Below are 72,089 nucleotides of genomic sequence, written 5' to 3' on the forward strand. Positions count from 1 at the left end.
TTATTAATAGTGAAAAACAGATTTTTAGTACTAGGAAGAGCTAAGGCAGTATGTACAGTAGTGCTGTCAATAAAACTATCATTTTTAATGAGACTATCATTTTGAGACACATCAAGAAGATTAGGCACAACAGTATCAGGATGCACATCAGGAATTATAGACACAGTAGAAGCAGTATAAACATCAGAAGGCACATCAATGTTATCTAGATGCACACCAGAATTTGTAGATACAGTAGGAACAATATGAACATCAGCAATGACATCAATGTTATCTAAAAGCACATCAAAATTTGTNGGGTGCCCTAGTCTTCTATGTCAGATCATATGATCCTGAGCACTTTTATTAATAGTGAAACACAGATTTTTAGTACTAGGAAGAGCTAAGGCAGTATGTATAGTAGTGTTATCAATAAAACTATCATTTTTAATGAGACTATCATTTTGAGAGAAGATTAGGCACAACAATATCAGAATGCACATCAGGAATTATAGACACAATAGAAGCAGTATAAACATCAGCAGGCACATCAATGTTATCTAAATGCACATCAGAATTTGTAGGTACAGTAGGGATAGTATGAACATTAACAATCACATCAATATTATCTAGATGCACACCAGAATTTATAGATACAATAGGGACAGTATGAACATCAGCAATCACATCTTTTACAACCATAGCAACATTTTCAACATTTTCTTTATTTATTAGTCCATTGCATATTACAGAACTACAAGGATTTGACACAGAGGAGAAAGCATTAGAGTCAAGTTTACACAGCTCTTGAGTAGGTTTTGGACTGAAAGGAATACAAGTATTTTTTACTACATTATTGCAATGTGAAACACAATTATTCTGACTAAAATTGTGACTATTCTGACTCAAATTTTGGCTGTAAGACTATGAGGATTGTGCAGTAGGACAAACAGATTTGGTGTAAGGAATATTCAGCTGATATAGGTCTTCTTTAAGATCCCCCTGTAGTAGCATTTCCCTGGTTGTTTGATCCTTAACAATGCAACAGTTAGCATTAAACTCTATAATCACATTATTGTCTTTTGTAAACTTGGAAATACTAAGTAAGTTTTTGGTAATTTTAGGGACACATAATATGTTTGTGAGATGCAAACATTTAGAATGAAAATGGCTGGGTAATAAAGTGTTACCAATATAGGAGATGTCAAGATGTTCACCATTGCCCACTTGAAGTTGATTTCGACCACAATAATCCTTGCTGACTTGTAGATGACTCAATTCTGGAGCTACATGATCAGTAGCTCCAGAATCCATGCACCATATGGGATCATTAGGGGTGAAACGTGTGGCTGTTTGGGAGTTTTGTAGGTGTGGACCATAATGTGCAGCAGGAGCATAGTTTGAGGCTGCTAGAAAAGCCTGATTGGTACTTGTTGGTTGTTGACTTTGCAAAACAAAGACATTAAGAGAACCAGCAGTATTGTCAAAGCCAGGGGATATAGGAATTTTCCCTGAACTTGGAGAAATATTCATGTGGCCAGCAACTCCAAAGAAAGAACCAAATTGAGACGGTTGCTTGGAATCAGAACCAGAAGCAAGCTGATGTTGATTAGAGTTTTGAAACTGCTGAGAATGTGGACCAGTTGATCTAGGAAAACCAACAAATTGTGAGGAACCATACTACAAATCTCCATTATAGGCAGCATTAAACCTGTGATAACATTATATTGCTGAATGCCCTGTCTTGTTGCACACTTGACAGATAAGCTTGTTTCTATTAAAACCATGACCTCTGCCTCTTCCATATGGCACATAATCAGGAGGTCTAGATAGAAACATCTGATTAGCAGGCTGTTGAAAAACTTGATTGTGTGAACCAACTAAATAGGTGTCAGATGGTGTTAGATAGGTCTAATGATAATGTGGATTGCTAAGGGAATTAAGAGACGGAACATTGTTGTTGAACAAGGGTTAGGTTAGGGACCTGTCTACTATTTGGTTTGGTGATGAGTTTGAATTGTTTCCTGCACTTCTAGACACATTTGCGACAGCTAAATGAGCAGCATTTGTGACAGCCAAATAAGCAAAATTGTTATATAGGTCAATAGAGTTGAACTTTTCCAATCGAATTTCATACTTCTGAAGCAGAAACTATGCCTCTTAAAGTGTAACTGAATCAATCTTTGACTCCAATCTAGAGGTAAGAGTTACAACTATAGGATCATATTTTGGTCCTAAACCGTCAAGAACATACTACAGTAAATCCTCATCTGAGATGATTAAGCCACTAGCTGACAAACTCTCACTTATCTCCTTCATTTTCTTAATGTAATCTCCAATGCTTAGATTACATTTCTGTGTGGTTTGCAACAAATTTTTAAGATGTAAAGCACAAGCTTTTGAATCATTAACAAATTCATTCTCCAAAATTCTCTAGATCTCAGTTGAATATCTATATTTTGACACATTACCAAACATACTCTCTGATATAGAAGCTAGTAACCAACTAACTAGAAACATATCCGTACGTTTCCACATAACATAGTCTGGATTGATTTTATCAGATCTAACCCTAACATCTTCCTTGAGCTTATTTAGATCATTATCAACGGATGATTCTGCAAGAATTAAAGGTGGAAGGCAAGCAATTTTACCTAGAAGGTGATCTTCAAGCTCATGAGAGCCAACAACAAATAGAACCTGCGAACTCCAGAACCGGTAGTTGTCGCGCATGAGTTTAGGACTGATTACTTGCAGACTAGAAGCAAGTGCAGAGTTGGAGCGATTGAGCGTTTCTCGAAGCATTTCCTCAATGCGATTAGGCAAGATTAAGGAAGAGGAACCAGGAGTTTTGGCCATTTGACGCTAGTCTTGGCTCTGATACCATGATAGAATTTAAGGTGGGCCTAACTCCTCACCCAATAAGGCCTGATTGAATGAGAGGATTACCCCCTCTTATGACCCAATAGGCTTGAACGTGCCTAGTCGGTGTGGGACTCCAACACTCCCCCTCACGGTCAAGCCCATATGTTGGGTCATGCCTATTGATGGAGGTAGTTGTTGGCTCTAACTCCTCATCCGCTGGTCAAGCGCTCAGCTTAACTGAACCTGGGCTCTGATACCATGAAAAACTCAGAGAATAATCGAGAGAAAAACTAATTAAAACTGAATCTATGCATTTCATTTAGTGATTTGTGTTACATTCAAAAGCCCCTTTTTATACTACAAGAGAGAGTTTACAAAGAGAAGAGAGAACTGATGAAGACTGAAGACTGAAGGGAGTAACACGATTCAGCTGAAGAGAAAGACTGCAGATTACTGAAATGACATCGTTTCAGTAATATTATAAAGAAACCCCACATCTTTTGACAGTTACCAGTTTAGTCCTTTTTATTCTAACATTCCCCCTTGAGCTGGATTGAGTGTGCTTTTTATTCTAACACATATAAGCTCAATTTTTTTTCTGCTCCACAGACTCGTGACATTCATCAAAACCTATAATATCGCGCATATTTACCTTATATATAGGGCCAAATCCACCCTCACCTAGCTTGTTTGCATTAGAAAAGTTGTTTGTAGCCTCTTTGATGCTGGCAAAGCTGAAAACTTGCAGATTTGGTGCATTGTTTTCAAGGTTTTGGGGAATAATTATGCTTCTTCTACTTCAAAGCATCGATCCTGGAATGGAAAAGAGGAACAAAAATCAATATAATTATACTTTCATATTATGAAAACTGAAATCTGTTGAATACCTTTTATCTCGATTACTTTTCTTTGAAAGTAACAAATCATGCAGGCTGTTAGGACAAAAACCGAAGCAATTGGAAGCAAAACCGTCAGCAGTAATCGCCTCCTATTTTCCTGATTCTCCTTTTCTGCAGAAGCTGTAAATGTAATTCACTAAATCAATTAAAATCTGTCTTCAAAATTCAAGAATTGATATGAACAATCACTCACCTGCCAGAGAAAGTGCCCAATCATCATCATTAGACAGCTGAAATGCATTGTAACCAAGGAGTTTTAGTTTGTACAAAAATCTAAAAAACTAAATTTGAAGGATAGGGTTATTATGTTCTCCTAATAGGTGTATGATTCTTCTTTTTCTCTTAATAAAAGTTTATTGTAACGACGAAATCTGTTAAAATATATATATAATCAAGTAGTATTTCTAAAAAATTTCAACCTCCCCCAACAACCCCCACCAAAAAAAAATTCTGGGTTACCCATGGTACTAGGATATCTCGTGATTGTAACAAAATTAATAGTCAGAGAGTAGAATCTGAACTTTTAAAACACAACATCAAAATGACAGGTAGTTTGGTTCTTAAACAATAAAAATGCTCCCAATTAACCGATTATGTAAGCGGTTAAATTCAAAAAGGGGTATATTTTAATATTTAGAATGCAGGACCTAAAATAGTTGACCAAAACCTCACGGTGCATAAAGTCTTCTCTCCAGTTAAAAAAACCAACAGTGAATCACTAATAGCTTATAATTTACTGCAGCTCTGAAAGCACCCAATTAAATCGTAGGGAACTTCCCACACGTAGTAACCCGCAGGCCCCTCTCCTTGGCATAAGAAACCTTAGCTTTAACAGCCTCCAATCATCAAAACCAACCAAGCTGTTCCGAGTGGCAGTAATTCAAAATAAGTTGCATCAATACAAACTTGAACACTAGATGCATTTTGCCTTATACGGTCCTTGATACCACTATATCGCATAAACCCATCTGTTGTAATGGTGGCCCAATTGTGGTGCCCCATTCCATTATCATCAGGATTCACTTGCGTCCATGCATATCCATAGTAAGGCAAGCTCAAAACAACTTATTGCGGACAATCCTCCCTCAATCCAGGTGTTTTACCGTAATCCGCGCTAAGAATACCGGTCGGGTTATACAGAGCCGCATGAGCGCCGTAAAGTTCGACGTTTGTGCGTGTAGTATTCAGTACCTTGAACATGAATCCAATCCAAGCATTGTTGCATGGACGTGTAGGGTAACTTCCAGGACGTATACCCTTCGGTGATAATCGACCCTGCGGTCAAGATCAGTTGGGGGTGGCTAGAGTTTGGTCTGATTTATAGCGGTTCGCCAATTCTGAAAGAGAGTACCCGTTAGCATGTCGGAGCTTGATAATCCAGGAATCCAAGCAAGGTCTAGGCCTCCAAAGCCGTAAAGTCTAGCTATTTCATCGAGGAATCAATGAAGCATTTTCTGTAAGAAGATTAGCAGCCATGATGAAAAGTGTGTGAAAGTGTTTGGCTTACCCCCAATGGATAGAAGAGTAGTGATGATGGGGTATTTTTTTCACAGTTTCCGTGAAGGTGGAGAAACTATTTGTATCCGAAGTGGAATTGATACCTCGTAGGAGGTGGAATTCAGATCAGCAAAAGCGCAAAGAAGGTGAGTAAAGAGAGCGGAATTTATCTCCGAAGTCGGCAAACCGCTATCTTTATACCAGTAACCGGCTCTAATCCAGGTTTGTGCTGTTGCTTGTTGCAAATATTATTGCTGAAGAGAGCAAAACATGGAAGATAACACCTGTAGTATTTTTTGAAGCCATTAAAGCTTTGTAAGAAAGTATTATGTGTTATATGGTTGAATTTATAGTAAAAGAAGTCATTTTCTTGTGTTGATTTTGAATTCTAATAATTCTGAAGGTCGAATAGCCAGACACATAAGAAGACTGGCCATCAAGTTCTAGATTTATGAGTATTATTAACAAAATGCCAACTTATTTGCCGTGCTAAGAAGGTTAAACGATTGAGAATTCATAGCATCTTGACTACGTCATAAAAGTTATTATATATGAAGCCAGCTGTAATTTTGGAGATTCACTCGAAAGACTCTTCCTAGACGTCATGATTTTTGTAAAACAAACATAGCCAGAGCCAATACTTCTTTGCAATAATCGTATTTTCTTTGTGGATTTTATTTAATTTTATTTATATGAATCTAGGAGTAATGTGTAAGAATTAAAACTTTTGGAGACGTTTAGTACGAAATAAGGTGGTGGGTATTAAATACAAATATTATACTACAAAAATTCCATACAAAGTGAGGTGGCAAAATATGAATGGAAGAGTGAAACAAAAAGTCAAACTCATTAAATTCACTCTTCCATTCATTTTTGTCACATCACTTGTATGGAAATCTTTGTAAAATTTGTAAGTGTAGTATTACTCTTATAAATAGTTGTAGGAGCACTTGTGTGAAATTGAAAGTGTGAAAATCTTTCAACGACATTATGAAATTGATTAAAGTTGAGGGGTCTTATTAATATTGTGTCATGCAAGGGCAAATGCATAATTTTCCAGGGGGGAGATCTTATAAAACAAAACTTTAATTAAAGGATTTTGGGTGTAAGATGTAAGAATCAAAGACTAAGGGATGCATGAATTGGCCATTGCAAGATGGATTAAAGGTAATTTTTTTTTTTGGGAGAATCAGCCCCCGGTTTTGGCACCTTGTTTTGCCAATGATGGTTATGAATTTCTATTAAATTGAGATGAGGAGAAGAAGAATGGGGGAGTGGAGAAAGAGATAGCCGAGAGAATGAAAGTAAAAAAAAAAAAAAAAAGGTGAGAGAGGATAAGCTTGTTTTTTTTTCTCTTTCTCATTTTGCGTTCATTCTCCTATGTAAATTGAAAGAGATAAAAACAATTTTACGTTGAAGTAGAAGAGGGCCGAGAGGTGATTTCTAGGGGAAGAATTTTCAGAAGGGTAAAGTACTAAGTGTTAGGCATGCATTTTCAATCCTTCATCGTATTTATTCAATCTTTCATTTCCCTCATTGTTTAGATCCCAATTCTTATTTCAATTTGAATCAAATAGGTGAAGAAGATAGGAGGACCAAGCACTTGAGTTGAAAGCAAAGGAGAAAGTGTGAGTGGAATATATATTAAAATGATTTTCAAACGTATTTCATTCCTTATTTTCCTGCATTTGTGCATGTATACAAATTAATGATTAAATTAAAATTGTGAATGGTATATTGCATGTGCATTTCGGTTGCTGGAAAGTTGTATTAATGGTATAATTTTGTATAATGCCTTGCTGGTATATTTATATTAGTTGGCGGTGAGCTTGGCAAGTGTTGGGTTGAGTTATTGCCAACTATTGGTTTTTGGTGCGATACTTGTTTATTTAGAATATTTGTCTCGTTGAGATAAATTGAAATGTGTTGGTAGTTGGTTAGTTTGGATGATTTTGCAGTAGATTGGGGTTTTGAAAATTTGATTTTTTTTATGTTGCTTGTTGCATGTGTATGTAATGTAATTGTTATCTGTTTGTAATTTAAGGGTGTAAGTAATGTTAACCCTATAATATATATTATAGTTACTGACAAAAATGTCATTTTGTTGTTAAAACGAATGTATGAATTTACAATTATGTTTTGCTTACAACTGAAACATACGAACAGACAAAAATTGCACAAAATTTATGTAAAATGATTACTCTATCTTTTTTTGTTTTTGTTTGTATAACTCAGTTGTAAGTATAACATTGTTCATGAATTTAATGATAGGTGGAAAAATGTTTTTTCAAAGTTTATGAAGGGAAAAATAATTAAGACAAACTTTGGGTGGGAAAAAATATTCACTCAAAATAAATATCATTGAACCAATATATTTTAGGTGAATTTCTATGCATTAATGCAAATATGGGCATTATTATTATTATTCAAAATTTGCAATATAATATACTCCCTCCGTTTCAATATAACTGTCATTTTAAGTTTTTATACAGTTTTTAATAAATAAAAAACTGTGCAGAGAATTGACTTTTTTCTCATATTGTAGGTGAGAAAATTTTGTTTTCTCTATTGTAACTCGTGTGAAATATTAAAATAAAGAGAGAGAAATTGTGAAAGAGAGAAGATGAAGGGAAGAGATAAATAAAGGGAGAGAGGAGTGTAGGACAGGATAGAGAAAAAGATAAAGAGAGGAGATGAGGGGCAGGATGGAGAATGAAAATGTGGCCAGAAAATATTTACAGAAGAGAACGTCATATATTTAAAAAAAAAAAATTTAATACTCTTACAACGACTTTTATAAATAACTTGAGGGAGTAGTTGAGAATGAAGATATTATAGAATACTTGTTCAGACTTGCCTGTCGTATAGTACACCTAATCATTTTTAGTAGAATTGTTCGTTTACGCACTTTGATTTGAGTGCTTCTCTTTCCAACTCAAGAATGGGGATTATCAATTTCATCCTTTATGTTTATTAGACCCAACATAATCTGATACTGACAAAATGACCCAAACTTCTAAACCACGTTATTTTAATTAACCGTTAGCTACAATTATGTGCTTTAATTTTAATTAACGGTGTTTATATTGAATTAAAGGTTGCTGAATGTTTCTTTTTGACTAATGAAATGGTTTAATTATGTGCTGGAGTGGAGGTGGAAGTGAAAATATATATATATATATATATTAAGAAGGTGTTAAAAATTGGGCAAATGAATTTTCATTAATTGGAATAGTTATAAAATTGTGTTTATGTAAATTTTAATCTTTCCTCTGGATTATATGAAAATGCATGCTATGGTTGGTTAATTTGATTGGCTATTGGGCTCTTTTATTTGTTTACAATCAGGAGCATTTTATTTGTTTTGAAACAATTGGTGTAGAATGAATTGGAAGGTTGTGGGTTAGATATAAAATTGACTTGATTAGAAACATGAATATGGGTGGATACTAAATGAAATTTGAATTTTATATTTGAATGTTCTACTAAGCTTTGTGATGAGTGGACGGCTGGAAAATTTGGGAAATAATTGCATGATCTGCTGGCTATATTGTATAGAATGTGAACGTTTACTTTGCCTAAAGGTTAGAGATTGGCTGGATTTTTTGGAGGTAAGGGTAGAAATCATGAGCTGGAGGTTTACTTAAAGTTGTATAATAATTTTTGTGTATTGTTGTTGCATTGTTGGCTAGATATTTTGGAGTCATTAGTGTAGTAATTGCTGCATTTTCATAACTGCGGACTTGATTAAAGTGATTGTTGAGTGGAATAAGTGTGGAAGTTGTTAAAAAGGTGGAATGGATATGAAGTTAAGGAATATTAAATACTATAAGGTACATTTTATTTTGGAAATTGAAAAAGTGTGGAATAAAAATGTTAGATTTTTTTTTCTTATGGGTAGTAAGGCTCTTGGCAACAGGGGGTTATTGTCATGTTTAGAAGTTTTGGACCTTATATGATAAAATATAGGGTGTAAATAGATTTTACACTTTTTATTTTGAGTGGTGAGCATTGCATTCATGATTCATGCCTTTTTTTTGAAATTTTATATCATATTATACTTTATATATGCATAAGGCATGCATGATGCATATTTGAATGAAATTGTGGATGCATGATTTTATTATGTTTGACTCCGATTGGAAACCTACCCATCCCTCCATCAGCTAGTATTTGATATTATCCTCATAGCCACATTGAGATGGTATGTCCTATCAAGATTGGGATATCCTACTAGGACAAGACGGAGCCTAATGAGTCGGTGGATTACACAGGCGTTATTGGCGAGTGTGGGATTTTGGAGCCCGAGGGTACCGTGGGCGAGATTATATATACCATATCTAATGCCCCGAGGGTAGACTGGGTCGAGCATGGTTATCCAGTGATGTTCGTACCATCTCAGGGTAGTTGCGGGTGGGGTAGTTTCATGTCTGAGTTAGGGGCTGGTGTCCCCTAGTCCATGATCCAAGTCCCTAAGTGCTAGTAGGGTGGTGATAATTGATTTATTTTATATGATAGTGGTGTGTGATTTCATGGCAACCGAGAATACTATATGATGTTTGTTGCCTTATCATATAAGTGCATTAGTGTTGTGTGGCATGCAACTGGATTATTCATGCATGTTTTCAAGGTTAAAGTTATTTTCGTATAAAATATATTATCCGCTCACTGGGCTTCCCAGCTCACTGTTTTATGTTTCCTCCCCCAGGATCGTAGATCGGGTTCGTGTGGAGCATACTCTACGCTCTAGGTTGGCCTTGACGCATGATGATCTGCATCTTTTACAAACTTTAGTGGACTCTGATACTACGTTTCTTTTTGTAACCAGATTTTCAGTTCTCGCTGTTAGAATAATTATTTTATGTATTTCCGCTTTCTAAATGTTAAACATGCAAGTGCACTACTTTTCACTTTCGTCTATAAATAGAATTATTTTTATGAACTTTTTTATATATATATAGAGTATTCACCTTCCTTTCGGGATCTTGAGTCTCCTGGAGCGCCCGGATCTGGTGGGATAAGGATACTCGGGAGGGGGCATGACATTCTTCGAGTCAACTAAGAGTTGGTACTAAATTAATACCTCTTGCCCTTCTCCACACTGCATGAACCTAGGGTTAATACGCCTTGATTTTGGCCATAGAACCACAACTGTTTGTTAGAAAGACTTCAGGTCAACTGAGCATTAATGTTATCTTTTCCCAATTCTTAATAATGTGCAGGGAATGCCGTGTGTCCATTGTCATCCATATCTAAGCAAATAGCAACTCAATCATACTTTGGTTAGGCCACAGCCAGAACAAATCAATCCCTTTAAATCCATAACGCTTGGCGGTTTTCATCGAAGATTCAATAAAAGACTTCCAATGAGAAGAATCACTAACTATTGAAGATAGAACTGAATAGTTCACTTTGTTGCCTAATATGGATTGACATGTTACATTATGTCCATTCCAGACTGACAGAAGAGTTGTAACTGATGGACTTTTGCATAAGATGGTACCAGTAAAGCTTGAGAAGTATTGTTCATTGGCAGATGGGATGGAGAGCTGGTATGTGGAAGAGTCTACATTGGCAAAAGCACATATAAGGTGAGTAAACAAGGCAGAATTTATTTCTGATATGGGAAATTCACTACTAGCATACCAGTAACCAGCTTTGATCCAATTTTGTGAAATAGAAAACTTCAACCGGCAAGACATAATAAAAAAGAAGAGGAAGATGATCATATGTTTTGTTGCCATAAACAAAGCTACTAGATACTTCCCTAGAATTTTTAGCCATGTATAAAACAATTAGAAAATATTTTGAGACAGGGTCAAGTCATTTGGCTTCTCTTCCTTGTCAAGACATGCTAACTTGTTAAATTTCTGATGAGCTATAGTATTAGTAAATACAGAAAATAGGTGTGACATGACTTGGTCTCAAAGGTCATAGATTCTAATGTGTACTGTCTTCGGATCCAAATAAATTAATAAGTCACAGGTTCTGTTAAATAAATAGACAATTTTTAAATAAGGGTTATATTTCATTTTCTTTCCCGTGAGATCGTTTACTATTAAATTCATCCATGTTGTTTAGAAAATATTAAAAACCCCAAAATATAAAAATTTCATTAAAATATCTTTTTGGCAGCTATAGAAACTAATTAAAGCATCATCAATTGATGGCCGAACGACCCAAGGTTTGCCGTAACAATAAATTGGTACCTAAAAGGTTTAAAAGCGACAAATAGGTACCTTCCGTCATGTGCTGTTAGTGATTTCTGTTTGTTAATAGTGAAAAGACTAAAATGCCCTTGAAAGTTTGATATTTTAGTTTTTTATAAATTTAAAAATTTCTAAAAAACCACCTAGGTTTGCTAATCTAACTAAACACCCACATATATAAAAAAGTTTGTTAAATGACAAAAACACCCCCATCACCTACAGTGCCAGATTCCGACCACCACCAGCGGAATCTAGCCGAAAATTGCGTTACAACACAGACCAGTCGGATCTGTGTCGTAACGCAATTTCCAGCCAGATTCCAGTGGTGGCAGCCAGAATCTGGCACTGTAGGTGGTAGGGGTGTTTTTGTTATTTAACAAACTTTTTATATATGGGGGTGTTTAGTTAGATTAGCAAACCTAGGTGGTTTTTTAGAAATTTTTAAATTTATAAAAAACTAAAATATCAAACTTTCAAGGGCATTTTAGTCTTTTCACTATTAACAAACAGAAATCACTAAATGCACATGATGGAAGGTACTTGTTTGTCATTTTCAAACCTTTTAGGTGCCAATTTGTCGTTATGAAAAACCTTGGGTCGTTTGGCCTCAATTGATTGATAGAGGATGGCTCAATATTTCTTTGTGGCTACAAGCTTGCTGTCTTCAGTTAATATTTGCTTTTGAACTTAGAAACGTGGCAAAACTTGAACCAGGTTTTTCTTGTTTCTTTTTCAAGTTGAAGTTGCGTAAACGTAAAGGCACCAAGGCTGCTTCCTGTGGTGGGTCATGCGTAAAATAACTACCCATCCACTTCACTGTATGTTTCCCCACTTCACTGTATGTTTCCCCAAAAGGGATTTTCTTTCTTTAAATAAATTGAAAGAAGGCTATGTTTTCATGGTCCAAACTTTATAGAACCGAGAAAACTTTTTATGTAATATAGCGTCACATTTCACAAAGGGCTGATGAATAGAATTGGCTTCTTAGCTTGTCGCACCATAGAAAATTGAGCATAGGCTGAATTCCAGAAACAAAATATTTTCTATAAACACTTGAATGTAAGAACACTCATTACATTTTCAAGAAAATTTTGTGATTATCTACAACTTTCCAAGGGCAGCTTCCATCGTATTCTAGGACAGATTAGGCCTACTTGATTAGTGATTGATCGAGAATATGTTAGTATCTTCTCTAGTTATGTACCATGAGAGGCTACATTGTCATCTGGCTACCAGTTTGCTGATTGTTGCCTCATGAACTAAGCAAATTTTCACCTTCAATGCACATTTACTTTCCTCATCTTCATCTCTTTTAACTGAAAATGCAGGCCTTTTAGGAGTTGGGATGGTTGCAGTTTCGCTTTTGAGCATCGTATAAACATACAACATGGTTGGTCTATCTGCAGGATTTTCCTAGATACATAGTACAGCTACTAGCAAGCATTTCTTCAATCCATGGAGAAGACGAATCGTCTAGTGATAAATCGAAAAACTCCATGACTTCACCTTCTTTCCATAATTCATACCGCTTAAGTAACTTAAATGTTACTCGACTTTGGCCAAGTTTCTCGCTATAGTAAATCACAATTTTTTTTTTTTTTAATTTTTTTTAAATCAGGATGTCTACAGGAAAGAATGACCGGTAACTTACATATTCTAAAAGGTTCAAATTTTTGTAGGAGCCACAATAGCATGCAGTCTTCTTGCCACTAATGATTTGCAGAAGCAGAAACATCATACTTCATGGAGTATATACCTTTTCTTGTATACTCAGGGTAATATAGCCACTGCATAGCTATAAACATCATACTCGATAGCTATAAACATTTTTGTGAGGTGACTGCTACATATAACTACCACCATCTATTGAGAGGAGTGAACAGGAAAAATTGAAATTGTCATACTTTGAAGCATTCTTGGTCAATATATTGTCATACATAGGGGTAGTGAAATCCAGTTAACTGGACTGGTTTGGCACTTTCTTGAACTGAACCGGAATTCGGTTTGAATGAAAAACCAAACCAAAACCGAACTGGTTTTCCACTTGAATCAGATACTAATTCAGTTATAACTGGTTAACCGGTTTTTCTTATTGGATTTTAATCCTATAAATTCCCTTCTTCTCGCTTTTAATCATATAAATTCCCTTTTTCCATTTCCCTTTCATCTCATTCTTTGTCTCCATAGTACTCTATATTTAGAGAACTACTGCATTCTTGAGGATACTCTTTATCTCTCATTTAACTTTTTTTTCTCAAAAACAAAAACCCAAACAAATCTTAAAACTTTTCCAAAATCCCAAAAAAATGGCACGTTAATTCGTTTTTGTTTTTTCCCCCACTTTTGTGGTTGTTGCCCGCTTTGGTTTCCGCTCAGCAGTGGTCTCCCAAAGCTGCTCCAACCGGCCAGCCGAACCTTGCACCACCAAATAATAAAAATAATAGCAAGCCCTCACCTCCACAACAATCGCAACAAAATTCTCTGGCTACCCAACCACAACAAACACCACCAAGGTGAATTGGATGAAACCCTCGAGACAGAAAGTGACATCAACATTCTTGTTTAATAACCACATCAATCGTATATTCCATGAATCGGATATCCATCCGAAAATGTTAACAATTAATTAATATTAGGTAGAGTGACCGATCCTCTTTATAAACCTAAAGATGATTGTGTGCATACAACAGATAAACTAAAAGAAAGTATTGGAATTAGCTATGAACAGTAGTGTAGAACAAAATTAACTCTACAATATAGAGTTTGGGGGTAAAAGAAGTAAACAATGCCCTTTAGTGTTACCAAGGGATGCAAAAAATTAAAAAAATTAAAAACCTAAGTGTTTCATAGGAACCCTGCAATCTGCCCTACATAAAGAGCAATTGCAGTAGTGGTTTACACGTTGAGTAGCATAGTTAATGAGGAATCTACAATTACTTCAATATCTTTCAGAATTAGTCATCGACTCATCGTGGTTCCGGTTGAGTAAGCATTGCATCATTGACTAAAAATGTTTTCACCTTGAAGATGCATTTACTATCCTCATCATCATCTCTTTTGACTGAAAAAGCATGCTTTTTAGGAGAAGGGATGTCTTCACTCTCACCTTTGAGCATGTTATAAACCCTGAGCATGGGTGGTCTTTCAACAGGATTTTCCTGGACACACAATAAAGCTACTTGCATGCATCTCTTTAGTTTCAATGGAGAAGAAGAGTCATCCAATGATGAATCAAAAAACTCCATAGCTTCACCTTATCTCCACAACTCATACCCCTAAAGTAATTCAAATGTTACCAAGCTTTGCAGTTTAAAGTTTCAAATGAAAAATTTTGACTAAATTTTCGTTTTTCAATGTTGAATGGCGATTATAAACCATTTACTGGCTCATCTCACGAAGTTTGCATTATAAAAAAAACACAAACGTTCACAGGAAAAACTGCTAATGGATTAAAGTTGAGATTTGAAGCATCAAAAGAAAGTGACTTACATATTCCAAAAGGGTTAAATTTTTGTTTGAGCCATAGTAGCATGCGGTCCTCTTGCCACTTATGATTTGCAGAAGCAGAACTCCGTAACTATACACATCATACTTCATAGAGTATATACCTTTTCTTACATATTCAGGAGGAACATAGCCACTGCAATTCAACATAGGCAAGAAAATGTCATTATTCAACAAAGAAAACTTACTGAAATACTGTGTCACATATCAATTTAAGCAAGTTAACAACTTACTATGTTCCAACTATGCGGCCTGTGTTAGCTTCAAATTCATCTTTTGTAAAAGCTTTAGCCATTCCAAAATTTGATATTTTGGGGTTCTTTCCTTTATTCAACAAAATNCACTTCCAGACACATTTGCAACAGCTAAATGAGCAGCATTTGTGACAGCCAAATGAGCAGAATTGTTATATAGGTCAATAGAGTTGAATTTTTCCAATCGAATTTCATACTTCTGAAGCAGAAACTGTGCTTCTTGAAGTGTAACTGAATCAATCTTTGACTCTAATCTAGAGGTAAGAGTTACAACTACAGGATCATATTCTGGTCCTAAACCGTCAAGAACATACTGCAGTAAATCCTCATCTGAGATGATTAAGCCACTAGCTGACAAACTCTCACTTATCTCCTTCATTTTCTTAATGTAATCTCCAATGCTTAGATTACATTTCTGTGTGGTTTGCAACAAATTCTTAAGATGTAAAGCACGAGCTTTTGAATCATTAACAAATTCATTCTTCAAAATTTTCCAAACCTCAGTTGAATATCTACATTTTGACACATTACCAAACATACTCTCTGATATAGAAGCTAGTAACCAACTAACTAGAAACTTATCCGTACGTTTCCACATAACATAGTCTGGATTGATTTTATCAGATTTAACCCTAACATCTTCCTTGAGCTCATTTAGATCATTATCAACTGATGATTCTGCAAGAATTAAAGGTGGAGGGCAAGCAATTTTACCTAGAAGATGATCTTCAAGCTCATGAGAGCCGACAACAAACAAAACCTGCGAACTCTAAAAACGGTAGTTGTCACGCGTGAGCTTAGGACTGATTACTTGCAGACTAGAAGCGAGTGCAGAGTTGGAGCGACTGAGTGTTTCTCGAAGCATTTCCTCAATGCGATTAGGCAAGATTGAGGAAGAGGAACCAGGAGTTTTGGCCATTTGACGCTAGTCTTGGCTCTGATACCATGTAAAACTCAGAGAATAATCGAGAGAAAAACTAATCAAAACTGAATCTATGCATTTCATTTAAAAATTTGTGTTACAATGAAAAGCCCCTTTTTTATACAGTGAGCTTACACAGAGAAGAGAGAACTGATTGAAGATTGAAGACTACTGAAGACAATAACACGATTCAGCTTAAAAGAAAGACTGCAGATTACTGAAACGTCATCGTTTCAGTAATATTGCAAATAAGCCCCAATCTTTTGACTGCTAGCAGTTTAGTCCTTCTTATTCTAACAGTCATGACGTCAAATGACTCGTGACAACTGTGAACTTAAGGAAGTATGACTTCTTCAGCCCCGAAGCGACCTTGGAACCCCCACTTCATAAGTGTTCGTAGTTTTTTCAAGTTTTTGCTTTTGCATGTAGCGAAAATTCTTACCAACAGTATCTGCATGTAGCGACCATGCTGCCCAGAGTACCGAAGAGAGCGTTCGTCTTTCCCTGAGTCGGCGCCATGGGACCAGCTGAGGCAAGCTTTAGTGACCCTCATGCCAAAGGAGCGCAACTGGAGGTGTAACCACCCACCAAACAACCAACCGAAGCCTCTCAGCCCACGGCTGCTCGCCCAAAACAGAAAACTATAGGTCAAAAGACCAAAAAGAGAAGGGTGCTATAGCCAGAGGAGTCAAAGTCTGAGCCGGAGGGCTTCGGGGTGTAGCTTGAGAGGTCGCAGCCTTATCAAGTTGGTTGAACCAGAGGGAGCTAGAGGCGCGCTACCGGGGTTACAATTCACCCAAGTCACTTGCATAGAGGACACGTCGCAACTGCCTGGAAGAAAAAAGGCAAGGGGCTAGCTAGCGAGGTACCCTCTACTAACACTCCGGTGCTGGACTCCATAGGTCAGCTCCTAGAGCATCTGCAGCTGGTGGTATACACTCTTCTGGAGTGCCAGATCGCCAAATTTTTTGAAGAGCTTGTGGCCTCCAATCTTGCGGACCTGATGATTCGGGCCATCCAACAGTAAAGTTAGGTAATACGGTTTGTCCTCGTCGAGGACTTTTTCCATATTCTATTCCTTTTAAGGAAACTCTCAACACTTGCTTATTTCTCGTGCAGTCTTTGCTCGCTATGCACTTGGCCCAACAAAAGACCCAACTAGAATCTGCTAGAGAGCTCTTCAAGCTGAAGGAAGAGAATGAGGCATTGAAACAGGATTTGGCAACTGCGAAGGTAAAGATGGACCAGAATTTTCTCCTAATGAACCAATATATGTTAGAGAGAAGTTTTGCCTTCTACATAGTGGAATTCCAGAAGACCAAGCTGGCGAAGAGGGGAGAAAAGCTCGCTCAGCTTTAAAGGACAGTGGCTAGACTCACCATGGAGGCTGGCGAGAAAGATGCGGAGCTGCGAGAGAACTTTGAGCGAGCCCTACGAGTAGAAGAAAAGAGAGCTCGGTTGTGGGAAGCAACCGAGAAGCAGAGGAAAGCTCTTGAAACGAACCTGGAAATGTCCTAGGGGCGGATCACTTCTCTAACTATAGAGATGAAGTGACAAGAGCTGGAGATCAAGAGGAAGGCTACTGACTGGTCGATCCAGTCAATTTACGCCCTTAAGCCAAAGAACCCAACTATGGACCTTACCGAACTCTCGGATGATTACCAAAGGATCCTTGCCTCTATGACGAAAGCCGATAATAAGGTTGCTTAGGAACTTAATCTAGAAGACGATCATTCAGAGGACCCAATAGTTGACCAAGAAGTCGGCGACTAGCTTGGAGATACCGAGGTCGAACCGAAAGTGCCTAAGGACGGCGACCAGTGATCGCTTTTTCCTCTACTTGTCCCACAACTTAGCTTTCTCTTTGCGTAACCCCCCTGTACTGAACAATTTATTAATGAAATTGATCGTTTTTTGAATTATGTGTGAGCAGTGGCAGATCCAATTAATGACTTATGGGGACTATAGTCCCCACTCAACTTTTAAAAAAGTCCACATCTTATATTTATTTAAATTTTATACTTATAGAATTATGAGATTTTGGGAACAGCCCCACAATTAGTTTGGATTTTATTTTTGTAAAACCCTATTTTTAATCCTAGTATATATACAGTAAAACCTCTCTATAGTCATAATGGTGGGACTAACTAATTTTATTATTATGAAGAGGTTATAACTTAATAAAGGCGCAGTTAAAATAATTTCTTATTTCATAATTCATGTTTTAGTAGTACAATATTAGGATTTTAATTCATCTTTTAATAATATAATAGTTTCAATTCAGCGCTTCAATTGCCTACTTTTGAAACAGATAGAAGATTGTGTTTTGAAACCAACAAAGATAATTGTCCTTGATGATTGTAAATGCAGTTGCTGCATGACAACTGATGTGAAGCCACAGACAATTGCCAATTGTTTTAAGCATTACAAAATTAGGACCCCCGATGTTGATAAATTACAAGCTACAAATAAAGTGAATGAGGAGAATAAAAAAGTTATTATAGAATTGAATGATCAGATTCTACAACTTCACTACACTAATCGAATAAATATTAGTGTCTTCCTTAATCATCCAAATGAGTAACAAGTCATGTATGCTTTAATAAAAGAATAAATCATTTCCACAATTAAACAAGAAGAGAAAGGAAATAATTTTGAGGATGATAGTAGAGAAATACAAAAAGATTCATGTCAAGAAGCTCTAAACATGCTTGAGAAGCTATAGCTTTAATAAGAAAATGTCCATGCTAGCGACTAATGTACCTGCAAGTTAAAAGACGTGGTAACAACTCTAAAGTATAAATTATTGTCCCAAACAACTTCAGATAAATATTTTATTTCATCTTTAACCTTAAATTTAACATACCATAATTTTTTTTTGTAATATACAGATAATTATTACCATGTGGAGACAACTTTCCTTAAGACGGGAATTAGAAAAATTACAACTTATTACAATGTATAGTTTATTCTTATTTATAACTATCCCAAATTGGGAATATAATTTTTTATAACTATGTAGAGTTTATTCCTATATAGAGTATCACTGTAGAGAGGTTTTACTGTATTACATATTTTTTGTGATTTTTATTTTTATGCAAGGGCATCTGTTAGTTTTTAAAAGTTTTATTAGGAGTGAAAATGAAAGGAATAAGAATTGTTGGGTTTGCCTTTAACTGAGGGGAGAAATCTGGGCTTTTTTACATCAGAAAGCTAATGTGGTGAGCTCATGGTGAGAATAAAAGAATCTTGGGGCAGTTTCATAATTCAACGAAGTTGTTTTATATATAAATTGGTTTTTTCGTCAAAAATGAAGAAGAGAAGAGAAAAACCCATAAAAAAGAAAGGAAGAAGAAGCAAAGGAAAAGGAAAAGGAAAAGGAGAAGAGAGGGAAGAATGGGTTTGGTCAGTTTTATCTATTTGATTTTTCTACACTTGAGTTAATGGTACTTAAGAACCAGGCAGAGATTTATGTTATTGACATACGTTCTTATGATTAATTTGCTGAGTTATAAGGAATTGGTGATTTGGTTAAGAATTTAGTTTGGTTTAAAAAAGAAATTTTGCATACGTTGGTGTATAAGCTTGTGAAAGTTGCATTGGTTTTATCAGTTTGACTGCGACTGTTGAAAGGGTTTTTTCTACAATGAATCTTGTGAAAAATTGGTTATGCAATCGAATGAGAGATCAATGGATGAATGATTGCTTGGTCATCTATATTGAGAAAGATGCATTTGATACAATTGACAATGAGATGATTATCCAATATTTTCAGAACAGGAAAGCTAGTCAAGGACAATTGTAGAAAAATTGTTTTATTTTTATAGAAATTGTGTCTTTTAAAGATATTTATTTGTATTTTATAACTTTTTATTGAAGCTCATCGTAATGAAAAAAAAAAAAAGTGTAGTTATGATTGGTTTTATTTATTTATTTAGTTTATATTTTGTCCCTATTGAGGGAAATTCCTAGATCCGCCACTGTGTGTGAGTACTTATAATCTTTTGTACTTCACAAACATTACACATACGAACAAGAGGATGCGCTTCTAACTATTTGCAATATTAAATTATTTGTGAGCACTTATAATTTTGCATGTTTCACAAACATTACACATGCGAACAGAAAGATAAGAACAAAACGAGTAATAAAACCATACATTTATACAAGATGAATTTGACTTTACAGTGATCTTAATTACAAATGCTTACAAGGGAATCTTCACAAGGAAAATGAAAGAGTTGATAATAAGGGCGAAGATGTTAAACATTCCAAGCTTGTGGTACTTTGAAACCGTTGAGCCTATTGAGGTGATAAGTCCCCGGACGTATCACCTTGGTGACGCGGTAGGGACCTTCCCAGTTTGGCCTCAACACTGCCGTGCTTGGTTCCCTTGCACCAAAAAAAACTTCTTTCAGAACCAAGTCACTGACCTGAAAGTCTCTTCTCCTGACTTTAGAGTCAAAGAATCTCTTCGCACGTTGCTGGTAGGTTGCTACCCTTAACCGAGCTTTGCTGCGGTTTTCTTCCATTAAGTCCAAACTTGCACACAAAAGTGTTTCATTGTCTGTCTCATTGAACAAGTCTCTCCGAAGTGAACCAGTCTCTACTTCCACTAGGATCATTGACTTGCAGCCATATGTTAGCGAGAAAGGTGTTTCTAAAATAGAGATCCTCGGAGTAGTTTTGTATGCCCATAGGATTTCTGGCAGGTAGTCGACCCAATTTCCCTTGGCAGTGCCAAGCTTAACTTTCAAAGTGTGTTTGATGGTCTTGTTGACAGTTTCAACCTAGTCATTTGCTTGTAGTCTTGAAATTGAAAAAAGCTTTTTATGGACCCCCAGCTTGTCGCAAAACTGCTTGAATTCTTCATTGTCGAACTGCTTCCCATTATCAGAGATGAGTGTATGAGGAATTCCGTAGCGGCACACTATGTTTCTGAAGACGAAGTCCCTAAGCTTCTTGGTAGTGATCGCAGCCAATAGTTCAGTTTTGACCTACTTGGTGAAATAATCCACCGTAACCACAGCATACTTAACTCCTCCCTTTCTAATGGGCATGGGTCTAATTAGATCAATTCCCCACATGGAGAATGGCCAGGGACTGGCCATAGTTATCAGCTGGTAGGAAAGAGCTCGTGGTATGTTTACTAACCACTGGCATTTTTCACACTTTTTACAAAGTTGAAAGTATCCTCTTGAAGCAAGGGCCAGTAGTACCCTTGACAAAAAACTTTTTTGGCAAGAGATCTCGCGACAGTGTGATTACCACAGATCCCTTCATGTATCTCCCCCATGATATAGTCTGTTTCCTCATCGGTTAGACATCGGAGGAGAGGGGTGTTAAACCTTCGCTTGTATAATTGATCTCCTATGAGTGTGTAACGAGCAACTTTGGTTCGCAGGGTCCTTGCCTCAATTTTTTGATTGGGCAAGGTACCATCTCGGAGATACTAGATAACCGGGGTCATCCAGGAAACTGATTCTGTCGTAACCACAGCCTATTTGGGCGAGCTGATACTAGGGATCTCTATGCACCAAACAGGAATGCTTTTTGGGGCATCTAAAATCAGCGACGAGGCTATCTTTGTCAAGGCATCCGCGACATAATTACTGTCTCTAGGAATCTGCGTGATCACGAAGTGCTTGAAAGACTAGAGCGGGATCTTAGCTTTCTTCAAATAATTGATCATGTTTTCTTCCTTGGCTTGATACTCTCCCAAAATCTGATTAACAACTAGCATGGAATCACTGTGAATACTGATCGCGGTTGAATCCATTCTTTTACCAACCACAGACCAGCTAGCAGCGCTTCATATTTGGCCTCGTTGTTGGTAGCTCTGAACCCAAATCGAAGAATATCGTGGATGCGAGTCCCTTCACGACTAACAAGGAGAAGCCCTACCCTGACCTTTGTCCTGTTCGAGGATCCATCGACATAGAGGCTCCAGGTTGATAAATTTTGAACAGTTTCCTTGGTGAGTTCGTTAGATTGTTGCTTGTGTTCCTGAATCAGTTGATATAAAAACTCTGAAATGAAATCGGTAATAGCCTGCCCTTTAGTGGCCGCTTTCGGTCTGTACTGTAGATCGAACTGACTTAGTTCCATCGCCCACTTGACTAACTTATCTAAAGCCTCTAGCTTCTGGAGGATCTGCCTGAGTGGGTAGTTGGTCAATATATGGATAGTATGGGCATGGAAATAAGGTCGCAATTTCCTAGAGGCGATCAGCAAGGCATAAGCTAATCACTCCATTTCTGGATATCGCATTTCGGCGTCCAGCAGATGCCTGCTTGGGTAATATACTGGCCATTGGACTCTATTTTCCTCCTGAATCAGAGCTGCGCTGACTGCATGCTGAGAGACAGATAGATACAGGAGAAGAATTTCTTGAGAGAGTTGTTTGGATAGGAATGGTAGCTTTCTGAGGTGCTCTTTAATGCTCTGGAAAGCTTGTTCGCAGTCGGGAGTCCACTCCAACTTTTTATTGGCCTTGAGTATATTGAAAAATGGCAGGCAACTATCTGTTGCCCTTGAGGTGAAGCGACTAAAAGCCACTATTTGCCCATTGAGACTCTGAACCTGTTTTCAATTAGTCGGGCTAATCATATCAAGGATGGCTTGGATCTTTTCGGGGTTAATTTCTATTCCCCTCTGGTTAACTATGTACCCCAGGAATTTTCCCGAAGATACCCCGAATAAACACTTGAGAGGATTGAGCTTCATTTTGTACCTTCGGAGTATGCAGAACATCTCAACAAGATGCATTATGTGATCTGAAGTGACATGCAACTTGACCAGCATGTCATCAACATAGACTTCGATAGACTTTCTAATCTGCTCAAAAAACATTCGGTTAACTAGCCGCTAGTAGGTCACCTCAACGTTTTTCAGGCCAAAAAGCATAACCTTATAGCAATACAGCTCTCGATCTGTAACAAAGGAGGTATGCTCTTCGTTCGATGCGTATATCAGAATTTGATTATATCCCGAGTAGACGTCCATAAAACTCAACAGCTCGTGTCCGGAGGTGGTATCGACGAGCTGGTCGATTCTTGGTAGGGCAAAGCTGTCCTTCGAATAAGCTTTGTTGAGGTCGGTGAAGTCAACACAAGTTCACCATTTGCCGTTGGGCTTTTTTACTAAGACCGGGTTGACAACCTAGCTCGGATAAAGTGCCTCCCGGATGAACCCATTCAAGAGAAGGTTATCCACCTCAACTTTTAGGGCAGCATACCGCTCCGAGTCCATTGCTTTCCTCTTTTGGCGAACCGACCTGACCTCACTATCAATATTCAATGCATGGCATATAACATTCGGGCTGATCCCGACTATGTCAGCGTGAGTCCACGCGAATACATTAACATTTTCCCTAAGGAAATTTGTCAGGTCGTTGGCAAGCTAAGGGCTAAGATTACTCCTGATCCTTAACCCTAGGGTCGGCTCGTTTTGATCGATCGACACTTTGGATAGATTTCGACTGGCCCACTATGAGGGCATTCCTGGATGCGAGGATCCATGTCATCCTCAACCGGGCCAGGTTGTGGCTAGATCCTACTGATTGCCATTGCTTGCTTGGGGATGCCAACTGGCACTCTTTTTCCCTTGCACGCCATCTGCACTGCCTTTATATAGCAGTCGCGAGATACGCTTTGCGATCCACTTTCTTCCCCTATCCTCGTCGGGGTGGAGAACTTCATCTTCAGATGGTATATCGAGGTGACTGCCTTGAAGTTTCATAGTAGAGGTCACCCCAATATGCCATTGAAAGCGGAATGACAGTCTACCACTAGAAACTCAGTCATCTTGGTCATTTCCTTGGTTTCTCCCAACGTGATCGAAAACGAGATCGTCCCTTTGGGGATCAAATGATCTCTGGTGAAACCATACAGGGGGATAGAGGCAGACTTCAGGTCTGCCTCGTCCAGTTTCATCTTCTCGAAAACTTGTTGAAATAGGATATTTACGACCTTTCCATTGTCCACTAGCATCCTGTGGACTTCACACCAATCTATTGTAGGCGCAGTGACAAGAGCATCATCATAGGGATGATGCAATCGTACGACATCTTTCTCAGAGAAGGAAATTTCCTCCTCTCTGTGAACCTTGGTGGGTCGCGTCATGTTCACGACACTTCTTTACTGGTTCCTCCTGATTTTTTTCCGGAACGGGAGCTGAGTCATCGAAAAATTCTTTGAAGTGCCTTATTTGATGAGGTCCTCAATTGCCTGCTTGAGGGCCTGACACTCATTAGTGTGGTGCCCATTATCTCGATGATAACGGTAATACTTTTTATTGTTTTTGGCTGAGGGGGGATTCTTCATGGGCTCGAGCTCTCTGAGCAAGTCGACCTCTTCTGATTTATCTAAAATAGCTGATACCGAGGCATTCAGAGGAGTGTATTGACTCTTGTCATGATCTCGACGAGGAACTGGGGTATAAGATTTCTTGGGCCGTACCGTTGCTTCTTTTCTTTTAGCTGATCATTATTAGCCCATCTGCGATCAGCCCTCCTATTCTCTGCTTGATTGGAGCACTACTTGAAGGATCGGGGTAGTGGCAACTAAGAGCTGCCATGGAGCTTTCGATCCAGAGGTGTTTTTCAGTAAGGTTGTAGAAGTGAGTGAGGGAAACATCATCCTCAGATTGCAGTTCTTTCCATAGGTTTGTATGCGGGCAAACTCCCACAATGATGAGAGTCCGAACAGACTCTTTGAGAGTATAAACCACTTTGTGGAGCTCCATGTGGAACCTGTCTATATAAGATTAAAGGGGTTTACCCCTCTCCTGTCGTATATTGCTCAAGTAACTTAGCGGTATTGAGAACTTCATGTTCGCCTGGAAGTGCCTCAGAAACATCGAGCTCATTTGAGGCCATGAGCCGATCCACCTTAGTGGGAGCAATCTGAACCAGCGCTTGGCATAGGTGGTAAGGGTTACCGCCAAGCAACGACATTTTACCAAGTCAAAGACTTGGTGGAGTTCCATGAGGTCGTTTAACTCATACAAAAGATCCTACGGATCAAAATTCCCATCGAATGCTCGCATGTTGGGCATTCTGAATCTCGATGGGAGAGGAGCGGCTAACACTATCGAAGAGAAGGGAGACGCTTCTACGACTTGCCTTTGCTCATTCTGTAGGCTTTGAGCTGAACCAGAGCTCGTAGTAGTTCCTCAATCTGAGGCAGCGGAGCTACCTGGGGATCACTTTCCATAACATGGGTTCGACCCTCACGGTTGCTGTTGAGGAAAGACCGTAAGATGGACTCTTCCTTACCTCAACCGGGATCCTCGGCCAATCTTGACACACGCTGGCCGGAACTGTGTGATGGGATTGAATGATTCGAGGAGTCTTTCTGACCTTCGCGGTGGTACGAACTGGCCTGCTAATGATGAGAATCTCCCTGCCTTGCACCTTTAGGGATGTGCCCGTGCGACGTGGCATGGGACGGCTCATGCTCCGACATGTCACCGAGTCACAATGCCACTGGTATTCCACCCGGGGTGCGATCGGTGTTCACTAATCCCTCGGAGCCCTTGGGCCCGCTGTGCACCACTTGCTTTCCCTTTCTCTGACGCACTACAGTGCACGTGGCATAGGCTTTCGCCCTTTTCCGCGCTTTCACGTGACCTGCAGGCCTTTTTGGTGGTGGCATTGCCTCATTGGATTCAGGTGGCATGACCCGATCCAATCGGTCTAACCTTTGGCTGATCGCTTGAAAAGTATTGTTGAACCTCTCCAGGTAACTCATGACGGCTGAGTCGGGCTGTGAGCTTGAAGGAATATCCCCTATGATATTCTGCTGGACTGGTCGCACTTCGAGAGAAGTGTCCTCCTGTACTTGGGGGATTGCTTCATTACCCTGACTGGTTCGCTCAGATTCGAAGCCACGAGCCATTTGTTGTTATGGGACCGATTAGTCATAGATTTCTTTGATGAAGAGTATGTACTAAATTAGGCCCTCCTTCTAGCGCCAAATTGTTGATGCTTGATTTTGACACCAACTACTCGCACGTGTGAATGCTAAAAGGAATTAGAAGTCACACGTGATATGAGGCGGGTTGAATGAAATAAAATGGTGAAGAACAATGTTTAAAGTGGTTTGGATGCTCAAAAGTGAATCTACGTCCACTGCTATTGTATTAATAAAAGGGAGATCAGGTTGTGTTCAGCGAGCTGAGTTACAATTTGGGTGAGAATACAAGAGAGAGAGAGAGAGAGAGAGCTAAGTAAACGTAAAATTAGGCAATCCCCCCAAATGAGAGGAAAGTCTTCTATTTATAGTGGGAGAGTTCAAGGTAATGATTATAAAAGCGGCAAGTGGGTGGGTGTCGTGCAAATCCTTCTCTGTGTCCCATTGTTCACCTGCCCGAGGGATTTCCTCGACTAAAATAGGGTTTTGACACGTGGGCGATCTCCAGCCGCTTGCTAGTCTGGCACCCACCTATTGTACTAACAGAAGTCATGCCACTTGCGCTGGTTGCGACGTGGCCGCACCTGGACGGCACATGACCCTTCTGAGTTCTGACCATACTTTACTGGTGAGGCTCCACGTATATATATATATATATATATATATATATAATATGTATATATATATATATATATAATTTTTTAATTGGGACATTCACATTCCAATGTACTCGGAATTAATTTATGACTGTGTATGGTTGTAAAATATCATTTTAATTAATGTAATAAATCTGACGGTGATGAATATGTGCGGTCCCTACAAAAATTATATATATAAAATTATTCTCTTATAAGAATGTCTTGAGACTTTAAATTTAAGACATTATGTTAATGGTTGAGATAGACGGTTGATATTATAATTGTATATAAAATTTAAAATTACAGTTTTTAGTTTTAAAAGAAATATATATATAACAAATCTTATGAAAATACGTCTAGTAAAAATGAGTAGAATTATTTTCAAAAACAGTTTTCAAATATAATCCTAAAAATTACTGCAAAACTGGAAAACTGTTAAAAGTATCTGATGTCGGCGTGGTTAAAATTCATTAGAAGAAAAAGTCAGAACTTCTCAACATAAAAATACAAGTATTAAATAACCTTGTGGTAGGAGACCATATTGTATATTTATAATACAAACATATAACATCTCATTCAAGTTACAAGAAAACAAAGAAAGTAAATTTTTATATATATATAAAGAATGTTTCAATGTTGCGTTTTCATAAATCTTCCAACAATGTGGTTGGTAAAGCATGTGAGAAAAGAGTGTAGATTTTTTTTTTAACAATGTATATATATGGATAATAATTCTTTAATCAGGACATTTTGATATAATAGAAATAAATTTATGATTGTGTATAGTTGTAAAATATCATTTTAATCTAATGTAGTAAATCTAACGGTGAGTATAACGTATGGCCATTACAAAATTATATATATAGAATTACTCTCTTATAAAGACAATATGAGACTTTAAATTTAAGACATTATGGTTAATATTACAGTTGTACAAAATTTTAGAGCCTGTTTAATGTAGAATATAAACACAATTTTTCGTTTTTGAAAATAAGGATATAACAAAACTTATGAAAATACGTTTTGTACAAATTTTGAAAAACAGTTTTCAAATACAGTCCTAAAAACTAATGTAAAACTAGAAAAGTATTAAAAGGATTTTTTCACAATTTTCTATAGCATTTAATCTAAAAAAAAATTTTAAATTTTGTATCAGACACGTTTTCAAATATTAAAAATATTTAAATGCATTTAAATGTGTAAAGTAATTAATTACAAAAATTACTAATCGAGATGTTTCATGATGAACTAACTAATCGAGCATTATTCCAGTTTCAAACTAGCCGTCTATCTTCATGTCGTTTTCAGGTCACCAATGTTTGGCAGCAAATGGCAAACGTATCGTAATATATTAGAAGAAAAACTCATTACTCAAAAAGTCTCAACCCTTTACTTATAAATACAAATAGTTAATGAGCTTGTAGTGTATCTCCTTCAACTTCCAAGAAAAGAAAATGGAAATGGTTCACGCAATATTTGAAGACCTTGATATTGTAATTGTTGGTGGAGGCATTTGTGGCCTTGCCACTGCCCTTGCTCTTCATAGGTACTTATTTCTGTTCTTATTTTCCTAACATGTGTAATTGTTACACATGTTAAGTGGGGCTAAATAGTTTGTCTTTTTGTCTTGACACTTAATGTTGTAGGAAGGGTATGAAGAGTGTGGTGTTGGAGAAATCAGAAACATTGAGAGCATCAGGGGGTGCCATTGCAATTCAGCCTAATGGGTGGAGAGCTTTGGATGAACTTGGTGTTGCTTCAAAGCTCAGGTCTAATGGCATCCGCCTTGAAAGGTATGCTTCGCAGTATTCATTACACGACAAAAGCTACCCCTCTGCTTTCTCGATTTCATTCTAGGATTGACATAGCTATATCCTCATCTCTATTGATTATTGTAAATACACAGGATACATGAAATATATCTCAATGGCGGCAAGCCAAAAGAAAAATTTGTTGACTACTCGTAAGTTTTAATTTATCATTACCATGCCTTTAATTAATGTTTGATTATAAAGTTTTTATAAGAAAATGAAACTTAATCAATTGATCATATAATTTTAATATTAATTGGCAGGAACATTGGGGAAATTCGTTGGGTAAAAAGAAGTGATCTAATTGAATCTCTAGCTCAAGATCTCCCTCTTGGTACGGTACAAGTTGGATGCCAAATTTTCTCTGTGAAAATAGACGCAAACACTTCTTTCCCCACTCTTCAATTGAATGATGGCACGATAATTAGAGCCAAGGTATTTTATATTCTTCAATAATATAATATGTTTCTGTTCTATATATGATACTGGCATAATGCATACCGACAACTAGTTAAATATAATTTAATATAATAATCATTCTCAAGGTCTATATCACAAAATTTTGCCTTCTAAGTTAACCATTGCTGATAAATAACGTACCAGATTGTTGTTAATATATTTACGAATTAATAAAATTTTGCCTTCAAACTTTAACCATTGCTAATAAATAACGTACCAGATTGTTGTTAATATATTTACGAATTAATAAAATTTTGCCTTCTAACGTTAACCATTGCTAATAAATAACGTACCAGATTGTTGTTAATATATTTACGAATTAATAAAATATTTATCCAGTTGTTTTCGGACGGTCTATTTTAATGTTTAAAACTTATAAGTAGGGAAATTTTTATTATTTCAGAAACCTTAATAATCTAATTAGGGTTATTTGACTGCAGATGTTGATTGGATGTGACGGAGCCAACTCTGTGGTTGCTGATTTTCTTGAGTTGAATCCCAAGAAGCTTCACCCTTCAAGTGGAGTGAGAGGCTTTACATATTTTCCAAATGGCCATGGATTTGCCCCTGAGTTACTCCGAACTATTAGAGACAAAACTACAGCTGGGGTAGCTCCGGTCAATGATAATCTGCTTTTCTGGTTCGTAAATCACCAATACAATTATCAGGGTATGTACTTATATATGACTTTAATTAAGCTTTTAAATATCGGTTTATTTAATGATAAATGTATACCTTTTAATAAAAAATTATGTAGTATGGGTCTTTTTTTCTCTCCATTTTTATTATTGGATTGAAGATCAAGTAAAGTAGAAATCCGACAAATTTTACAGAGAATAGTGGTAAATAGGAAATTTTTTCATTTATTATATAAGCTTATTTCATTAACTTTCTCAATCGTTAATGTCTTGTTAACTACAGATTCAAAGATGGTCGAAGATCCAAAGATGATCAAACAAATGGTTCTAGAGACCATCAAGGGTTTCCCTCAAAAAACGATAGATGTGATACAAAACTGTGACATTTCTTCCCCATCATTCAACCGTTTGAGGTACCGTGCCCCATGGGACATATTGCTAGGCCAGTATCGGAGAGGAACTGTGACAGTGGCTGGAGATTCGATGCATGCAATGACTCCGTTTGTCGGCCAGGGTGGCTCAGCCAGCATAGAAGATGCAGTTGTGCTGGCTAGATGCATGGCAAGAAAATTTCAAGCCAATTATAATAATGATCATAAAGATTTCAAAAGAAAGAAGATGATTGAAGAAGCAATTGATGAATATGTGAATGAGAGGAGAATGAGACTGGTTAAATTGGCTTTACAATCTTACCTTTTAGGTACATTAGTGGATACTCCATATATGCTTGTGAAGTTGATAATGTTGGCGCTTTTGAGTGCCTTTTTTAGGGACAAATATGCTCATGTTCGGTATAATTGTGGTAATCTGTGAGGACTTGTTGCTTCAAGAGCCAGCTAGCTAGCATAGCTTCAATGGTTGCACTTTATAGTAATTATTTGTAATAAATCACAACGTTGGTTACAATGTTGTGAAGATATTGGTATCTTTTTTGTAACTCCATTATTGATTATAATATTGTGAGGATACTAGCTGGTTTTATTTTTATAAGTTTTTTGTTAAATATTTTAAGTCTATTATTGAGTTTCAGTAAAATTAGTGATAATTAATATTTATAAAGCTATCATAGTTGTAACAATTAAGGTGTTAAAACATTTTCTAATAACGGTCGGTGAAAGTCTATCTCTATCATTTCAGAATCATAAGGATAGATAGTAACATCAGATAATAAACTTATGAAAAACAACATTGAAAGACATTAATATCTTTTAAGAACAACACATAAATGGGCTAAATGTGAATCCCGTGTTTGTACATTCACCTCCTTATGGATATCTACATGATCAAGAGTCATTATTCTCAATTTTTAAAAAAGGAAAATAATAAAGACACCTGGAGTAATGCACTGAATGACATGATATAATCCTGACCGTCGATTAAACTAAATATTAATCGACGATCAGGATTGTGTCACATCATTTAATGCACAAATTTGATATACTACTCCCAATGACTGTAACATTACTTTTTAAGAAATTGTAAGGTTCAACTAGAACTCCAATTTTGAACTTAAATTCCTAAAAGGATATGCATATTTTTGGGTTATAAAATAATACATGGCCTTTGACAACTCAACCTTTGAGATTTGTTCTCATGAAAAATATGTGTATTGAATTGACACTTTAGTCCTTGAGATTTGGTTAAACTTAAGGTGTAAACGAGCCGAGATAAAGCTAAGCTTGAGGTTATTTGAGCTTGGCTTAGTTGCTACAGTGTAGAACTTGAGCTTGGCTAGCTTGAAAAATCAAGCTCAAGCTCGAGCTCGAGCTCCGAAAATGTGCTCCCTAATAGTTTCGAAACTATCAAATATACCCTTATATTCTCTCTTTTTTAAAGTTTTTAAAAAGGCATTTTACGCTATTCCAACTTTGAAAAGAACGTCCTAGCTTTTTGTCCTAGCTAACTGTATTATTTTCCTTTTTTTTCTATTTCTCCATCTTTTCTAGTTTCTCCTTTTCTCTTTATCCTCTGGTTCTCTTTCTTCTTCCTTCTTCATCTTATTTTTTCTTTCTTCTTCTCTTTCTCCTGTTCTATATATATTTTTTCTCTTTCTTCCTTTTTTCTCTTCTATTAATTTCTTTATCTTCCTTTCTCTTTCTTTTTCTCTCTCTTCTCCTTTCTTTCTACCCTCCTTGGCTTGGACAACTGTTATGAGATGGAGCTTACCGGCGACTTGTTTTGGCCGTCCCAAGTTGGTACCAAACTTTTCCAAAGAGGTTATACAGTAATAACAAAGAAAACCATTAATTCAAGCAATTACTTTCCAAAGTAACTGGACCTATGACATTGGAGAACACCGTGCCACCGGTACACAAACAAGATCATGAGCTCTAAGAGCGGTCAATCCTGGTCGTTCAGACATATCAACAAAATCATTACCCTTCATTTCCACTCCTTCAGGATTCACAACCTTCCAGTTGAAGCACTGGATCATCGCCGCCAGCGTCGTCGGTAACTCTTGCATGGCCAAATTGATTCCAGGGCACCCTCTTCTTCCAGTTCCGAATGGCAACAACTGATAGTTGAACCCTTTAACATTGTTGATCAAACTGATTGTTCAATAAGGAAATCTAAGTTTAAAATAATCCAACACATTCACAGCAAAAAAAAGATATAGCGAAAATAAGAGCATAAACAATAAAGAGCATACACACAGATTTATAGTGGTTCGGTAATCAGATTGATTACCTACATCCACTCTTCAGAGCAGTAAGAAAAAAATACACTATGAAGAGAAATCTTACAGAGTTTGTGAGTCAGATTTACACCAAGAACCCAGTATCAACTCCCCTCTGTAAACCACCCTAGATTGCTCCCATGTGTCTCACACCTCTCACACACACACAAAAATACATAGAATAAATCAGAATTTATACAAGAGGAAAAAGAATAAAAATCAGTTACAAANGACATTTGCTTATTGCTATGAAATTGTTATGGGTTTACTTCTCTTCACTGTAGTTGCATTCCTGGCGTGGTTTCCTTTCATCTCAGTATTCCAGACTCGTATGCTCTTTAGCCAAGCGATTGCAGAGGTCTGCAGATTTCTCGTATTCTAGGAGGCCAAAGGAAAGATCACACTTCTTAAAACAATGATGCATGACTGTAAGTGCAGTATTTATATTAATATGTTGGTCACCTCGCAGGAAACATGTTCGTAGAAATATTGTTCATATATGTATTTGTAGGATGAACCCTTGGCAGTATTTTTGGTAATTAAATCGACTCGGCAAGCCCTGTTAGCCAGTGCCTAAGGTGTCTTATTAAGAAACTGTTGATCAAACTGATTGTTCAATAAGGAAATCTAAGTTTTAAAGTAACCCAACACATTCACAGTAAAATAGAGATATTAAGAAAATAAGAGCATAAACAATAAAGAGTATACACACAAATTTATAGTGGTTCGGATTGATTATCTACATCCACTCTTCAGAGCAGTAGGAAATATACACTATGAAGAGAAATCTTACAGAGTTTGTGAGTCAGATTTACACCAAGAACCCAGTATCAACTCCCTTCTGTAAACCACCCTAGATTGCTCCCATGTGTCTCACACCTCTCACACACACAAAATACATAGAATAAATCAGAATTTATACAAGAGGAAAAAGAATAAAAATCAGTTACAAAGAGAGCTCATCACCATCGTTGATCTCATCCTGTGAATACCAAGGCTCCACCTTGACGTTTTCCCTCAACAACTTCCTCTCTTTGTAACAAGAAGAGAACAATCCAGAGAGAAATGAAAGTGGCGTGAAAGGCACAACAAATATCCCAAAGAATGAAATTACAAAGCTGTCCCTTTCTTTCTTCCAAATTGCCTTTGACCAAAGTTTAAAAACTTTGACTCCACATAAACTTAAATCAATGCCACATCAGCACAAATCTCCACCTTGGCATTTGATTTCTTCATCCCCTACTGCCCTGGAAATTTCCTCCATTCTTACTCAATCTGGAGCAGGCTCTTGAAGAGCCTTAGTTTATCCAAAGTAACAACTTTGGTAAACATATCTGTTGGATTCACTTTCCCAAGAATTTCTCCACCTTAATAATCTTTTCTTCAACCATATCTCTGATGAAGTACAGCCTCACATCAATGTGTTTGGACCTTTCATGAAATGTTTGGTTTTTGCATAGGAATATAGCATTTTGGCTATCACTCTTGATTGGAACTTGAGCCTGATTAAATCTCAGCTCACTAAGCATTCCCTTTAGCCAAATTGCTTCCTTGGCAGCTTCTGTAATCGCCACATACTCTGCTTTAGTAGTTGATAGAGTCACAATAGCCTGCAAATTAGCTTTCCAACAAACCAGATTATTCCATAAAGAGAAAACAAAGCTTGTCATGGATTTCCTATTATCAGGATTTCCAGCATAATCAGCATCTGCACACCCCACAATGAAATCCAGCATGTTTTTCTCTTTACTATACACAATTCCTGTTGACATTGTTCCCCTAATATACCTTAGTATCCATTTCACTGCTTCCCAATGAGGTTTTCCAGGATTACTCATGAATCTACTAACATAGCTCACTACAAAGGCTAAATCAGGCCTTGTACAGACCATGAGGTATATTAGACTTCCTATTGCATTAGCATAAGGGATATCAATCATTTCCTTTCTCTCATCTTCTGAACTAGGACACTGATTCAAGTTTAATTTAATATGTTGCCCCATTGGTGTTTTGAAATATTTACACTCAAGCATATTAAATCCTCTAATAACCTTCTCAGCATACTCCTTTTGCGATAGAATAATCCTCCCTGTTTTCCTATCTCTCACAATGTTCATTCCGAAGATTTTTTTAGCCTGTCCCAAATCTTTCATTTCAAATTGTTTGTTCATTTCTACCTTAAACTTAGCAATTTCAGCAACATCTTTACAAGCCAACAACATGTCATCAAAATAAAGTGCTAAGTAAAGATAGCAATCATCATATAAACATTTGAAATAAAGGCAACTATCAAACTTACTTATTTTGAAACCACAAAGAATCATGAAACTGTCAAATTTTTTATACCATTGCCTAGGGGACTGTTTTAGTCCATGCAAGGACTTCTTTAACAAACATACCTGATTTTCTTTACCTCTTTCAAACATTTCAAGTTGCTTCATTAGGATCTTTTCTTCTAGATCACCATTCAAGAATGTTGTTTTGACATCAAGTTGCTCTAATTCAAGTTCAAATTGAGCTACTAAGGACAGTAGAATCCTAATGGTAGTGTGCCTTACCACAGGTGAAAAAATTTCAGTATAATCTACCCCTTCAACTTGTATAAAGCCTTTAACAACCAACCTAGCATTAAATCTAGGAGCTTCTACCCCTGGAATTCCTTCCTTCCTTTTGAAAACCTATCTGCACTTAACAACTCTACTCCCTTCAGGTTTCCTAATAAGAACCCAAGTCTTATTCTTCATCAAAGATTTATATTCCTATTGCATAGCTAAGCTCCACTGCTTAGATTATTTGCTTTCCATAGCTTCCCTAACAGTTTTAGGTTCATCTTATATTTCTTCAGCAACTTGAAATGCAAAGGCAACCATGTCAGCTTGTGAAAACCTCCTAGGCAACCTAATTTCTCTCCTTTGCCTATCTCTAGCTAACTGGTAATTCTCCAATTCAGTTTCTTCATCATAAACTGAATCATTTTCATTCTCCTCTAAGATAAATTCTTCCTCTTGAGTTTGTAAATCTCCTTGCTGATATTCTGGTTTCAGATTGCCAAAATTGTCAAAAAAAGCTTCTCTATTCATTTCAAACCTAATAATTTCAGAATTCATCTTATCAGTCTTTTCATTCAAGCCACTCAATTCTTCTTCATTAAATCTGACATCCCTACTGATTATGCATCTTTTTCTAGCAACATCTCAGCACTTATACCCTTTTACCCCATCAAGATACCCTATGAAAATACACCTAATGGCTCTAGGTTGTAACTTATCAGATTTTTCGTGTACAAAAACAGTGCAACCAAAAACTCTCAAGCTACCATAATCAGCTGGATGTCCTGTCCATCTCTCAATGGGTGTTTTAAACTCTATTGCTGAGGAAGGAATTCTATTGATCAGAAATACTATTGTATGAGCAGCTTCAGCCCAGAACTTAGTGGGAAGTTTGGCATAAGACAACAAGCTTCTAACCTTCTCCAATATAGTTCTATTCATCCTCTCAGCTAACCCATTTTGTTGGAGTCTTCTCACCCTTCATTACAACTAAGGATCCTTTAGTGACTTTAAGGACTCCACCTTGAGCCTTATAGCTATAGCCAATTGAGTCTAGACTTCCTAGAGAAATTAAATTTCTTTTCAGCTCTGGTATGTATCTAACATCTGTGAGCCATTTTGAACTACCATCATGCAAATTCAGCCTTACATCTCCAATTCCTAAGACTCTACAAACTGCATTGTTGCCCATCAAAACTTTTCCAGACTCTAGTTTTCTAAAGTTTGAAAGAAAACTCCTATTTGGAGTCATGTGGAAAGAACAACCAAAATCAAGTATCCATTCAACATCAATTTCATTTTCAGAGGCTACCAATACATCAGAACTCTCATACCCATCGGAAGCTACATCTACACTCCCACTAGCATCCTTTTCCCCTTATTTTTTCTTCCTATCAGGACAGTCCCTCTTAAAATGACATTCCTTATGACAGTGTAAGCATTGTCACACACAAGCACTGTTATGATGGTTAGAAATCAAGTATGTCTCGGTTTGTTCAAGGAGGTTAAATTTAATGCTCTTTCCCTTACACACTAGATAAATGTGAAATTAATTTTTGCATTTTAGCATTGGTAACATCTTTGAAAAACATGGTTCATTGTCTCAATCTAGAATTCTACCTCTATATTAAAATATAAGATTATTTATAATAAATTACAAGATTATTTTATCTTCTTATTGTCTTAGTTACTCTAACTTATTGTATACATTTCAGATTCAAACATTAGGAATGCTAAGATCCCGTTTTGAATCATTTCCTGGTGCTTTTAATGCCTGTTTGATCCCAGAGAAGAGGAGTGAACCAAAGAAGAAAGGATTGAGGGACACTTTCTCCCACAACTTTGCTCAGGTTCTAATTGCCTGATGAACAACCAATAGGGCTGGTATACCATAGGAAGGGCAAAGGCAATCATTTGACCAAATACAGCCATTTTGTCACTCTTAAACACCCGTACACAGCCAAAGTGGTAGCGGATCTGTTTATCAAAGAAGTGGTCTGGTTGCATGGGTTTCCCCGAAGCATTGTTTCAGATAGAGATAGAATTTTCATGAGCAACTTGTGGACTGAATTATTCAAACAGTCTGAAACCGAATTACACATGAGTTCAGCCTACCATCCGCAGATGGATGGTCAAACAAAAGTGGTAAACCATTGCTTAGAGACATACCTCAGGTGCTTTGTCAATAGCCACCCGCAACAGTGGCCAAAATGGGTCCCATGGGCAAAAGTTTTGTTCAACACCACTTATCATAGCTCCACGGGCATGTGTCCATTTAAGGCTCTTTATGGCTGTGAACCTCCAACAGTGTTACACTATGCGGACCAGACTTCACCAGTTGAAGAAGTTGACTAGCAACTTCAACAAAGAAACCACATTATTAAGGAGTTAAAGGCTAATCTTCTCAAGGCTCAAAACCACATGAAGGTATATGCTGATCTCCATCACCGAGAGGTTACATTTGAGGTAGGGGAATCTGTCTATTTGAAGTTACAACCATACAAATTATGCTCTTTAGCCCGTCGCTATAATGAAAAGTTGAGCCCATGGTTTTACAGTCCATTTGTAATCACGGACAGAATTGGGGTCGTAGCATACAGGTTGGCACTACCTTCTTTAGCTCGTATTCACGACGTTTTTCATGTTTCACAACTGAAAAAAGCAATGTTCCCAATTACCAATAGCCAACCTTTACTGGCAGCCCTCAACAAGGATTTAATTCTACAACTTGAACCTGAAGCAGTCCTCAAAAAAAGGAAACTTCTGAATGGTGCTGATTCACTAGAAAGGATTACCGTCCTATGAAAACACATGGGAGGATTTTGACATTATTCACCACCAATTTCCTTCTTTCCACCTTGAGGACAAGGTGGTTCTCCTTGGGGAGGGTAATGATGAACAACCAATAGGGCTGGTATACCGTAGGAAGGGCAAGGGTAAAAAGTAGAGGAATAAGTGCTGACATTTGTGTGTAGAAGGTTAGAGTTTGTTAGAAAGGACAGATGACAGATGGCTTGACAAGAGTGGATATAGGAAGAATTCGGTTAGGAGCACAAAAGGTGCCAGGAGTGAATAAAAACAGAGAGGGGAGAGAAAGAATTATCAAGAAGGAAAAAGTAAATTGGAAGGGAGGCGGCTAACCCTCGAAGTCAGTATTTTGGGAGGTGATTGACCCTCGAAGTCAGCCTTTGGTTTACCATTTTTCTTAGTGTATTTGCTGTATTTTCCCAGTTTATTTGCTTATTGAGTACTGATAGGACAAGGCTACTGGAAGTATCTGTTCTGGTTGTAATGTTCTGTGTGGGTATTAATATAACTGGGTATTTTCTTATTGATTGTGAGTGTTGGTTGTGTGTTGTGGAATAGCTTGTTGGTATTGCTGGTTGCTTTTGCAGGACAGGTTCTATCATTGCCTAATATCTTTTGAAGGATTCATGTCTTCTTTACAATTTTATTGTGTAAGAATCCTGAAAATATGTTCATTTTCTACGCTGCAAATGTCGTTTGTTTGTTGTTGCAGCTCTCTTCAAACGAAGAGAAAGAAGCTGCTAGATTTGCTCAGTTGTGGAACAAAATAATCAGTAGTTTCAGAGAGGAAGATCTTATAAGGAACAGGTATGCGGCATGGCTTTGTAGAATATACTGGCTATATTAGAAAATGTCAATTCCTCTAATTGTTTATATGTTCTGTTTGTTCCTTGTTGTACTGAGCTTGGTACTTTAACCAATTTCAGGGAAATGGACTTGCTGCTTGTCCCATATTGGGCTGACCATGATTTGGACCTTATTCAGTGGCCTCCTTTTCTGCTTGCAAGCAAGGTTTGATTCACTTTGCTTTCCTTATAACATTTAGAACCTGCCAGCCCAGAAATTAACAATTGCATTTTCTTTGTAGACAAAAATTGCATTAGATATGACCAAGGATAGTAATGGTGAGGATCAGGAGCTGAAGAAGAGAATTGGGACTGACCCTTATATGTCTTGTGCTGTTAAGCAATGCTATGCTTCATTTAGGAACATCATTATGTCCTTGGTTGAGGGGATCGTGAGAAAAAGTAAGTTCTGATGCAATGTACTTTGCTGAATTCTATATGTCAATATAGATGTCAGGTCAAGTCTAGTATTTTCTAATGTAATTGTTTTTCTCTTGATGGTATTCAGGGTTATACAGTACATGTTTGGTGAAGTTGAAAAACTTATAGAAGAGGGTACATTAATTAGGGAATGCAAAAAGAGTGCCCTTCCTAGCCTCTATGAACACTTTGTGAAGCTAATCAAATATTTGGTAAATTGAAAATATATTGTAGCATTGTTATTTTTTTTAATTCAAGTTCAACTTTGTGTGATGGTCATTCCTAAATCGATCATTTCGTTTTTGCAGTTAGATAATAAACAAGAGGATAAGGATCAAGTTGTAATTACTTTCCAGGACATGCCGGAGGTGGTGTCAAGATATATACTGATAGAGGATCAAATACCCAGGTTGACATCTTGATTTGATAACCTCCTGATTTGATAACCTCCTCCAAGTGCATGTCCACTGTAACTCCTTTTTTACAGGTGGTGTCAAGAGTTATTTTTCTTGTCAAAAAATAATAGATCAAAGGTATCTAATCCTCAACGTTGTGTGATGTTATGTCATGTGTTGTGTGCATAGGAAATTTTTTTTTTTTTTCATCAAAGTATTATTTGTAAAATATTATAAATTGCCACAACTTTTAGCCCATGACAATTGAAATCCATGGGATCATTAATTTTTTTTCTTTCCAATATTCAATTGAAGTGAATGGGAAACTTAACAACTTTTTGTGATAATTTCTCTTGTTGCCACATGTTGACAATTTTCATTGTCATATTATTATTATTTAGTGCTGTATTACCATCTTATAGTATAAGAATGTAGCTACTTGAAGTTTAGAACATATCTTGTGAACCATACATTAGATAGTTCAAACTTCCCACACTAATACCAGAACTTTATTGAGAAAAAATCATACAATGGCTTGATCTTCTGGTGAAACTGTCCTCAGTTCCTCACTAGTTAGTTATGCACTGCAGTTTTATTTATTACTTCATGCTTTTCTCAAGTGTCACTTTTCTTGTAGTGTTTTAACTCCATACTACACGGAGGAGGTTCTTTTCTCTTTGAAAGAGCTGGAATCACCAAATGAAGATAGTGTTTCAATCCTCTTTTATTTGCAAAAGATATTTCCAGGTTTCTCCTTTGCTCCTATTATTTGTCTCGATGAACAAAAACTTTTACAGTGAGAGGCATAAATGTGTTTGCACCTGGTGGAGCTATAATGTTTCCTTGAAAAGTTTCTCCCGTTGTACTAATCTGGTGTTGGTTATAGATGAATGGAATAACTTTCTTGAGCGAGTAAAATGCCTTAGTGAAAAAGAACTTAAAGGATCTGATGAACTAGAAGAAGGGCTCCGCCTCTGGGCATCATGTAGAGGCCAAACTTTGACTAGAACTGGTATTTTATCAGTCTCTCTGTGTGGTTGTGGGTCTGTTAAGAGTGTGGATCTGTATCACACTAGATTGTTTGCAATTGACTGATACTGTTTTGTGAATTACAGTGAGAGACATGATGTACTATCTGAAAGCTTTGGAACTGCAGGCTTTTCTTGATATGGCCCAACATGAAGGTAAATATTGTGTGTTAGAAAAATCAGTGCAATTGATTATTTGGTGCTCATAAGTAATGCTTGATTGTGTGTCTATTGTTGTTGTCAACCACTTCTACAATAAGGCACAAGGCAAGCACATTCGAGGGTTGAGGGGGTAGCGCCCCCGGTCCCGTAAGTGGTCCGCTGTAGGATTTCTGTAAGTAATTAAATTCTTAATTGGGTTTGGGCTTAAGAAAAATGATCCTATAGTAATATTGAGTTTTTCTCTTTAAATCTAGTATATAAACTTATTTTTCTCTTGTATGAGTGTGATAGCAAACTATTGACAAATACATTCATTGTAACGAAAGAGGTGAAACATTATTCTAGTTTTCTTAATTGGGTTTGAGCTTAAGAAATAGAATCCTAGTAATATTGACTCTGTTGGATGTAACATGTTAATTGGGTAAATCCGAATGAATCACGCGTGTTTTCTTTCTTGTTACTTGTTTGATATTTGTGTGTGTATACTTGTTTAATTTCGTATTACTCTCTAGATTGGTTCATCTATTACAACAGATTTCCAAGACACCTCTTTTTTCTTCATTTTTCATAACTGGATAGGGATTTTGAGTTGATGTGTTTTGTTTATGTGGTTTTAGGATACTGTAGTTTTTTCTCTGTTTTGGTGTTCATATACACAAGATTTTTTGGTTTTTTGTAAAGCTCAAAATGGACACCTGGTCCACCTTTGTATCTCTTTTTTTTATAATATACTAGTGTTTCCTATAAAAAAAATAAATAAATAAAATAAAAAATAAAGGAATAAAGTAATTCTTGATTATGTGCATAGTTGTTTACATATAGATGCTTTTTCTCAATACAATAATCGTATATTATCATGTAATTTATGCTTGCATTATTTGGTTTGGATATCGTACCTTGTATGGAAGGCTATAAGGCAATCGAATTAAATGTGGATGATAACAAGGGAGAAAGATCATTGATGATGCAGTGTCAAGCCGTTCCTGATATGAAATTCACGTATGTCGTTTCATGCCAACAATACAGTATTCAAAAGAGATCTGGTGATCATCGTGCACAGGACATTCTGAGGCTAATGATAACGTATGTGTGTGCAATTAATTTCCTGCTGAATCACTAATTGCAGTTAATTTGTACTGGTCTGTACAGTGTGGATTAGCAGACTAGTGGGCTTATCATAACGCATATTGTAAAACCCCATTTCTAAGTTTGTTTTCTGTGGAGAGCGTCATATCCTTCCTTCTTGTGTTATTTCAACGATGACTACCAAGCAACTACTCAGGAAACAATGTCCCGCTTATCTAGCTCATGTGGTAGACACTAGAATCAGTGAATTGAGGTTAGAGGATATTTTGGTAGTAAGGGAATTCCCAGACGTTTTTCCTGAAGACCTTCCTGGTTTGCCACCTAATAGAGAAATCGAGTTCATTATATATTTGGTTCCCAATTCAGCCCCCATATCCATGGCCCCTTATAGAATGGCACTACGGGAATTGCAAGAGTTAAAAGTACAACTCTAAGAATTGGTGTATAAGGATTTCATTAGACCTAGTGTGTCACCGTGGAGAGCACCAGTTTTATTTGTTAAAAAGAAAGATGGTACTTCCAGATTATGCATAGATTACCGGCAGTTAAATAAGGTAACAGTGCGTAACAAGTATCCTTTGCCGCTAATCGATGACTTATTTGATCAATTGTAGGGTGCTAGGGTGTTCTCCAAAATAGATCTAAGGTTCGGTTACCATCAACTAAAGATTAGGGAGACTGATATACTGAAAACAGCATTCAGGACACGTTATGGACATTATGAGTTCTTAGTGATGCCTTTTGGCTTAACCAATGCTCCTGCAGCTTTTATGGATTTGATGAATAGGGTGTTTCGTCCATACCTGGACTGGTTTGTGGTTGTGTTCATTGATGACATCTTAGTGTATTCGAGAAACGAGGAGGAACATGAGGAGCACCTCAGGATGGTCCTACAAACCCTCAAGGAAAATAGACTATGCGAAGTTTAACAAGTGTCAGTTTTGGCTCAATCAGATTTCATTTTTGGGTCATGTGATCTCGGCGGATGGTATTTATGTGGATCCCCAGAAAGTAGAAGCAGTGTTGAATTGGGAGAGACCTATCAATGTGATAGAAGTGGGGAGTTTCCTCGGGTTAGCCGGATACTATCGGAGATTTGTGGAAGGATTTTCTAAGATAGTAGCCCCTTTGACCAAATTGACACGGAAGGAGGTAAAGTTTGAGTGGGATGACGATTGTAAGCGGAGTTTCCAAGAATTGAAAGTAAGGCTAACTTCAGCCCCCGTACTTGTCTTGCCTTCCGGTAATGATGAATTTGTGGTGTTTAGTAATGCATCCCGTCAAGGTTTAGGTTGTGTGTTGATGCAACATGGGAGAGTAATAGCCTATGCGTCCAGGCAACTCAAGGGACACAAGACGAATTACCCAACCCACGACTTGGAACTCGCAGCGGTAGTCTTTGCTTTGAAAATTTGGAGACATCATCTTTATGGGGTCACTTGCCAGATTTTTACGGACCATCAGAGTTTGAAATATTTGTTTACTCAAAAGGAATTGAATCTAAGGCAGAGAAGGTGGATTGAGCTTATCAAGGATTATGACTGTATGATTAATTAGCATCTTGGCAAGGCCAACGTAGTGGCGGATGCCCTAAGTAAAAAAACCCTGAGCGTCATGGCGCATATGAAGGTGCATTATCCCTTGCTTACAGAGTTGAGGACCGTGGAGTGCAGTTGGGAATGAATGAGTCAGGGGTACTTTTAGCACATTTTCAAGTTAAACCTATTTTGGTGGATCGAATCAGGTAGTCCCAGTATATGGAGCCTAATATAATGAAGTTAATGGGAGAAGTAAGTGAGAGGTTACGAACCGATTTCTGGATCACGAGCGATGGTATGTTAATGATGGGGAATAGACTTTGTGTGCCCAATGCAGAGGAGTTGAAAAGGGAGATTTTAGAAGAGGCTCATTCGTCAGCCTCTGCTATGCATCCAGGTAGTACAAAGTTGTACCATACTCTAAAGGAACATTATTGGTGGCCAGGTATGAAAAAGGAAGTAGCTGAGTTTGTTTCTAGATGCTTAGTTTGTCAACAAGTTACGGCTAAACATCAGAGGCCAGCAGGATTGTCCCAACCGCTTCCTATTCCACAATGGAAATGGGAGCACATTACCATGGACTTCATGATAGGCCTCCCTCGTACTACATATAAGCATGATGGTGTATAGGTGATTGTTGACCGGTTGACAAAGTCCACTCATTTCTTACCGATTAAGACCACCTATTCGCTTAATAGGTTGGCGAGCATCAATGTCGCAGAGATTGTGAGACTTCACAGTGCCCCTGTTTCTATAGTATCGGATTGGGATCCCAGGTTCACATCTAGATATTGGCCAAGTTTACAGAAGGCTTTAGGTACCAAACTAAATTTTAGCATGGCATTCCACCCTCAGACTGATGGGCAGTCAGAGAGGACAATTCAGACTTTAGAGGATATGTTGCAGGCTTGTATAATGGAATTCAAGGGTAGTTGGGATGTGTATTTACCCTTGATGGAATTCGCCTATAATAACAGTTATCACTCTAGTATTGGGATGCCACCCTATGAAGCTTTATATGGTCAAAAGTGTAGAACTCCAGTGTGTTGGGATGAGGTTGGTGAGAGGAAATTAATTGTTAGGCCCTGAGATTGAGCAAGACACCAATGAGAAGATTAGTATTATCAGAGTGAGACTTAAAGCGGCTCAAGATAGACAAAAGAGTTATGCCAATAAGCGGAGAAGGGAGCTTGAATTCGAAGTGGGTGATAAGGTTTTCCTAAAAGTTTTGCCATGGAAATGGGTGTTAAGGTTTGACAAGCGGGGTAAGTTGAGCCCAAGATATATTGGTCCTTATGAGATTCTAGGAAGAATTGGTGAAGTAGCGTACATATTGGCATTACCACCAGAATTAGAGAGAATCCATAATGTCTTCCATGTTTCCATGCTCCGTAAGTATGTAGCAGATCCCTCTCACGTTCTTCAACAACAACTGATTCAATTGGATGAGCACTTAACTTATGAGGAAAGGCCGGTTCAAATTGTGGATTATAAAAAGCAAGTGCTCCGTACTAGAACCATTCCTTGGGTAAAAGTCGTATGGGAGAATCATGCGATCGAAGAGGCAACATGGGAGCCTGAAGATGTCATGCGGACTAAGTACCCGTACCTTTTTCAATGAGGTTAGTGAAATTTCAGGGACGAAATTCTTTTAAGGAGGGAAGTTGTAAAACCCCATTTCTAATTTAGTAATAGCATGAATTTTAATTAGTTATTTAATTCCCTTTCTATTTGATTTTATGGTATTGTTGTAAGAAAGGGGTATTTTGTCAGTTTTAAAGTTGCTTTAAGGGGCGAAAACGAAGAAATAAATCCTGATGGGTTTGCATTATCAAGAGGGAAAAATTTGGACATTTTTGCTAGGAAAAGCTTAGGTGGTGATTTAGAAATTTTGGGGGGCATATTATAATTTCAGAAAAATGTTTTGTTTAAAAGAAAAAAAAAAAAAAAAGAAGAAGAAGAAGAGAAGAAAGAGTGGGTTCGGCCGAGAGTTAGAGTGAGAGAGGAAGAGAAGAAAAAGGAAGAACAAAGAGAAAGGGGGAGGATATATTAGTTTTCGGGTCTGTGAACAGTGTATCATCAAATCGTGATCTAGAACTCGTCTGCCGTCCGATCGTTCTGATTTTTTGATATGTTGTTCATGAAACACAACTCTACATTTTAAACTGTAGAGATCGAAATCTAAGCACTATAATAGGCAGCCAATTATAGGATTAGAAGAGTGAGTGGTTTTAATAAAAACTTTCCTTAAAAAATTCAGATCTATGCTTGCATGTTAATTTCTAGTATGCCATTTTTGTATTTTGATGAGGTTTGACCTAAATGTGAAGCTTGCTTGGTTTATTTTTTCTTTGCATGTTTTCGGACAGATTCTAGAGTGGTTGTTTTGAGTTTTAAAATGGAACGAACTTTGCTTGCTAATTAAACTTGCATGCATTTGGCTGTTTCAATAAACTGTGATGGTGGCTGGATATTTTGGGTTGCATGCACTCGGCTGGACTGCATTTTGAGAGGTGCTAGAGTTATGTATTTGGACTAAAAGTTGGTTGGTTAAATACACTTGCATGCTTCCAGTTGGACTGTCTTTGAGAAAATTGATTTCCATAGTGTTTTAAAATGCGGGGAGTTAAGATATTTTGGCTATTAAAATGTAAAGAAAAGACTGAGATTTGTGAGGTTAGTGATACTTTTCTCGGTAAAAAGGGAAAATGGGGTGCTTTTCATCAGTTTTGAAAGTATATTTTAAAAACTTGCATTTTACCCCCTATTTTCCATGAAATCTCATATGTTGGCATGTCTTATCCTTATAGGAAATATTCATATATTATTATTATTATTTTTGGTCTTCGGTTTAATTATAATTATAATGTGTTACATGAGTTTTGACTTTTAAAAGTGATATTTGTTTATGTTTTATAAGCACATACGTAATATACTCTTGACTTACATGTTACTTGAGATTATGCATGAGATTGTTGTGGTGCTAAAACCACCCTACGAAGTACCCATCCTTCAGAGATACAGATTTTTGGCTCTGCCCGAGCGATGCAGGATTCCACCGGGTATGACAGTTTCAGATTTTGGCTCTGCGCATACGTATGACAGATTTTATTGGCTCTGCCTGGGCGTTGAGTGGTCCGCCAGGTACGATAGTTTCAGTGGCTCTGCCTGTGCGATGATAGATCTTGCCAGGTATGACAGGTACGTCCCTCGCTCTGCCTGCGTGTGGGATGCCCACCAGGTATGACAGATTTTCCCCAGGGTACTAGTTGTGGTGAGAGTTTTTAATACTAAAAGTTGAGGTTTTATACAGAATCCGATACAGTTAAAGGAAGTAAGTCAAAGTACAGTTTACTGAGTGCAGGATGGTTAGAAAAAAATCACATATTACATATTCATAGAATTATATTGTCTTCATGATTTGCTTGAAAATTGTTGTATGTTATCATTAATTCTTTTTTTTTTTTTTAAAGAATTTTTATAAACCTCCCCTTTCCCCTACTCACTGTGTATTTCCGCTCACCCCTTTTTAATCTCCCCCCCCCCCCCCCCAACCTACCAGGACCTTCCGGAGATCGTGCCGAGCAGTGAGCCTCCGCTCAGGGCTGTGCTACGCGTCGACATCTTTTCATGTGGGTTTTATATTTATGTCGCATTGTATTTTGGACTTTCGTTTCAAGAACTCATGTTTCCCATCATGTATTTCCTTTTGTTTCATGTTTTGGAATGTATAGTATAAGTGGAAAACCTGATACCACAATTTTCGCTAACTCTTTTCTTTTGTAAAATGAAGGATGATGCATGTCTTTTTTTTTTAGATATTGGAAATGGAAATACTATGATGCTATTCAGGAAAAGTAGGTATTTTAACAGGTTTCTCAGTTTTTCTACATGGCATGTCTCGAGTATCCGAGTCTTCTGGGAGCGCTCGGATCCTACGGGATGAGGAAATTCGGGACGGGTCATGTCACATATGTCTGAGATTAAATTATTTGAAATCAATAATTTGAGTTAATGTTAATTGGTTGATTTATTTTACTTGGCAGGTATCCCTCACTTTGTGTAGTATACATTGATGAGGTTGAAAAACCAGAAGATCTATCACTCTGTTTTGGTGAAGGCTGCACCAAAGTCAATTGATTCTCCAGATCCAATTCAAAGTTTGGACGAGGTAAAGCTCAATTTTATTGGGTAGCCATGTGGCAAATTTGCTATGGCTTTTATCAATTGTGTAATCTTTTTCTACAAGTAGGTCAGATCATGGATATGGATATCCATATCCATGTTGAAGCATTTACTTCCATGCGCATGGTTGGGAATTTTTCTTTTAACTGTTTATTATGTGTATTCCATAAAATTGATCCTATATTGGTGTACTTCTTTTTCGCTTTCTGGTTTTACGGTAGCTTTAAGGATTTTGTTGGAGAACTGTTTTTGAAAATATTCCAATTGAACTCATTTTTCTTAAAATTTCTTGTATCACCTTGCTTTTAAAAGCAAATAAATTATATTGAAATTCTATATTAAGCTGGCCCTTCGTTTTCCAGTTTATATTTTTCTCAAGTTGCAAAACAGATCTGGACTATTTACATTCATAGCCAAATGCTGATGTATGTTATTTTTTTTGCTGGCATTGAATTTTGAAGGGTAGGATCTGAAAGATTTTTTCCTGAAGACATACATCACTTTAATGTGCCCAGTGGTTCAAAATACTTTAAGGTTGAAATATTTATCAATCTGTTCGGAATATGTACTTTGTTAGGAACTTTTTTGTATTTTTCCAAGAATCTCACTAAGTTATAATTTCCTTTTTCTTTATTGTTTATACTTTTTGTCAATTACTTATTTTTGGTTTAAATTTCATTGTCAATTTTCAGTGTCATAACATTTTCAATTCGTTCTTCTTGTTTCCGCTTACAGGAAATTTATCGTATAAAACATCCTGGACCTGCTATTTTGGGTGAGGGAACGCCAGAAAATCAAAACCATGCTATTATATTCACCCGTGGGGAAGGCTTGCAAATAATAGATATGAACCAGGTTTGGTGATAGTATAAAGGAATGTCATAATTACATCATGCCACAGTCATGTTCAGTTTGCTAAGGTGTTCATTTCTACAGGATAATTACATGGAAGAAGCCTTAAAAATGAGGAATTTGCTGCAAGAATTCCTTAAAAAGCATGATGCCGTGAGGTATCCGACCATTCTTGGACTTAGAGAGCATATATTTACTGGAAGGTTAAAAGCACTTTAATAGCCCTGGATTTTATTTTGCAGTCTTATATAAATTATTTAATAATGCTTTTATTATTTGATGCAGTGTTTCTTCACTTGCTTGGTTCATGTCAAATCAGGAGACCAGTTTTATGACAATTGGTCAAAGACTGTTAGCCAACCCTCTGAAGTAAGTTATCATGTTTTGAATTCCTTGCTTCAAATCTTCTCTTCTTTTATGTTATTTGCATGTTTTCGCGGAGTATATATATGTGAAAATCAAAATTGGGAGAACTTATTTACATGAAAAGTTTGCAGGGAAAACCATCTTTTTTGCTTCTAAAATCGTCGTTGATAGTATTTATTCCTATTGCAGAAAGATAGACACAAGTTAGAAGTTAAGATCCATAAACATACATATTTCACTTTTACGGGCAGCTTAGCAATATTGTGGGTTTTACAAAATTGAACTACTAGCTCCTCAGACTTACGACTTTCTTCATGGGGATGTTTTTATGAATATAACTTACGATGATATTTATGTGTGTTAAGTAGAATTTGTGTCCCCGCTCCGCACCAGGTCGAATCAAAAGCCGTGTTGAACTGTTATAACAATTGAAAATATTATGTAAGTACGATGTTTATATATATTCATATACATATCAGGATATCGAAAGATCAACAAACAAACATGGTCTTACCGTCTTGGTGTAGCTCAAACGTTTTTCCAAGTATGTTTATAGCACAATTGGGTAAAACTTAATATAGCCGAATGCTTGGAAGTGATTACCACAAACCCTAGTATAAAACAATGTGTTTAAAAACTGAAAATTTTCAGAATGGGTATCGTTAAAGTAAATTTCATTTTCAGTTTTGAAGAGGAAAAAGATTAGCAAATGGAAGCTTTTACTTCAGCATTGAGTCTTCGATATCTTGAATGAATTGAATGGGTCACTGATGTTATGATCAATCTTGATGGCTGAAACATTTAATAATATTGCAATCAGATGATTCTGGGCATCTTTGTGGTCATCGCTTTCTTAATAAATATTTCTTTCCTTCGTTTTCTTTCCCTATGCTTGTCTAGGCTGATTGGCTATGTCCGCCCAGACTGGCTATGTCCTTGTTTCTGGTTATGGAGGGTTCGATTCCATTATGGTCATCCAGATGTGTTTGATAGGCTCTTTCACCTTACTAGAGGAGGTGTAAGTAAAGCATCCAAGGTTATCAATTTGAGTGAAGACAGATCTGCTGGTATTCTGGTCTGTGGAACTTTTCTTTGTTTGCTTGTTTGTGTGGACGATGTTGAATAGTTGGATCTTAATGATGTGTGATTTGGTTGTGTCTGCTGCTTTCAATTCTACACTTCGAGAAGGCAATGTTACCCAACATGAATACATACAAGTCGGGAAGGGAAGGGAAGGGATGTCGGCCTGAGTCAGATTTCTATGTTTGAATCTAAGATAGCTAATGGCAATGGGGAGCAGTCACTGAGTCGAGATATATATTGGCTTGGACATCGGTTTGACTTTTTCCGAATGTTGTCATGCTATTTCACTACCATTGGATTCTACTTTGGTATATTGCACATTTATTTTTTGTTTATTTTCACTTTTCTCAGGCTTGTTTCTGTTTGTAGTTTTCTAAGGTCCAGAATAACATCTTTTTTTTCTTTTTTGACAGATAACTGTGATCACTGTGTATGTGTTCCTGTATGGTCGTCTCTATCTTGTACTTAGTGTTGAAAATTCAGATTTAATTGAAATCCCAAGATTCTTGTATTTAGCAATAATTATAGGGATAGCAGTAATCATAGGGAGTAATTATAAAGATAGCAGTGATCTGATAGGACCACTCTAATAACTCAACAATTTGGGTTGGGTCATGGGTCTTTCATAGGCTTGGGTAAAACTCTCCTTAGAAAATCGGCTTACCAAGGGAAGGTGTTCAAGCCATTATAACCCACATGTCTACCTTTTTCCCTTTCAATGTAGGATCCTAACATTTCACCACGGTTCCGCAACCGACGTCCACGTCGGCCTCTTTACCCCCATCAACCTCTTTACCCCTTGGGTGACTACGCAGATCCCCTTTCTTTCTGGCCTCCATGTCCTTTCTCGGGGTAGTAGCCTGGGCCCAAGGTCAGCTTGCCACAAGTCAGCCTACCACGCGTGCATTGCCACATAGGCGCAAGATCATGCTCTGATATCAATTGATAGGAACCCATTCTAATAACTCAACAATTTTGGGTTGGGCCATGGGTCTTTCATGGGCTTGGGTAGAACTCTCCTTGGAAAACTGGCTTGCCAAGGGAAGGTGTCCAAGCCATTATAACTCATATGTCTACCCTTTTCCCTTTCATTGTAGGATCCTAACATTCCACCACGCTTCCGCAATCGACGTCCACGTCGGCCTCTTTACCTCCATCAACCTCTTTACCCCTTGGGTGACTACGCGGATCCCATTTCTTTCGGGCCTTCATGTTCTTTCTCAGAGTAGCAGCCCGGGCCCAAGGTCAGCTTGCCACAGGTCAGCCTGCCACGCGTGCATTACCACATAGGCGCAAGATCATGCTCTGATACTAATTGATAGGAACCCACTCTAATAACTCAACAATTTTAGGTTGGGTCATGGGTCTTTCATGGTCTTGGGTAGAACTCTCCTTGGAAAACCGACTTGCCAAAGGAGGGTGCCCAAGTCTTTATAACTCACATGTCCACCCTTTTCCCTTTCAATGTGGGATTCTAACATAATCATAGGGATTATAATCAATGAGCCGTAAATTAGTAGTTAATTGTTTCATGATTTCTGGGGATTAACTACCTAGAATAACAATTCATTACTGTATAAATTTTTTTGTGTTCGATCATGTTTAATAAGAATTAAGAATTCCAGAATTCTCGTCATACTATCAAAGCTTTAGGCTCTTTTCTGGGATTAGAAATCTCATCCCACAGGCCCTCATTGCCAAGATCCTTTGTGCCCTACTTATATCCTGTATTTTTCTCAATTCTTTTTCTATTTAGCCTTCATTGCTAAAATATGTCTCCCACAATCGAGAAAACTACTACACCCAGTCTGAAGCAGTGACTCTTAATCAAACAACAGGAGAACTACCGACTATTCAATCTACTTATAAATTGAATGGAAAAAAAATCATAAAAAGTGGTCTAAAGTGGTACGGACCTTTCTAAAAGGGAAGGGGAAATTGAGTCATCTCCTTGGTACTAGACCTAAGAGGGGAGATCCTAAATTCGACGCTTGGGATGAAGAGGACTCCACGGTCATGTCTTGGCTAGGGAATTCCATGCTGCTAGAAATCAATGATACGTTTATGTTTTTGCCAACGTCTAAAGAAATATGGGAAGCAGCAAAAGAAACTTATTCTAAGGTAAGAGATTGTGCTAAATCTATGAGATTAAAACTAAAATTTCTAGCATCAAACAAGGAGATCGCTCAGTCACAGAGTATGCCAATCTCTTGATGAATCTATGGCAAGAGATGGATCATTATCGGTGCATTGATATGAGGTGCAACTGTGTTAAAGAATTTGATTGAAAAGGATCGAATTTATGATTTCCTCGTTGGTTTACATGTTGAGTTTGATCAGGTGAGAGTTCAAGTATTAGGAAAAGAAGATTTACCTTCATTGAATGAGACCATCTCTATCATCAATGCTGAAGAAAGTCAAAGGAGAGTTATGCTTTACTCTCAACCAGTTGAAGGATCAACAATGTTTGGAAATCCAATGATCAGAACCTGAAGTTTAGTAGTGAAAAGACATTTGCCTTCAATATTGCAAATTCAGAAATTGGCAGAATAGAGTCTTGGTCCTCAAACAAGGATAATCTCTGGTGTAACTACTGCAAAAAGTCTTGCCATACCAAAGAGCAATGTTGGAAACTTCATGGAAAACCAAAAAGTTCTCAGTGGAATAAAGGTCCTAGAGGAGGAACACAGCGAAGCCAGGCGAATATGACTCAATCCAGAGAGGATAGGTCACATGATTCCAGCGGTGAAGAGAAGCATGAATTTAACAAAGAAGACATTGGAGGGTTGAGGTTACTCCTTGATTCATTGCAAAAGTCTACACGTACCTACTCCCTAGCAAATTCAGGTAAACTTCATTCCTTATATGCTTTAAGTGCCTTTAGTTCAGATTTTTCAAATACCTGGGTTATTGACTCCGGGGCAACCAACCATATACCCGTTCTTCACACAAATTTCTCACATACCATCCCTGTTCTAGCAACCGAAAAGTATCTATCAGATGCATGATATATATTCCAATCAGCCTCTGCTGCTAAGGCGAATCACAATGACGCAGACGGCTGGGAATCTCGAAGAGATGATGTTTGATAGTGAGGTGGTACCATCTTCACTTGTTAATATTGTGCCGATTCTCCGTCTGGCTAATGAAGTTGAATCGAGTAACCCGAGGGCTGCTTGTCTATGTAAGTTCTTGTTATTAGCTTTAGGGATTAATCAGATCGTATGGTTTGTTGCTAGAAGTATTTTTTGTTGAATCTGACCATATCCATCAATTTAACCTTTATTTTTTGTTTATTCAAAAATATCTTGTGCATGTTTATGTATTAATAGTATTGTTTGAGCTCAAAAAAAATTTTAGCTATTAGGTTTGTTAAAATGTAACAATGATTGAACTCAACCTAAATGTGGACACACTACTAGAAAAACCCTCTTTCTTATGGGTAATAATTGTCAAGGAAGGGGTTTCTTGACAATTCTTCACCCGTTATTGAAGCCACTGTGATGGTGACCGTTTTTGAACTGTCAAGAAATTCTTGACAGATCTCTTGACAATTATAACTCATCGAGGATTTGGCTGAATTTTAACCAATAGTTTTTGAACTATCAAGAGATTTTAACCAAAAAAAATTTAATTTAATAATAATAATCAAATTTTATTAATAATAATTTTTCATCCTTGATAGTCTTAAAACTGTCAAGGATTTTATTTGTAAATATTTTTATTTTGTAATTTATTACCAATTAAATAATAGAATAATGCAATGAAATTCTTCATAATATTCCTCAACCAACAACAATTATCAAAATTCATAAATAAATTTAAACATTCAATAATCTTTGAACCATACTAATTAAGTAAACGAAATTCAACAATAGTAGTGTATCATTCAACAAAAGTTTAATACATATTTTTTTCCCTCGTTGACGCCTTGACATCAATAACTTAAAAAAGTTTGATATGTACAAATGAGAATGCTGAGACAAGTTAATCTGGTAACTGTTAGGATTCTTTTTCAATTAGGATAGAATTAGGATTATTAGGTTAGATCCTTTTATAATAATGGTACAATATTATCTAATTAGAATATCTTTAGAATTAGGTTATTATCTTTTGAATTGGGCAATTGGAGTCTTTTTAGAATTAGAGTAGTTTGTAAGGCTACATAAAGCCTAAAACTATCAAGGTTTGGCAGGCAATAATCAATAAAATTTTCTTCCCTTAAACTCTCAATTCTCATTCTTCTTGAAGGTTTTGTTTCCTTATGAAAAACAGAAATACTATCGTATCATTAACATTTTTAACTAACCATGCATGAAAGGCTTAAGCAAGTATGTACAAATTAAGCGCCGATGATATGTTTGCTTGTGCATGCGCATTTTTTAATTACTCTTCAAATTTCTCCTCTGTTATGGTATTAAACTTAAGTTGTAGTTAATTTACTATTCTTTTGGGAGGCGTGGAATTTTCATGTCGCGACGGACCCTTTCCCAACAGGCTCCAACACAACCACGCCGTCGCATAGCCTTTCCATGCTGCGACACAACTCCTGTCAACTCATTTTCTGGGTTTCTTTCCATCTCAACCACATTTCTCCATAACGTCCTCACTTCCCAACCATTTCCTTGCACCATTTCACTCCAATAACACTCACTTGCATGCAATGCTTCACCCTAACACTCCATTCACAGAAAGCAACACGAGGTGAGATCTACATGATCTCAAATCTTAAACTCAAAACCCATATCACTCAACCAACCTTTCACTCTTCCAAAACCCACAAACAAACCAGCCCTTCCCAAAATTTGGCTAGATTTCCACTCAACAACACCAAATACACACACACATTACACCAACATTCAACACACATAAGATGGGCTTTCCAAACATGATTTAATGCAAGATTTATAATATTCTATTCACCACTTCATTTCTCTTAGCTTAGATACTCGGACCCTTGCTCCTCTTCACCTATTGTCCCCAAATAAACCTAAAATTAGAAATACTTAAAGAACAAGAAGAGAAAATGGAAGAAGATAGTGTTTAGGATGAAATGCATGCATGAATTACACTTTATCATCTCAATACCCTTGATAAAGTGACTACGTGAATAAAGCTGTAATTGTCTGCAAATTTGGCATGGAAGACGACAAAACCATGATTTGGCATGTAAGACCACAAACCCACGACCAGTAGGCCTATATTTTGCACCTCCATGAAGTAATGTCCTTTCGTAATAGTGAGCCTTCGTTCCTAGAGAGAAAGTGAAAAAGGCTGGTGCCAATTGCAATAGAATCAAAAAAAGTTAACTTAGTATAGTCCATAAACCCCTCTTCAAGCCAATTTCCATCAACATAGGCAAGGCCATCAAAAATCCAATTTAAACAAAAGATTGAGAAGCAAGGGTTACTTGGAGAGGCTTATTGTCTCGAATTGTTGGCTGAGTAGTCAACCCTTCTTAAAGACCACTAAGTACAAGATAGAAACAACCATACAAGAACACATATATAGTGAGCACAGTTACCCAAAAAGAGAAAAAAAGATGTTAGTATGGACCTTCAGAAAACTACAAACACAAACAAGCCCGAAAAAAGGTCAAAAAAAAAAAAAAAGATTAAATGTGCAATATACCAGAGTACTGAAATAGAATCCAATGGTAGTGAAATAGTATGACAACATTCGAAAAAGTCGAACCGGCACCCAAGCCTGCTTATATCTCGACTCAGTGTCTGCTCCCCACTACTATTAGCCACATTAGCTTCAAAAGTAGAAATCTGATTCAGGCCGACATCCCTTCCCTTCCCGACTTGTATGTATTCATGATGGGTAACATTGCCCTTTCGAATGGTAGAATTGAAGCCTGCAGACACAACCAAATAACACATGTTACCATTCAGATCCAACTATCCAAGATCGTCCACACTAACATATGTTTTGTTCTCTCATGAAAAACTAAATTTGTTGCAATATCATTTGCTGCCTTATTATCACAATACAATTGAATAGGTCTTTTGACTTGTACCTCCAAATCTCTCAATAATCCAAAGATCCATGTGATCTCACATGTAGTTTTAGCCATAGATATGTATTCAACTTTTGTTGACGAAAGGGATATCGTAGACTGTCTCTTTGAGATGAGAGCTCTTCTAAGTTTTATGCAAAAACCAGTAAGAGACTTTCTTGTCATTGGATATGTGCCCCAATCAGAATCACAATAGGCTGTGATATCTAAATCAGCATTTCGTGGTAAAAAAAAGTCCAAGGCTAAGACAACCTTTTAAATACTTTATTACATTTATTGCTGCATCCATGTGACTATTTTGGTCCATGCATGAATTGGCTGAGGATATGTATTGTGTAGCTGATATCTGGCCGCGTCAAAGTGAGATAAATGAGACATCCCGCAAATCTCTGATAACGAGATGCATCTTCTAATGGTGGGTCTATTTATGTCGCTAACGCCACTTTATCATACTATTGAGTGGTGAGTTTTGAATTTTGCTCGACACGGATGGCACTTACCTTGCATCCTGACAATCTAGAATCTAATACAAGTTCAAGAACATATTTCCTTTAGATGAGAGATATTCCTGTTGGAGATCTTGCAATTTCAATCCCTGGGGAATATGTGGAAATTTTTTATGCGGAAATATTTTTTGAGATGTTCTTTGAGGTTTTTAATAGAAGCTTCATCATTTCCTGTGATCATAATGTCATCAACATAAATAATGAAGGCAATGAAGGAATTACCTCTGCGCCTTAAGAAGAATGCATAATCATGTTTTGATTGGAGGAAACTGATACTTGTAAGTGCTTTTGTGAATTTTTTATTCCACTGTCTGGATGCCTATTTTAATCCATATAGGGACTTCCATAAACGAACATACAATATTATCCTTCTATCATTGAAGTCCTAGAGGAAGATCAATATAAATTTCTTCATTAAGGTCACCATGAATAAAGGCGTTATGCACATCCATCTATGAGAGGAAGATCCATATAATTTTTTTCATTCCACTGTCTGGATGCATGTTAGTATTGTAGTAGGTGTAAGAATGATGACAAAGTTTGGATCTATGAGAGGAAGATCTTCTTCAAGGAATCTGTGTAATTGTGTCTGTGAAGAGCTAGGAACTGCATCTCTATATGGAAAAGTATTTTCATGAAAAATAACATCCCCAGATACTAGGAATGTCTGAGTGGCAAGATCATAGAGACGATATTCTTTTTGGAGCATAGAATATCCCATGAAGACGCAAGGAGTAGTTCTAAGCCCAAATTTGTCAATAGTCTCCCAACAACTTTTGAGTAACATAGGCAGCCAAACACACAAACATGGCTAAGATCAGGTGTTTCCAAAGAGAATCTCAAAGGGTGTCTTACCATGAAACACCTTGGATGGCATACATTGATTAGGTAAGTAACGATGACCACACATTCGCCCCAAAAGGAAAAAGTTATGTTGGCTTCGTTTTTAAGGGCACGGACTACTTTTAATAAGTGTAAATGTTTGCATTCAACTACTATGTTTTGTTGAGGAGTATAAGTACAGGAACTCTCATGTAAAATGCCAAGGGATAAAAAGAGAGAGGAACAATTATGATTGAAAAATTCTTTCGCATTATCAGAACGAATCCTTTGAACAGGTGTACAAAATTGAGTTTTGACCATGGCTAGAAAGTCCCTAATGTGAGTGGTGGTTTGGGCTTTGCTTTGCATGAGAAAGACCCACGTGCTACAGAAAAAATCATCGACAATAGTAAGGAAGTACCTAGCCCCATCATGATTTAGTCTGTGATATGGATCCCAAATGTCTAAGTGGATTAGTGCAAAAGGATGTTTGGTTGTAGTGGTGCTAATTGGGAATGTATTTCGGGATTGTTTGGGTAGAGGGCAAATTTGACATTTTAGCTATGGAAGGAAGCATTGTGACCCAGTCTTTGATGTAAAATAAAAGGACTTTTATTATTATTTGTATTACAAGAAATTTTATTGGGTGTAACACATTTTAATAAATTGGAAAAGACAATAGAAGAGACATCAAGAGTCCAATAGTAAAGACCGTTATTGACCCTACCCAAGCCCATTAGTTTCTCAGTCAAAGGGTCTTGAAATTCACATTTGGTAGGTAGAAAATGTAAACAATAGTCATTATCTTGACAGAGTTTAGACATAAAAATAAGATTGAAATGAAATGCCAGAACACATAATACATTTTTAAGTACTAAAAAGTCAGTTAAATAAACAATGTCTATGTGCATGGCAGGGGCAATATTGCCATTTGGCATACAAACAAAAGTGCTAGTGGTATTTATGGTATGGGTATGGAAAAATTTTGGATTGCAAATTATGTGGTTAGTAACTCCTAAATCAATTATCCAAACATTATTTGTAATAAGATTAAGACAGTAAGATGTACTGTGTAGGAGGATGTTGATGTCTTTGGGTGTTGTTCAACATTTGTAGGAGCTCAGTGTATTGCTTTTGGCTGATCAAGAGCACTGAGACAGGATCTCCTGAAGAATTGCTAGATACTTGATGCACTGAGGGGTTCCATTTTTCTCCTTGGTGGGGTGCCCATGAAGCTTTCAACAGTGATCCTGATTGTGATTTTGGCGTTTGCAATAGTCACAATAAAATTTGGGCTTGCCTTGTTTGGAAGATCTGGGCCCATGGTAATCATTTGACCCATTTGATGAAGACCTGGGCCTATGATAGCCATTTGACCCATTTGATGAGTTTGGGCTGGCATAAGAACTAAAGGAGGAAATAAGACCAAGCCCATTAGCATTATTTGACCCGGTTGACTCTTGGATTGATTGTGAGCCGTTGGATGAGTTGAATGAATCTCAGCCACCCATTTTCCCATATAAAAAATTATTTTCAACCATTTGCAAACCTAGCCGTTGGAGAGCTACTTCAGTTGAGAGAGAATGGTGAGGCTATGATGCTTGAGTGTGAGCGCCAGTGAGTGCCAAGGTGTCTCCTCCTGAGAACCATCGACAACTTGCCGTTGGCTTTCCTCTTGGACTGCTAATTGGAAAGTTCGACGAAGAGAGGGTGGTGGATTGGATGCGAGCATCTAAGTGTGAAAGGACAAGTAGCTGTCGTTGAGGCCAGGCAAGAACTTGCTCAAGCGCTCTTGGTCTCAGATCCGATGATATTGTCGGAGAGTCCAGCGACCCAAGAAGGGTCTCTTCAACAGCATCCAAGGCTTTCCAAATGGAACTGAGTTTGTTGAAATATGTCATGATTGTCATGTTGTTCTGTGTGGTTTCCGAGAGACTTTACTGGAGAGTGAAAGTCTAGGCAAGATCTAACTTATCATACATCTATTTGATGTATGCTCATGTTTTGCTTGCTAGATCAATGGGTGGCAAGCCGGCGACAACCTCCGATGAGATGCAATTGCTGATCCAAGCACAAATAAGCATATTACATCTGTTTCAATGGCGATGGAGGTAGTCGTCGATGGGTGGTTGGGTGTTGGTGTCGTCGATGGGTTGTTGGGTGTTGGTGTCGTCGATAAAGCTCTCTTTATCCTTTGTGATGAAAGCACAACAAAAATCCCTTGCCCAAGTGGCATAATTCTTAGATCCCGTCAAGATTTGCTTGATGAGAACGATGTCAGGGCCATCGAGAGCCGGTGCGTATAGTATGTTGCCTTGTTTAGGGCGGCAGTTGGCGACTGGAAACATGTGGAAGTTGAAGGGGATTTGGGTCGGGTAGGGATTTGAACCCGATTGGGAATCCTAACCCGATGTGGGACCTAGATAACCAAATAGGTATGGGAAGTAGTTGGGTTATGGGTTTGAGCTGATTAAGGTTGGGCCTGTTTGATTTTGTATTGGGGTTAGGCCGGTTGGGAGTGGGCCTGTTTAGTTTGGGTTTGGGCCTATTTGATTTGGTGGGATGGAGCTTGTTTGGCCCACGGTGGGGTTTGTTGGGGTTGGGCCTATTTGGTTTGGTGGAGGTTGTGTTTGAGGAGGCTGTTTTGTGGGGTTTGGAAGTGTGAAATTTGTGGTTTGATTGTCTGCCATCTGTTTGCAAAAAAATTGAAAAATTAACCAAGGTTTCTATTTGATTTTAATTTTTTTTAAGGGAAAAAAAAGAGAGGTTTTGATGGACTGGAAGCTTAAAAAAAGTGCTTTGATACCATGTCAGAAGCTAAAGGAGAAGAATGTCAAAAACTAAAGAACAAGAATTACTGGAAGAAGAAAGAAGCAAAAGAAGCAGAGTATCTGCCAAAGACCATCTAAGAGAGAAGAGAAAAAAACCAAAATAATCAATTCTGTATTTTATATTATGTATTATGTTCTGTACAAAAAGACTATTTATACAAGTGTAAGAATCTATAAAAGGCAATCACATATTATGCCTTAATGCCACAATCTCACATAATCAGGGATGTAATTAGCATAAAATCTGCTATGTAATAATAACCTAATATTAGTTCTCCTAAATAAAAATATTAATATAGTAAAACCTATCTATAGTCGTAATGGTGGAATTAACCAATTTTATTATTATGAGGAGGTTATAACTTAATAGAGGTGTAATTACAAAAATTATTGGTTTGATTTTTGATTTTATCATTCATGTTTTAGTAGTATAGTATTAGGATTTCAATTCATATTTTAGTACTTTTAGGATTTCGATTCAGCGCTTTAATTGCCTACTTTTGAAACGGATAGAAGATTGTATCTTAGAACTAGCAAAGATAAGTGTCATTGATGAAATTGTAAATGTAGTTGATGCATGGTCAATTGATGTGAAGCCACATACAATTGCCGATGCTTTTAAGCATTACAAAATTAGGACTCCCAATCTCGATGAATTGCAAGTTACAAATGAAATGGATAAGGAGAATAAAAGAGTCATTGTAAAATTGAGGGATCAGATTCGACAACTTCACTACACTAATCGAATGGATATTAATGTCTTCTTCAATCATCCAAATGAGCAACGAATCGTGTCTAGTTTAACCAAAGAATAAATCATTGCTGCAATTAGACAAGAAGAGAAAGAAAATAATCCTAAGGATGATAGTACAGAAATACAAAAGGTTTCGTGCCATGAAGTTCTAAACATGCTTGAGAAGCTAAAAATATTTTGGCTTCAATAGGAATATGTCCATGTTAGCGAGTTATTACGTACTCGCAAGGTAAAAGATGTGGTAACAACTCTAAAACATAAATATTTGTCCAAACAACTTTAGATAAATATTATATTTCATCTTAAACCTTTACTGTAACATAACATATATTTTTTTGTAATATACATATAATTATTACTATGTAAAAGCAACTTTCCTTAAGACGGGAATTAGAAAAATTATAACTTATTACAATATGGAGTTTATTCTTATTTATAAGTATCCCAAATTGGGACTAGAATTTTTTATAACTGTTTAGAGTTTATTCCTATATAGAGTATCACTATAGAGAGGTTTTACTGTATCTTCACAGTTTTCTCTCTATAAATATTTCTAATCAGCTTGTGTAAAAAAATGTCACAACTTAGAGTCGCCATTGCAAAAATTCTTCCAATTTCATCTTCCCAAATCGCCATTTTCTTCCTCATTTTATTTTTCACAATAAACTTCGTCTCATGAGAGAATTATGGCTATGCAAAAACCCTAGACCAAAAGCTCTTTGGCCTCAAAAATGGAAAACTTAGCCATTTTTGCATGCATTGGCATGACATCGATAGTGGCAGCAACCCTATCGCTGTGAGAGTGGTGTCACTGCCTTCAAATTCATTGACAATATTTGGTACAATCAGCATGATTGATGATCCCTTGACAGAAGGGCTAGAATTGAGCTCAAAATTGGTGGGGAAGACTCAAGGGATGTATGCATGGGCTGCACAAGAAGAATTTGGCTTGTCAATGGTTATGAATTTTACTTTTGTGGAAGGAAAATATAATGGTAGCACCATCACAATTATAAGGAGGAACAAGGTGTTTCCAAACGTTCGAGAGGTGCCGATGGTAAGAAGTAGTGGGCTTTTGCGATTTGCTAGAGGTTATGTTCAGGCTAGCACTCACAAACATGATCTTGCCACAGGAGATGCTGAACTTGAGTACAATATTTATATGTTACACTATTGATTAATTAATTAATTGATGCTAGCTTAATCTTGACAATTTAATTTTGGATTATGTTTTAGCTTCCTTTTGATTGATTTTAATAAGCTAAGTAGTCTTTGGTTTGAGCAGTTAATTTTGTAATAAATTGGATTTATTAATTAATATTAAATGTTTATTCCAATAGAGTAGAGTTGGGCATTTGGGACCGGGTTCAAAAACCCGGCCCTAGTAGGCCTGGTTCCAAAACCCGGTCCTAGTAGGCCTGGTTCCAAAACCCAGTCCTAGTAGGCCTGGTTCCAAAACCTGACCAAGCCTAACGAGGAGGGCCCGGTCCCTCCATTGGGCCCTCCTCCGCCCAAACCCTTTTAGTTTTTTTATTTTTAGCCTTTAGATAATTACTAAAATCCCCTATAAATTTTGAAATAAACATAAATTGTAAGGGTTAAAATAAAATTTTACAAAATTTAAAAAAAAAAATTCTTTAATAACTGTTGGCAGTAGCCAACTGTCATTTTGTTTCCCCTCCCACAACCCCCCCCCCCCCCCCCCCCCCCCCTCAACTACACTATAATATCCCCCAAATCTCTCATTTTTTCTGCACCACTCAATCTCTCTACTCTCTATTCCAAATCTCCAATCAAATGGCTGAATCGCTACCTACAAATGGACATTTCTTACATGACGATGAAGGAGAAACGTGAGATCGATTTGCTTCAATGGTGGAACCAACATGAAAGTCGATTCCCCATTGTAGCTCAAATGACACGTGATATTTTATATGTGCCGGTTTCAGCAATTGCATCCGAGTCAGCATTTTCAACAAGTGGCCGGATTGTTGAAGACATAAGATGCTCTTTAACCGATGAGATGATTAAAGTGGTAACATGTTTACAGGATTGGACTCATGTAGAAAGAAGACTACAATAGCACCCTAAAGATCCTGAACTACTCAAACTCTTTAGGAACACAGATTTTAATCATTTAAATATTATTGACGATGAAGATGAATAATTTAATAAAAAAAATATTTAATTATTTCTTTATGAAGCGTGAATGTGTGATTGTGTGAATATTACATTTAAGTTAAAATTAACTATTATTTTATTATTATTTTTAAATAATTAAAATTTTAAAAACTTACTAATCTACCCCTAAAAATTACTAAAGCCCCCTACATAATTTCATTTCGCCCCTAAAATATAAAAAAAAAAAAAAAGATAAAGGGGAAAAAGAAATTTTGCAGACCCATAGGACTGGTCCAGGTCCTAAACTTGGTTATAGGCCTGGGACCGATCCTAGGCCCATGAGCGACTAGTCCCAAATGGGACCAGTCCCAAACGGGCCCAGGCCCAGGTCCGCTTGGGACCAGTCCTTGACCAGGTCTACAATAGAGTGATGTTATTCAAGCCTCACTCAAATTCTTTGTAAGCTCCAACATTGATTTTAAAAAAAATTAAATTTTAATAGATTTTAATTTATTCCAAAGTTATCATTTTCCTAATCCTTTCAACTTTTTTCTCTTCTCTCTTAGTCTCTTATTTATTGGTTTATTGAGAAGTAAATGAAACTTTTATTCAAAAATGAATTTGTGGTAAGGAGTAGCTATGAAACTTTACAAATTTCAACGCCTCTTTCCTTCACGTTTTTTGACATAATGGTTCATTTGATGAAGCAATGTTATCTAAATAAAAAATAATCATGCTAATATAAAATTATACTATTAGAATTTTTGTTTCTAGGAAATTGAGCTCTTGGCAAATATAAAATTTATGTCAAGAAACTCATCTCAAGGGCTCACTTGCGAAAGAGATATATATATATATATATATATATATCAACAACTTCGTACATGCAAAGTGCTAAGTTGACCCCAGAAATTACACGTGATTAATTGATTTAGATTTGGGACAAGGTTAATAACACAAATGAATGCAAAGATTGTATGATAAATAAGACAGAGGGATTTTTATAGTAGTTCGGATACTTAAAGCGATTCCTACATCCACTATTTCTTTTATATAAATGTGTGTTGCAAGAAGTTGCGTACAACGAATAGTGAGAAAAGGTACAATAACTGCATATTCAGAGAGAATATCAAGTCAGTCTTTTTCTCATAGGTTGCCTTTGCTACAGATTGTTATGAAAGTAAAGATCCCAAATTTGAGAGGGGTATTCCTCTATTTATAGTTGATGAATTCAAGGTAATGATTACAAGTCTGCAAGTGAGTAGATGTCGTGCAAGTCCTTCCTTGCTTCCCATTAGCTGATAACTTAGGAAATATCCTCAAATTATCTGAGGTTTAGACAGGTGTGCGGTCCCCATTCACTCATAGACAAAACCTAAATTCATTGAATTGGTGACAGTCGTATTCTCTCTATCTTAGGACGACGTGGCAGCTCCTAAATGGCACAAAGTCTTCCTGAATTTTGATTGGTGTCCATTGATGTAAGCTTACGCCAGTCTTAATTTTTTAGGCATAATAGAAGCGTCCCAATTCTTAAGGTTCAATAATTGGAACTTGAGAACTTCATGATTATGTCGCAACCTGACTTGTCTTTAAAAATGCTTGCTTGAGCAAACAGCTGAGAATAGTCACATCGTTGCAGACAACCTGAAGCTGGCTGCTTGATCTAACTAACGAACTGAGTGTAGGTCATGATTTGGATGTTGAGAGTTACATAAGCGACCTGACTTGATTTTCTATTAAGGTCCGATGACCTGAGCTTGATCTTGTTCAGTGCTATCAAAATGTGCTTTAAACTCTAGCTAAAATATTCAGGGTTTGAGTCACCCCTACATGCAACACCTTTACAAACTCAAAGGGCAATGGATATCCTTGAGGTGAAAACAAATGGAGAAGAAAGCTAGAAACCACTGGGCACCTCAGTAGGTCCTAAAAAATGTGATATGATTTACCATCACAACAGAAGAGATTAAGAAGGCAATAGACAAGTACATGATCTAAGTGGAAATGCACTGATACAGGTCTCATATGGAACAAGATCCTCCTAAGGAAATGGTTACGATCTCGGAAGCCATTTTCAAACGTGGAGTGAGGATATCCCTCCACCCTTATATCAGGTTGATTCTCGACCACTTCCAAGTCGCGCTATTCCAGCTGACGCCAAATGCATATATGATAGCGGTCGCTATGTATATTGCATTTGGCGAGAACAACCTTGGGGAGCCAAAGAAGTAGGTGCTCGCTTGCACCTATTACTTAAAGAAAAGCAAAGATAAAGACTAATACTACCTCTCCAAGAGATCAACGATCGAGAGAGAGATATTTGATTACCCCAACAACGTGGGGCTTATGAAACCAAATATTTTTTCTTCAAGTGCGATGGATTCTGTAAATTTAAGGAACTGAGTAGGTTTTCCTTTCAATTTTCAGATCGTTCGTACCCATAACTTGTTCATTTAGGTATTAAGCAAATAGACTCTCTGTTTCTTTGCAGAAAACAAAATGACTAGGTTATCGGTGCTAACTGATTGCAACCACATCAAAGCATTTGGTCGACTGCCCAATCAAAGTCACGATGCAAAGCTGCTCATGACAACTATAAATCTTTGAAGATAAGGATTTTTCACTCCTGACACATATTTAGATGGTTCAGCTTATAAGTTTTTCTGAAACAGAAATAACCCAAGTCTTTTTACAAAAGGTGACTGTTTTTGCTGATGTGTCTGTATGCCATGCCACCAAAGAAAACAAAGATGTCGAAGAAGTCTGCAGGATTTGCATTCCCCAGGCTAAATCCGACCAAAACAGCTAAAGTGACCTCCAACGATATCCCTCCAATGAAGACACAACCTAGTGCCAAAAGGCAACCACCTGCTAAGCGACATGAGAAAGCTCCCCAGCCTGCTACTGCTCACTCGGCGAAGAAGAAAACCATGGTCTCGAAGACTAAAAAGAAGGAAACAATACCAACCAAAGAAGAAACTGAATCAAAATCAAAAGGCTTCGAGATACTGTCAGGTGGATTATAATCCTATCAACCTCTTTCTTCAAAGGTCGCCCTACAAAGCACCCCAAGAACTTCACAAGTGGGCAAAGGCACCTCGCAAGCAGGTGAAGGCATGGCCAAAGGTCCTTGCCACAAAGAGGTACGACCAATCTATGTTGAACCTCTTAGGGCAAATGCCATATCATTTAAGGTCACCAGTTTTCACCCTTTTGGAATGCCAACTGGCATCCACCTTTGAGAGGTACATGGCCTCCCGACCTACCGACCTGATGGCCACCGCACTTCAAATGCAAAGTCAGGTAAGACAACTCTTTCTCTTCAAGAACTTTTTCTTGTAAGTCGATTCTTTAGTTTTCTTTAAGAAAAAACTAACTCTTTATTCCTTTGTTTGCAGTTTTTGCTAGCCCTAAATGTGGCTCACAACAAAATGAAGATCAACTCCTCTGGTAAGCATCATGAAATGAAGGAGGAGAATTCCAAGTTAAAGAAAGCCCTTGCAACTTCAAACCAAACTACAAATGCTGCCCAGGTTCAAGCGAACATATACCTAACAGAAAGGAATTCTACTTTACAAACAGTAGATTTCCAGAAGACCAAGCTCCTAAAGAAGGATGACAACAACAAAGAGCTCTAACTGACGATAGCGAAGCATACTAAAGAGTTGGGCCAAAGAGAAAAGGAGCCGCAAGAAAACTTAGAACGTAAGAAAACAATAGAAAGACTCAATCTGAGTCATGGGAGAACTCAGAAAAGGACAAAAGATCAAGAGAGATAGATCTCGAGATAGCTCACGAGCAAATCACTTCGCCAATTGAGCAAATAAAGCAATTAAACTTTGAGGTGGAAACGAAAGTTACTCATTAGGCATGCAAGCTATTCATAGTCTACGACCGAACAACCCTAACTTAGACATTTCCAACCTCCCTGAGGAATACCAAGTTACTCTTACTTCACTGATGTCGATAGAAGAGCAAGAAGAACAAGAATCTCCCCCAGTGGAAGATTAGCAAAAGGCAGAAGTCCTTGAAGATCAAGCAAATGACCTAGAGGTTGCAATAACCAAAGTTAGGGATTCAATGCTCAAGACCAGTGATCGACCTCTATTTTACTCAAAAAGAGTATTTCGTACTTCCTTTCTGCTTTCATTGTAGCTCTTGGTCATCCTTTGTACATATTTTGCAATATATAAAAAGACTTTTGACTAATTCTGATAGCAATTTTATAATTTAATACTTCATAGAACAAATATAGCCTTTTTTATCATAAAACTTGTAAAACATTGTAAACGATAAGATTATTTAAAACTTGAGATTATGACACAAGTAATTCTTTGAGAAGAAATGGAATAATCTTATTCACAGCATTTATAATAGGGAAAATTTACAAGTAAAACCTGATCGAGTAAGCTATACATGAGTTCGGAATTACTGATAATAAGGGCGTAGATGCTCAGCATTCCAAGATTGCGATACTTTAGAATCATTAAGTCTTTTGAGATGATACGTTCCAGGTCATACCACCTTAGCGACGCGATATGGGCCTTCTTAGTTAGGTCCCAATACCCCCGTACTTGGTTCTCTTGTACCAAGAAGAACTTCTTTTAGCATCAGGTCACCAACCTAGAAGTCTCTTCTCTTGACTTTACAGTCGAAGAATCTTTTTACCCGCTATTGGTAGGAAGTTATCTTTAACCGAGCCTTGTCACAATGTTCTTCAACTAAGTTCAGACTTACACGTAGTAGTGCTTCATTGTCTGTTTCATTGTAGAATTCTCTCCGAAGTGAACCAGCTCCTACTTCCATCAACACCACTACCTCACAACCATATGCTAATGAGAAGGGTGTTTCTTAAGTAGAGGTCCTCAGAGTCGTTCTATATGCCCATAAAACTTTTGGGAGATCATCGGCTCAATTCCCCTTCGTTGCACCAAGCTTGGCCTTAAATGTGTGCTTGGTAGTCTTATGGACAGCTTCAACTTGACCATTAGCCTACAGTCTTTCTACTGAGGCAAATTTCTTATGAATCCCTAGTTTTTTGTAAAATTGCTTAAAATCCTCATTGTCGAACTATTTCTCATTATCAAAGATGAGTGTATGAGGAATTCCGTAACGAAGCACTATATTATTGAAGACGAAGTCTTTAAGCTTCTTGGTAGTGATCGCGGTCAAGGGTTCTGCTTTGACCCATTTAGTGAAATAATAGACTACAACCATAGAATATTTGACACCACTCTTATTAGTTGGCATAGGACTGATGAGATCAATCTTCCACATAGCGAATGGCCAAGGACTGGTCATCGTTGTCAATTGGTGGGAAGGAGCTCGTGGGATATTCACGAATCTTTGGCACTTATCACACTTCTTCACAAACTTGAAGGCATCTTCATGATGTAAGGCCAATAATATCCCTAGCGGATAATTTTATTAGCGAGAGATTGTGCAGCAGTGTGATTACCACATAACCCTTCATGTATCTCTCTCATATCCATGTGTTAGAGTTGGTGCCCTAGAGCCAATCAATTGTAAAACTAATTCTTTGTAATAATATTTATTAATCAATAAACGGCAATTTTCTTTTATATCATGTAAATCATAATTGCGTGTATTGATATATGTCTTTAGGATGGTAGAACCGTGACTAGAGTATCAAGTGTTTCAAATCTTGATAGTAAGAACCCTATGATCACATTGATGGCCATTCTAGAAATGTCCGTAGCCCCAGTATTATTCTGACCAAGGACATAGATAATACAGTAAGGCTATCATAGCCTTGAATTACCCTGTCGAAAGGCAGTAACTAATCTCACTTGTCAAGGTTGTTTGCCGACAACATGATGCAATGCATAGGTTCTTGCTAGAGGCAAGTTCACTGGACAGACCCACCAAAGGATTTTATATGGATAGTAACCCCAGTGTCTGTGAAATAATTCTCTAATGGATTGTGGTGCATGTGATCCTTAGACTTGAGATCACTGGAGTGTCTTGTGCATCGATTGGTGTAGTTTGACACAAGCCTAACGTAGTTCTATTTAGAGCTATCAATACGGTATGATTGGCTACATTGAGAAGTGTATCAAGACTATGGTGGATCAACAAAGGATTCATCACTCCCGGGTATGGGAGAAGTTATCTCACGGCACAATTCAGTGAATGGCAATGACATTAAAGCTATGGCCACAGTGGGATTAAGTTGTTGCTCAATCCAATTTAATATTCTTGTCATTGGTCCAATAACTGAATACAAACATGTTAAGGATATCTGAGGTTGACATTATTTCTGTACCTTAACCTTGATGAGATAACGGATGATGAAAGGATTTAATTGCATGAAAACCATACTGTTGCCAGGCTACGATTTCACTGAATCCAAATCTGTCAGGTGGTCATGATGCCTTGCTAGGGGCCAATCTTGGTATGTGTGTAGTGAGACGATTGATTGGAGTTAATCGCGATACTACTCATTGTCGATATGATGAGGAGCCTACAGGTCATATACTTAAAAGACAATTTAAGAATCGATCTATGAGAGCGGTATTTTTGTCTTTTAGGATGAAAGGGTATTTTGGTAATCTCACAGTGTAATTAAATTTGTTGGAGTTGTTGCCTATGTTTAATTTAAATATCAATATTAAAATTAGTGAGATTATATTTAAATATATGTGCGCATATATTTAAATGGATTATTATTTTTAATTAAATGTTAATATATATATATATTAATTGATTTTAATTATAATAATTATTATTTAAATTTAAAATACCAATTATAGGGTGTTTGGTTGCAAGGGTGAGTTTGTGTTGGTGCACATGGCTATTCCTTAATGGAATAGGGTTTTAATTAGTTGCACTATGTAAGTGCAACTTAAATTAAAACATTAATAAAAATATTACATTCATTCCATTAAAAATAAAAGAAAAACCCTAGCCACCCAAAGCTCTCTCTCACGTTTTCACTCTTTAGTGCAACAGAAAAATTTCTTTTTCTCTTGATCTTTCTTGATTCTTAAAGCCCTTGGTTATTCTAGCAAAATAATCAAGGGTTCTGCAGATTGTCTTCGTGTGGGCAGCGTGAGTGTGTTTCTACGTTGAATAAAGTAGCAAAATCATATCCGAAAATATTTGGAGGAGCCTCCAAACGTGTGTAAGTATACTAAATCCTTGTATGGATTTATTATATTGTTGTAATGCATAATTTATAAACATGTAAACACTATAATTAGTACCCAGATTTGGGATTAAGCATTTGATCAGTTTTTATTTGTTTTTGAATCTGTGTTTTTCCACTGCATATACCTGATCACTTGCTAACACCATGAAGTTTAACAGCTCATGCCCAGAAGTGGCATCAACAAGCTGATCAATTCTAGACAAAAGGAAACTGTCCTTCAGACAAGCTTTTTTGAGATCCGTGAAATCAACACAAGTTCGCCACTTACCATATGGTTTATTCACCAAAACAGGATTGGCGACCCAACTAATGTAATGAATCTCTCAAATGAACCTGATTGAGAAGAGTTTGTCCATCTCAACCTTAAAAGCAGCATAACGCTCTGGGTCAGTTGCTCTTCTCTTTTGGCGAACAGGTTTGAATTCACTATCGATGTGTAGTGCATGACATATAACATCTGGGATGATCCCGACCATGTCAGCATGAGTCCATGCAAAAACATCTATATTCTATCCGAGGAAGCTCGTTAAATCAATAGCGAGCTGAGGGCTAAGATTGCTTTCGATTCTCAACACATGAGTCAGCTCATCCTAGTCAACTAAAACCTCATATAAAGTCTCAATAGGCCCACTGTGGGAATACTCCTTAACACGAGGATCGATACTTTCTTCCCCTGGATTGGGTTGCGGTTCGACCCTATTGATCACTATTGCCTACTTGGGAATGCCTACAAACTTCCCTCTCCTTTTGCATGCCATTTGCACTACTCTAACATAACAGTTGTGAGATTCACGTTGAGACCCCTTAACTTCTCCACACCCTATGGGAGTGAAAAATTTCATCTTCAGATGATAGATGGAGGTGACAACTTTGAAGTTCCGTAGTAGAAGTAGTCCCAAAATGCCATTGAAAGTTGACGGATAGTCTCTTACCAAAAATTATGTCATCTTAGTCACTTCCTGTCACTTTGGGTCACGTTGAGACCCAAAGTGACAGGAAGTGCAATCGTTCCCCTGGGAATGAGATGACCTCTGGTAAAACCATAAAAGGGAATGGAGACAGGCTTCAGATATATCTTCTCTAACTGCATTTCCTCAAATGCTCGCTAAAAAAAGATGTTCACGGCGCTCCCATCATCCACCAACATTTTGTGGACTTCGCACCTTCCTATCTCAGCCGTGATGACTAGTGCATCTTTATGAGGGTGATGCAATCGTACCGCGTCTTTCTCAAAAAATGTAATCTCTTCTTCTCTACGTGCCTTAGTAGGTCGCGGTGTCATGTTTAACATACTCACAAGTTCATGTCGAGCCTCTTAAGCGTACTTCTCCTAAGCACCTAGAGAGTTCCTCATGATGTGCAGTCCCCCAAAAATAGTCCCCACGAAATGGAGACCGTTGAAACACAGCGCTTCTTCCCATCATCCTCTTGATCCTTCTCCTGAGTGGGAGTTGGACCATCAACATACTCCTTGAAATGCCTCTTTTTAATGAGGTCTTCAATAGCCTACTTAAGAGCTTGGCATTTATCGGTATGACGCTCATTATCCCGATGATAAAGGCAATACTTCTTCTTGTTTCTTTTTTAAGGTGAAATTTTCTTGGAATTTGGCTCACCGAGCATATTAGCTTCTTCTGATTTATCTAGAATAACTGAAACTGATACCTTAAGAGGAGTAAATAAATTTCGATCGCGATCACGACGAAGGACTTAAGCGTAGGATTTATTAGGCTTAAACATCTATTTCTTTCCCTTTCTCTAATCGTCATTAGCCTATTTGTAATCAAATCTTCTACTACTCTCTTCCCGGTTTTCCTCCCTCCAACTAGGAGCGCTGGTCGAAAGACCGGGGTCATGGCAATTCAAAGCAGCCACTAAATTCTCTATTCTGAGATATTTCTTAGTGATGTTGTAAAAGCAAGAAAGAGAAATATCGTCCTCAGACTACAGTTTCTTCCATAGGTTGGTTTGCGAGCAAACTCCAGTGATAATGAGAGTTTGAGCTGAATCTTTAGGTGTATTAGCCACCTTATTCAGTTCCTAATGGAACCTATCAATGTAGAACTGGAGAGATTCATTTCTCTCCTGTCGTATGTTGCTAAGGTAGCTCAACGACATTGAGAACTTCCGATTGGCTTGGAAGTGTCTCAAAAATAATGAACACATATGTTGCCACGAGTTGATAGATCTTGGTGAAAGTAATAGGAACCAATGCTTAGCATGGGCAGTCAGAGTCACTACTAACAGCGACATTTTGCCAAGTTAGAAGCTTGGTG

At 37.3% G+C, this 72,089-nt stretch overlaps 4 protein-coding genes across 4 annotated transcripts; 3 read left to right on the forward strand and 1 right to left on the reverse strand.

Annotated features, from left to right (window-relative positions):
- Positions 1-14,015: 14,015 nt before the first annotated feature.
- On the reverse strand, positions 14,016-15,287 carry LOC116113943 (receptor-like serine/threonine-protein kinase SD1-7). The gene is made up of 3 exons (XM_031400102.1): positions 15,187-15,287; positions 14,939-15,089; positions 14,016-14,724 (listed from the first exon to the last, which is right to left on the reverse strand). The coding sequence occupies exons 1-3, from the start codon at positions 15,246-15,248 to the stop codon at positions 14,704-14,706; spliced, it is 234 nt and encodes a 77-aa protein (XP_031255962.1). The 5' UTR covers positions 15,249-15,287; the 3' UTR covers positions 14,016-14,703.
- A 12,801-nt stretch (positions 15,288-28,088) lies between these two features.
- On the forward strand, positions 28,089-30,579 carry LOC116113934 (monooxygenase 1-like). The gene is made up of 6 exons (XM_031400092.1): positions 28,089-28,227; positions 28,328-28,474; positions 28,588-28,644; positions 28,756-28,927; positions 29,392-29,620; positions 29,873-30,579. Exons 1-6 carry the CDS (start codon positions 28,136-28,138, stop codon positions 30,400-30,402), a joined length of 1,227 nt encoding a protein of 408 aa, XP_031255952.1. The 5' UTR covers positions 28,089-28,135; the 3' UTR covers positions 30,403-30,579.
- A 1,942-nt stretch (positions 30,580-32,521) lies between these two features.
- On the forward strand, positions 32,522-52,591 carry LOC116113896 (callose synthase 3-like). The gene is given in 24 exon segments (XM_031400056.1): positions 32,522-32,694; positions 36,531-36,665; positions 38,336-38,430; positions 38,550-38,634; positions 38,711-38,874; positions 38,977-39,100; positions 39,197-39,297; positions 39,362-39,421; positions 39,921-40,030; positions 40,170-40,295; positions 40,399-40,467; positions 41,382-41,556; positions 47,144-47,182; positions 47,184-47,268; positions 48,018-48,137; positions 48,219-48,337; positions 48,420-48,503; positions 49,455-49,556; positions 49,654-49,720; positions 49,723-49,900; positions 49,998-50,132; positions 51,511-51,704; positions 51,861-51,923; positions 52,070-52,591. Coding segments are annotated over 24 exon segments (2,958 nt in total). The 5' UTR covers positions 32,522-32,688.
- A 6,441-nt stretch (positions 52,592-59,032) lies between these two features.
- LOC116113897 (dirigent protein 22-like) lies at positions 59,033-61,695 on the forward strand. Its single transcript, XM_031400057.1, has 2 exons — positions 59,033-59,233; positions 61,201-61,695. The coding sequence occupies exons 1-2, from the start codon at positions 59,033-59,035 to the stop codon at positions 61,693-61,695; spliced, it is 696 nt and encodes a 231-aa protein (XP_031255917.1).
- Positions 61,696-72,089: the final 10,394 nt, after the last annotated feature.

Source organism: Pistacia vera, unplaced genomic scaffold, assembly GCF_008641045.1.
Source record: "Pistacia vera cultivar Batoury unplaced genomic scaffold, PisVer_v2 Contig692, whole genome shotgun sequence".
Lineage (NCBI taxonomy): Eukaryota > Viridiplantae > Streptophyta > Magnoliopsida > Sapindales > Anacardiaceae > Pistacia > Pistacia vera.

Excerpts from the sequence above, each read along its gene's own strand:
- LOC116113943 (XM_031400102.1), bottom strand. The coding sequence starts at position 15,248 with ATGGCTAAAGCTTTTACAAAAGATGAATTTGAAGCTAACACAGGCCGC. Across the intron at positions 15,090-15,186 it reads GGCCGCATAGTTGGAACATA|TGGCTATGTTCCTCCTGAAT; the intron begins GTAAGTTGTTAA and ends GTTGAATTGCAG. Across the intron at positions 14,725-14,938 it reads ATTTAACCCTTTTGGAATAT|GGGTATGAGTTGTGGAGATA; the intron begins GTAAGTCACTTT and ends GAATTACTTTAG.
- LOC116113934 (XM_031400092.1), top strand. The coding sequence starts at position 28,136 with ATGGAAATGGTTCACGCAATATTTGAAGACCTTGATATTGTAATTGTT. Across the intron at positions 28,475-28,587 it reads AATGGCATCCGCCTTGAAAG|GATACATGAAATATATCTCA; the intron begins GTATGCTTCGCA and ends GTAAATACACAG. Across the intron at positions 28,645-28,755 it reads GAAAAATTTGTTGACTACTC|GAACATTGGGGAAATTCGTT; the intron begins GTAAGTTTTAAT and ends ATTAATTGGCAG.
- LOC116113897 (XM_031400057.1), top strand. The coding sequence starts at position 59,033 with ATGGCGATGGAGGTAGTCGTCGATGGGTGGTTGGGTGTTGGTGTCGTC. Across the intron at positions 59,234-61,200 it reads GGGCCATCGAGAGCCGGTGC|AATTATGGCTATGCAAAAAC; the intron begins GTATAGTATGTT and ends GTCTCATGAGAG.